This window comes from Camellia sinensis, chromosome 7 (genome assembly GCF_055761805.1).
Source record: "Camellia sinensis isolate YWXY chromosome 7, ASM5576180v1, whole genome shotgun sequence".
Classification (NCBI taxonomy): Eukaryota; Viridiplantae; Streptophyta; class Magnoliopsida; order Ericales; family Theaceae; genus Camellia; species Camellia sinensis.
In genome coordinates, this window is record NC_138967.1 from 136,056,917 (window position 1) to 136,129,005 (window position 72,089).

The window sequence follows — 72,089 nt, forward strand, 5'->3', positions numbered from 1 at the left end:
TACACAAATGCCCAATGGGGAACGGGAGTCCCCTAGTGGACCCTCTGACAATCAAGTTAGAAGAGAGTAATGGCAAGTAAAGAGAGAATAATGATAGGTAACTTAACCTTTTGTGTGTCTTGGAAGCCTCCTTATATACTTTGTTCATCATTTCCTTGTCCATTCCAACCTGTCATGTTGACCGAAAGTCTATGCTCTAGCTTGCCTTGTTCATGGTGAGGCTGCCCGTTCCGACATGAAGAGGTTATCGCATTTAATGCTGCAGGGGTCTCATTAATGGCTGATGTGTGGTGCAATAACTCTGTTTGTTTGCTTACGTGACTGGTTCCTTGCTTGACACATGCTTGAATGCCATTGGTTCCTAATTCAGCTCTAGGTTCTCGATGGTGTTGGGCTTTAGTGCTTGAGCAGTGAATTGGGCTCTAAGCAGTGGGCCAAAAGCCTCTATGGGCCTACTGATGTCAGTAGTTCCCCACTCCTAAGTGCAAATTCAGTCCAACGAAGGGAATAAGAAGGAAGACGGGGATTGTACGTAGCCGAGCGAGAGAAGGGCTGACCGCATAGGAAAAATGAGGGGATTGGGTGAGAAGGCCGACCGAAAAGAGGGCCGACCGCGAAAGGGGGACTCAGCGAAAAGACCGACCGAGAGGAGGGCCGACCGTGAAAGGGGGGACCGAGTGTGAAATAGTGACAGCGCGCGGGAGTCGGGGAGCGGCGGGGCACGTGGTGATGTGAAATGTAATAGACAGGGAAGGGAAAAAGGTAGTGAATCGTGGTTATACACGTGGCATGATCCAGTGATAAGGGAGGTGATACGTTAGCAGGAAGCGAAGGGTTAGGACTAATATAAGACTTGGAAAATGCGGGGACGGAAACTTTCGAAATTTTCAAACTGGCGAAATTTAATATCGATCCTTGGAATATAGGCAAATTGTGGGCATTTGAAGTTATTCGTTTTGCATACCACTTTGCGAAAAACCAACACATCCCAGTGTTGAACTCATTTATTTCGTGTGATACGCCTCTCTAATACTTTGTGAACTTCCTTGTGCCATCATCCGAAGCAATACGCAGAAACGTAGAAGAGATGGCTTGAGATGAAGTGCTAACCATGAGGCTAGAGGCACTAGGAGAAGACGATGCAATGGAGTTGGTGAAGCAATATAGAGCAGAGAGGAGGAAAGAAAAAAGGGTGGAGAAAGCAACGCGAGCTCGCCCATCTACGATGATCGTAGCCGCAAGACCAATTAGCCAAGTAGAACCGAACCACTGGCACACCAAGGCCGACAAGTCAAAGTTCACAGCGGAGGAGTTGGTGGAGGTACGAAGGAAGTACCAGATTTCGACGGAGATAGAGCTGAAGTTGCCCACGCCTAAGGAGAGGGCGTCGAATGCACGACTAATGAAATTTACATTCTACGAGGAAGCGTTGCAGGGGATTGAGGTTGCCGCTCCCCCAAATAGTGGTAGACGTACTAAACAGATTGGAGGTGGCGCTAGGGCAGCTGATGCCCAACGCATGGAAAATACTAATGGCCTACGCGATCGCATGGCCACAGGCAACCGGGGGGGCAGCGATCACAATGGAGGAATTCTTTTCTTGCTACAAGGCCTTTAGTCAACAAAAAACGTGGGTGACCTTGCAAGCGGTGGCGGGCAGATGACTAGTGGCGGGCTTACCATCATCGGTGAAGTGGTGGAGACCGAGGTGGTCCTATGTATCAGCAAATGGTGGGAGGGGGGTGCGCACAACATGGAAAGTCCCCATGAAGTCGGCGGAGTCAAGGTTAGAAGCGAATGCCGAGAATAGGGTGAAACGGGTTAAGGAGTGGAGGGAGAAGGAGGGTGTGAAGTGAGATGACCTTATCTGACCGTCAACCCTGTTCACCCTGAGTCTGGGCCACATCCAACTGAGGAGGATCCTGCATAGGAGGAGTTGGAGGCAAGGAGAAAGGCACAGGAGGCGGAAGAGCAGAAAACGTTTGCCAAGGCGGACAAGTATAAGGAATTACAGTTAGGGCCTGCACCTAAACTAGTGATGAGGGAGCGGGTCTGACCACGGCCTAAGTCGTTGGGAGACAAAGATCTAATTGATTTTGCACTACTACCGCCCCCAGTGGATTCACTGAAGAGAGAAGCAGACAGGAGGTGGAGGCGGTGTTAAAGAAGACGAAAAAAAAGAAGGCGGCGGAAGAGGGGAGTAAGGGTGCCCCTGTTTTAAAGAAGACGAAGGAGGAGAGAGCGGAGGACGCCGCAGAATGAGAGAATGCCCAAGTGGTGAAAAATGCCATGGGCTCAAATGCCCAAGTGGTGACGAGCGTGATGGAGTCAAAGCAGGTGCCAGTAAGTGAGAGGTTGGGGCCGCAGCCGCTCAAGTTGGGGCCAGTGCCAAAAGTGTCCCCTAGTCCTAGTAAAGGGAAAGTTGGGGTTAGAAAATCAGAGACGAGCACCGCGTTAAAGACCGTCATGTACCACGTGCGCGCGGTGGCAGGTCGGTCTGTAGAAGAAGAGAGCGAAGCCAGGGTCACTGTCGACCGTCTCGTTGGGGTAGTGAAGGATACGATCGTGCAGTCAATGGCGCGATTAACAGAAGCCGACTTCCTAAGAGGGTTCTGCTCAGCGCAGATGGAGGCGACGACCTTGGCGGCTGCCCTAATGAATAGGGCAGTGTACGCGAAGGTGGAAACAGAAGGGGTGAAAGCACAGTTGTAGAACCTATAGGTTGAGACAGCGGGCTGGAAAGAAGCCGCTCGGAATGCGTGTGTAAAGAGGCTAAAGTATGCACAAAGGGCAAAGAAAATGGAAGTACTAGCGGTGGTACAGAGCTACTTGGTAGAGCGTGCAACCACTGAGCTCGTCGTGAACAAATCAGAGCTGGAAGCGGTGCGCCATAAGGCGATATCGCTGGAGTTTGAGTTAGCGGTCGAGTAGAAGAAGCTAGGCGTGGTCCAACAGGCCCGCACCGCTGCTAATAAAAGGTTGGAAAAGGCCCTTGCTAACAACGAAGATCTGCGTGACCAGGCAATTAAGGACAAAGAAGAAACAGATGGTCGAATTGCCGAGTTGGAGAAGTCATTGGCATAAGAGAGGCCAAATTGGCATCTAAGAAAGCGGCGTACCCCGACTTATGTGTGGCGGTTGTGGAGCAATTTAAGGGGTTCGCCGAATTCCAGATGACCATCGACGTCGCAGTCGCTCGGAGCTTAGCGAAGGAGGGGGAAGGGGGTGCTGGGTCGTCGGGAGCGGCCGCTGAAGGCAGGAGCGAAGAAGAAGTGATCCAAAGCTTTTAGCGGTTTGACTTCTACAAGCATGAGATGAGCTAGTAATAGGACAGCGGCTGGATGTCCTTCAAGTATAAGGCACAAGAGCTGTTCCCAGACGTGGACTTCACTCTCGTAAAAGGTAGGAGAAGACGACGTTGCCCAGACCCTCTTGGATGAGGGGGTTGAAGAGGAAGATCTCGTATCAAGCAAGGGGGATTAAGCGTATAAAATTGTTTTGTTTTTTTTTTTTTTTTGCTTGGTACATGTAATTTCTGTAATAAATTGTATAAAAGAGTAAGTTTGTTAATAAAATGACGAGTTTTGTTATTGTTGTTGTTGTTATTGCTTTGATTTGTAAAATTTAAATGGTAAAAATGGCTGAGTAGCATTGGATAAAAATGGGTAAGAAAAATTTAGGAATATGAAATTTGATAAGTAACCTATCTTGTAAAAATGGGCAAGGAGGCTGACTTGTATGAATAGTAAAAATGGATGATTATGAACTGGGATTTTAACTAAGTCTGACAGTGACTGATTGTAACTGCATGCTTTGTCTGGATGAGCCTAGTTTTGACTCAGACTGGCTGAGTTCTTCGTGCTCAGCCTGGTTGAGACTTGAAGAGCTCAGCCGGGCTGAGGCTTTAGTTAACTCAGTTTGGCTGAGTTTTTCATGCTCAGTTTGGCTAAGGGTTTGGTTAACTCAGTCTGGCTGAGCTCTTCGTGCTCAGTCCGGCTGAGGCTTTAGTTAATTCAGTCTAGCTAAGCTCTTCAGGCTTAGTCTGGCTAAAGCTTTAGTTAACTCAGTCTGGCTGAGCTCTTCATGCTCAGTCTGGCTGAGGCTTCAATTAACTCAGTCTGGCTAAGCTTTTCGTGCTTAGTCTGACTGAGGCTTTAGTTAACTCAGTTTGGCTGAGCTAATCGTGCTCAGTCTGGCTGGGGCTTGGTCAAAAAGTTATTATTGAAGCGCAACACAAATAATGGAGATGTCAAATTGTTGTCATTTAAGACACAGCCTGTTGATCACAAGTTTACACCATGTATGGAAAGGGCGAAAATGTACAAGTGTGCAGATCGGCAAAAAGAACATACAACATTTGAACAATACAAAAACAAGAGATGCCATTTCACTGGAAATACCGCTTCAAGTGCTCGGCATTCCATGGATAGAGGAGGTCTCTGCCTTCCATATCTTGGAGACGGTAAGTGCCCGAGCGGGGTCTGGCCTTGACAACATAAGGTTCTTCCCATTTAGTTGCTAACTTGCCCTCAGTCGGATTTTTAGTGGCAAAGGTTGCTTCGCGCAAGACTAGGTCACCCACAACGAACTCTCAAGATCGAACTGTGCGGCTAGAACGTGTTCTTATTTTCTGCTAATATGACGCTCGTCTGATAGCAGTTGTCTCTCGGAGCTCTTCAATTAGGTCCAAGTCAGCCTGTCACGACCCAAACCCGCCCTTGTGAGTTTAGCATCACAACCGGCCAGTAATCCGTGATTACCAAAGGCCTGTTTAATAGTAATGACAATAATACAGAGTAAAAGGCTGGCGAAAGCCAAACAGTAATTAAAAAGATGACCAATGAGCTATGAAAATTTGAATGCAAAAAGAATTTTATGAACAAGCCACATTCATAACCAAAACATACATCATATACACAAACATCCAAGTTAGGGACCAAGTCCCTTCACCATAACTGTACAGTCGAAACTTATTCAGTCGGTACAAAACAGAGACAGAAGGGTGATTCTGAACACCCCAAAACAGCCTTAGCTTGAACGAACTCGGAACCTCGAAGTGAGGCACGATGGTTGGCTTGACAAAATAAGAGCTTAACTTAACGCTCCTAGCTTCGGTCTGATGCTTGGACACCTACATATAAATATAAACAGTGAGCTAAAGCCCAATGAATAACAAATGCATAAAGGGGTTAAAAATGAATGTCCTTTCATTAATTAAAACAGTCATTTGTATCAGTAAATCAGTTATTCAATAAGTGGCTCATATTTCATGCCATATCAGTCATTTAGAATTCATAACAGTCATACGTGGTACGTCCAATAGCAAACCAGTACAGCAGGTCTTAATAAACCGAACAGTCAGTTGATGGCCATCGTAACAGTAAACAATAGTAGTTCTAAACATTGGAACTGACAGAGATCTTTGTAACAGTAGCAGTAACAGTATAGTAACAATAAGTTGCTATGGATGCCACAAATACAGTTTACAAATAGGATAAACATTCATTTAGTAAGAAAATGTCATTTCAAAAAGCAGTATAGTCAATCGTTCAGAAATAATCATAGTTGAACGTATCTTTACAACATTGTTACTCACAGAGTACTGGGCTATAGACAGGCTAGTCAGCATCCTCGGATGCCAACCCTACACAGTTACAGAACGAACACACACTAAGTTACACACTTGAGATTAATAACTTAGACCCTTAACTTGACTCAGTGTGGTTCTATAACATTATCCTCATTAAGATGCCTTAAACATAGCCTAGGAATGCCTAAGATGAAATGAGAATGCAAAAATGTGCTTTAAAACACTTTTCAAATTTTTTGCTAAAACAGGGGTCTCGCTCGAGCGTGGATTTCTACGCTCGAGCGAGCTTACCAAAACAGAGGGGTCGCTCGAGCGTAGACTCCCTGGCTCGAGCGGTCTGTAAAAATGCAAAAAAATACTGGTTGTTGAAATTCTCCGCTTGATGCTCGCTCGAGCGTGAGACACAGCTCTTCGCTCGAGCATAAGTCTCGTCGCTCGAGCGTGCGTTTGCGTGCACAAAAACCTGAGAGCTTGCAATCTACGCTCGAGCCAGCATTCCGTCACTCGAGCGGGGCTCTGAACACAAAGGTGGTCGCTCGAGCGTGGAATCCTTCGCTCGAGCGTGGAAGCCAAAATTTGCGTTTTCCAGATTTGCTTCCAAAGCTCAAACCAAGAATTAAACTTATCAAAACTCAACCTTTTGGGCCAATTTTCTGGAAAACACTTGAAAACTCATACTACAACATGTTTTGAAGATCAATTTTGTAAAATCGAGCTCCAATGTGAGACAATTGAACACAATTTTGAATAAAACTTGAAGAATAATGCAAGAACATCACATGCATGAGTTCCTATGAACTCTAATACTCTAAAACATAATCAAATGCAAGCTTGAACTCTAAAATATAGTGAATTCATGGACTACAACCAAAATATGGACATGCATATGGAAATTCTCATGTAAATGATCTCAAAACTCAATGATATGAACATGCATGCACACATTGCTACTCAATTCAACTCTTTAGGCTATAACTTGATTCTAATCTCCAATACTTCCATGAACCATGCAAGAAACAACTCAAATTCATATTCAAGAGGATGAGTTTCCTACCTTAAGTCTTGAATTCCCGATGTAGAAGCCTAATTATGCAATTCTCCTTCAATCTCTTCTAAGTCTCAAGCAAGACTCCTTGTTGAGCTCAATTTTTCTCCCAATTCTCTCTCTCTCTCTCACGTTTGGTCTTGAAGGTGGATGAAGAATGGTATGTCAAAATGTGAATTAAGCTCCAAACAAAGTTTTAACAAAGTGTCCCACTTCAATGGCAAAAATGTAATAAACTCTAACCAATGTAATTTAACTTTATTTATTCTAATTTAATCATTTCAAATTGAATTTTAATTAAACCTACTATAAAATCACATAAATCCTAATTAGCATATAATACTAATCAATTTCTGATTCGGCCGCCGATAAGACCTTCAATTCGTAGTTTGAAATTAAAACATGAACAGATCGTTCTGTAGCAAACAGATAAAAATGCAATTCAAACAATACACTCATGCAAACAGATTAGGATTTCATTTTAATCAATTACTTATCATGCTCAATCATAGTTTAACACTAATCAGAGGTGAGGGTTGTCACACAACCGATGTAACTCTTCGTTTAGTTCTAGATTTGGGTGTAAAACCCTAGGGCTCGGTAGGCCGATTTCCACTGGGATGACTGCCTCAACACCGTATGTTAGGCGAAAAGAGGTCTCCTGGTAGGGGTTCAAGCAATCGTCCAATAAGTCCAAAGCACGTTCGATAATTCCTCAGCCCAGAGTCCTTTAGCGGCTTCTAACTTAGTCTTGATGATTTTCAAGAGGGAGCGATTGGTGACTTTGACTTACCTATTAGCTTGGGGATGACCTGGGGAAGAGAAACATGGCCTAATGTGGAGCTCTGCACAAAATTTCCTGAACTTGGCATTGTCGAATTGCTTACCGTTGTTCGAAACGATAGCTTGGGGGATTCCAAATCGGCACACGATTGACTGCCAGATGAACTTGGTGGTGTTTCACTCAGTGATTGTAACGAGGGGTTCTGCTTCTACCCATTTGGTGAAGTAGTCAATGGCAGTCACAGCGAATTTGGTCTGGCCTCTACCAGTGGGCAAGGGACCGACTAAGTCGATGCCCTACTTGGCGAAGGGGTAGAGGCTGTTCAACGTAATCAGTTCTATTGATGGAGCATGGGAGATGTTGACAAAGAGCTGGCATTTATCACACTTAAGCACAAATTTGGTGACATCTTGGTTGAAAGTAAGCCAGAAGTAGCTGGTGCGGAGGATTTTATGGGCCATAGACCTTGCACCCGAATGACTACCATAGATGCCCTCATGGACTTCTCTCATCACATAGTTCGCTTAAGCAAGACTGAGACACTTGAGGTATGGGCATAAGAATTCTTGTTTGTACAGTAGGCCACTGATGAGGATGTAATTGGACGATCGGGCTCTGACTTTGGCGGCCTGTTGTTTATCGTCTGGAAACTCCCCTCGTGTCAAAAACAGAAGGATGTCTGCAGTCCATGGGATAGGTTCATTTTGGAAAAAGTGAACCTCTTACTGATTTGGCGAAGTAGCCGGATGGGTCAGGTATTCAATGCAAATGCCATGGTTGAGGTCTGACTGGTTGACCGAGGCTAATTGGGCCATTTTATCCGCCTTGGAGTTTTCTGACCTAGGGATGTGTCTGATCTGGAAAGTATTGAAAAGGCGAACAAGAAGGAGTGCAATGTCCCTATAGGCTCGCATCGTGTCTTCTTTTGCGTCGAATTCCCCAGTAATCTGCCTGACGATCAATTGGGAATCACTGAACACTTGGATATGGCTTATACCAATGTCTCTGGCTAGTCAAAGACCTACTATCAAGGCCTCATATTCAGTTTCATTATTGCTAGCGTCGAATACGAAACGGACGGCACACTTGAAATACCTATCCTCGGGGGCGGTGAGGATGAGACCGGCCCCACTGTCTTTTTTGCGGGGTGATCCATCAACACTAAGGGTCCAGTAATAGGGGTCTTCTGCCTTAGTGTTGAATTGCGTTGGCGGAGGGGGCACGTTCGGAGTAAGATTGGTGAATTCCAATATAAAATCGGCGACGGCCTGTCTTTTGATCGCTGTTCGAGGTCGGTAAGAGATTTCAAATTGACTGAGCTCGACGGACTATTGCATAAGTCTGCCCGATAACTCTGGTTGTTGCATGACCTTCTTTAAAGGTTGGCCAGTGAGAACCACTATGGAATGAGCTTGGAAATAAGGTCGGAGTCGTCTTGAGGCTATAACCAAGGCGAGGGCCATTTTTCCCAGCAGAGGATAGTTCTGTTCTGCCCCCTTGAGAGCGCGGCTAATGTAGTAAACTGGACGTTATACTGAGCTGTCTTCCTTGATGAGGGCTACACGGACTGCGGTGTTTGATACAACTAAGTAGAGAAATAGGGTTTTGCTTGAGAGCGCTTGAGAAAGGATAGGGGTTGGCCATGCACTGCTTCAGTTTGTTGAAAGGCCTCATCAGATTTAGTGTTCCACTCAAAAGCCTGTCGGAGGACTTTAAAAAATGGAAGACATTTGTTTGTTGCCCAAGAAATAAAACGGTTGAGAGCAGCGACTCTGTCGGTGAGCCGTTGAACCTCCTTGACTGTTTTGGGAGATTGTATTTCTATCAGGGCCTTGATGTTTTTGGGGTTGGCCTCGATGCCCGTTGGCTGACCATAAAGCCCAAGAACTTCCCAGATCCTACGCCGAAGGCGCACTTCTCCGGATTCAGCTTCATCTGATATTTGCGTAAGGTTTCGAAGGTTTCTCGTAGGTCTGCCAAATGATCAGAGGAGAGTTTACTCTTGACGAGCATGTCATCAACATAGACTTCCATGTTTCGACCTATCTAGTGGTGAAAGACGGCATTAACCAAACATTGGTAAGTTACTCCGACATTTTTCAAGTCGAACGGCATAACACGATAGTGAAAAGTTCCTCTGTCTGTGATGAAGGAGGTGTGTTCTTGGTCAGCCGGGTGCATCAGAATTTGATTATAGCTGGAGAAAGCATCCATGAAACTAAGCACCTAATGTCCGATAGTGGCATCGACTAGCAGATCTATCTGGGGTAGGGGATAACTATCTTTGGGGCAAGCTCGATTAAGGTCGAAATAGTCGACACAGAGTCGCCATTTACCATTATTTTTGCAGACTAGGACTACATTGGACAACCACCTAGGGTAGTCCACATTTTTTATGAACTGCGCTTTTAGTAGTTTGTTTACGTCAGAGGTGATGAGGGCATTGCGTTCCGGGTCAAAGATACGCTGCTTCTGGAGGAAAGGTTGAAAGTGGGGCTCGATACTGAGACGGTGGGTGATGAAAGAGGGATCAATGCCCCAGCATTAGGAATGGTGATTTAAACTCGGCTCGACGGGGACTCGACTCCCCGACCTCGATTTGAGCAGTTTTTTTTCGAAAAATATCCCCAACGGGATGGGGATTATATTCAAAAACCAATCCTCGATCAGTTTTGGGCCGGGGATGGGGTAAGTGTCCCAGCCCCATACTCAGCCTGTCTCCATCCCCGTTTCCCCGATCCCGTTTTCTTAATGTGAAATTACTATTATACCCCTATATATATATATATAAACCAAACCCTAAAACTGAACCGCCTCTCACATCACAGCGTCTCTCATCTCATCCCTCTTGGTTTCTCTCTTTCTCTTCATAGAATCGCAGCTCTTTTCTCCTCGTCGGCGGCAATCTCCTTTCTCCTCTTCCTCTGTTCGACCGCTGATCAAGAACCCCCTCATCTCCAAACTCTACCGCAACCACAGCCCTAAGAGGCTAGCCACGACAACTCTGTTCGGCCTCAGTTCGACCGCCGATCAAGAACCCCCTCGTCTCGATCATGTCGTTCAATGGAGGCATGCTTTGCGCTGTGGCTTTGGGTATGTCTATTGGGTATTACTTTTTCAAAACTGGGGCTGATGAGGAAGATAATGATTTAACTGCCATTCTTGACAACTCTTGAGCTTGTTTTTGACCTTTCTCTCTTTGTGTGTGAATGTTTTAGATTTTTTATTTTTTATTTTTTACATTTGAGCTTATATTTGTTCGATCTGTTGGATATATGTTTTAAATCTGGGTGTGTTGTTATTGTTGTTGTTGTTGATGATGATCATGATGAAGAACAAATGATTTGGTGGTGTTGTTCGATCTGTTGTTGTTATTGGATATTTATGTTGCTATTTTTTTTTTTTATTTTGACCGGGGAGTTTTTGGGGTCAGGAAAACCCGATCCCCGTTAGGGGGCAGGGGTGGGGACGGTGATAGGCTCTCTGTCGGGAATCGGGGCCGGGGGACAGGAAAATTTCTACCATCGGGATTGGGGACGGGAGTGCCATCCCCAGCCCCGCCCCGGCCCGTTGCCATTTCTACCCGGCATGTCGGAATGAGTCCAAGCAAACACATCATTGTGCTCAGTTAGGAGAGCTGTGAGGTCGGTCTTGGCCTGGGAGGATAGTTAGTTGTCGATCCTAACTGTTTTGGCTGAGTTGATAGGATCGATGGGGACTTCGACAAGTTCTTTCACTGGTTCCCCTCTGACTAACTCTTCTTTGTCTCTGACGCCGAGCCCTTCGATAATCATAGCCTTCTTCAGCTTGACCTCTTTTAGTGAGGCGATATAGCATTCTCCGGCCATCCTCTGTTCGCCCCTCACGGTGCCTACCCCAAGGTCGGTAGGGAATTTCATGGCTAGATAATATGCGGTGGTGCCTCCCAGGGGGGCCAATCCTTGGTCGCTGCTGGGGACGGGCTGCCGTTAACCGGTTGAGGCGACCCTGTTGTATCAAATCCTCTACTTGGTCTTTAAGGTTAACACATTCCTCAGTGTTGTGGCCGTGGTCTTGATGGAAACGACAATACTTGGATTGATCTCGCCAGTTAGAGAGAGATCGCAATTGGGGCCATTTCAGGTTGTAATCTCGTTGGATCTGGTTCAAGACTTGTTCCATGGGGGAATTGAGGGGGGTGTATCGCTTGAACCGACAGGGCGATCGGGTAGGTGCCGGTCGGTTGGCTCGAATGAATCGATTGGTAAATTGAGGGGTTTGTTGTGTATATTGGAAGGGTCTAGTTTCAGATTCATTTCTCTTCTCTTTAGGAGTTGGATTTTTAGTTGTAGTATCTTGGCAGATTGCCAAAGAGTCTTCGACGTTCATATATTTTTGGGTTTTGAAAAAGAGGGTGGCCATGGAGGTTAGAGGGTTTTTGGAGAGGGAGAAAAGGAAATCGGATGATCGTAAACCGGCCATGAAAGCCGTGAGGATGACCTTATCGTCATTTTCTGCCACCTGTGGGGCTTTGGTATTGAAGCGAATGACAAAGCTACGTAACGACGCCTCTTTCGTCTGACGGATATTAAGAAGCTGAGTTGCCGGGTGCCGCTGGCGCTGTGTGCCAATGAAATGGCTCAGAAAAGAATCACTTAGGTGTTGGAAAGTAGAGACGGAGTCCGGTGGCAGCTGACTAAACCATAGTCGAGTCGACCCCTTAAGCGTCATGGGGAAAGCCCGACACATGATCTCATCAAGAAAAGCATAGAGGATCATAAGGTCCTGTAAGTCTCCAAATGGTCAACCGGGTTTGTTGTGCCGTTGAAAGAGTCGATCGAGGGCATTTTGAACTTGGGAGGTAGGGGTTTTATCCCTGATGGAGGCGATAAACGGAGAGTTGGCTATTGTGGAGGGTTTATTTTGTATGTTCTGCATGACTCCTGGAAGCTGGAGTTTCACGGCTTGGAGTTTCGTATCCCAAATAGGAACATTGTCATCTCTTGAGTGCAGTGGAGGCTGAACACTACTAGCCTCTCTTTCAAGGGCAGGTGTTTGAACGGACGGATGTAAACCTCGAGGTAGCGGGTTCATGTCTTGGGGTGGGGCTTGTCGACCCTCTAAGTTAGAAATGTGGGCTTGTTGGAAAGGATGGCTTGGGATTTGTTCTCGATTGAGAGGGATATCTTGTGGTGGTGGAGGAGGTATAGGGAGCTTTCGCTGATCAAGACCTGGTTTTGCTCAACCAAGCGGTTGATGCTGTTTGGTGAGTTCTGTGAAGTACTGAGGTGGGTTGTTTGGATTGAGAAGGTCGGCTTGGGGGTCGACGACGTTGTGTTGAGAAGCCATGGATCTCATTATGACCATTCACCTTGATGGCCAGCAACGAGGAATTATCGGGAACAGGTCTCCGGTAACAATGAGCACAACTGTCACGCGGAGTGGCGTTCCTACAGACGGCGCTAGCTGATGATACTAATAATCCCTGGGGGTTGAATCGAGCTGACCTACGCTTCCAATACCGTTCTCTGATCACGAAGCCCACCAGAATACTTGCACAAATGCCCAGCGGGGAACGGGAGTCCTCCAGCGGACTCGATGATCAAGTTAGAAGAGAGTAATGGCGAGTAGAGAGAATAATGATAGGGAACTTAACCTTTTGTGTGTCTTGGAAGCCTCCTTATATCCTTTGTTCATCATTTCCTTGTCTACTCTGACCTGTCATGTTAGCCGAAAGTCTATGCTCTAACTTGCCTTATTCATAGGGCTGTCCGTTCTAACGTGAAGGGGTTATCACATTTAATGCTGTAGGTAGGGATGACAATTTGAAACCGGCCCGATGGGGATCCCCGACTCCGACTCCGACCCCGACCCCGACCCCGATTTGAGCGGTTTTTCCCTGAAAAATACCTCTGACGGAGAGAAGACAGTATTTGAAAATCAATCCCTGATCTGTTTCGGGCCGGGGACGGTGATCAATGTTTAAGCCCCGGCCCAGCCCCGGCCCCATCCCCGAATTTCCTCGAAATAAAATTACTTTTATACCCCTTATATATATAATAAACCAAGCCCTAAACCTGTGACTCACTGGTCTCACTCTCACTCTCGTTCTTCTCTATACTCTCTCCACTCTCGTTCTTCTCTCTTACTCTCTCACTCTCTCTCTCTTATATCTCACCGATCCCTCACTCAGTGTTTTGATCGCCACTTTTGGCGATAAGAGAGAGCTTCATGTCGTGAGAAAAATGTGGAGGAGGAGGAGAGAGAGAGAGAAGAGAACCGCTATGGAGTGCAACACAGCATCGATCTCCACCGCCGCCCTCCTCCGCCGATCTCCACCGCCGATCTCCTTCACCGATCTCCACCGCCGTCCTTATTCGCCGATCTCCAGCGTCGATCTGTAAGATTTGTTATTCTTTTTTTATTTGTTATTGATTTTTTGATCTGTTGATGATGATTTGTAATTTTTTTGTTTTTGATCTCTGTTGTTGATGATGAGCTTCATCTGTTTTTTTTATCTGTTGATCTATTATTTTTTGATCTGTTGATGAGGATCGGGGAATTTCGGGGTCGGGGAAACCCAATCCCCGTTGGGGACGGGGATGGGGACTGTGATTGGTTCCCCATCGGGGATCGGGACCGGGCACGGAGAAGTTTTGGCCATCAGGGATCGGGGACAGGGAGGGTGATCCCCGGTCCCCCCGCCCCGTTACCATTCCTAGCTGCAGAGGTCTCATTAATGGCTGATGTGTGGTGCAATAAATTTGTAGGATCTTTGTCTGCTTATGTGGCTGGTTCCTTGCTTGACACGTGTTTGGATGCCATTGGTTCCTAATTCAGCTCTGGGTTCTCGCGGATGTTGTGCTTTAGTACTTGAGCCGTGAATTGGGCTCTAAGTGGTAGGCCAAAAGCCTGTATGGGCCCATTGATGTCACTTATAATGATTTTTATGACTTTTTAACTCTTTTAACTTATTGATAAATAAGGCCTTTGTCTTTAATCTATATCTATTGTGTTTATATTTTGGGGATCATTTGGTATTTAAATTTTTTTATTGATTTTTTAGCTCTTTTATTAAATGATAAAAGTCAGTGTATTTTTTAATCAAAATAATCTTTTTAATTATATGAAAAAACATGAATAACAAGTGTGTTTGACTTATTTTTTTGATAATTTTCTGACTTTTGACTTTTTTAAATTTCTTTTTATTTTTTTAACTTTTTCAGCTTAAAATCCAATTTGACAAATGATTCATTATTCCCTTGTTTACTTGGTGAAACTATCGCGAAAGTTATGAATTTAAAAATAGAGAGCAATTTGAAAAAATGCCCTTAACTCTACATAAAAGGAAAATATCATGAGGCACATCATTTAAAAGGTGTATCATATGTATCTTATAATTAAAAATAAAAATAATATAATTTTAATTTTTTTGAGTCATAATTAAAAATATATATATCATAATCAAACATAACATGAGACATGACTAAAATAATGTTATAATTAAAGAAGAAAATTGATCATAACTAAAAAAAAATGACATAATTAAAAGTATACATGATATATCCTTTTTAAAAAGATGTATATTAGAATTTCCCTATAAGTAATTCACCTATTTGGAATTTTGAAGTGAAATAAATCAATTTATATATTGCTGATGGGTAAATTGGCATTGTGACCAACTTATGTGTGGAGGAATGTGTGCACCTATAAATTTTTTCATGTTGTGCCTAACCTCAAGGTTAGTTTTATACGAGTAACCAAAAAGAATAGTGTGATGCTATTAGCAATTTATTTGTAATTTTAGACCATTCATTTTTATTATTATTTTTTATGGTAATCAGAATTAAAGCGTATGGTGATTAGCATTATTTTAATAAAGCACATGATGGATGTCAAGGAGGAACGGTCGCAAATACGCATTGGCTAGGCTCAAACCTGCCAAGACGTTGTATGTGACAATCAGCAGGTGTATGAATGTCGAGTACGAATCATCAAAAGGGAGAAAATAACGTTGTCACATCATTGGAAGAGAAATTAATAATATGGGCCGTGTTCAGACTAATGACAATGATACAAGAACAAAAAAAACTCCTATAATAGAAGATCTTGACCTAAAACAAAGGTATGAAAAAAAAAGAGAAGAATGAGTGAGACCCCGATTGGGGGTGACTCACCACCTCCAGTGATTTTTAATTGGTCTATATTTATTTATTATTATTTTTTTTTTTGTGTCCTCTTGTTGCCCCCTACATGTATGCAGGGGTGCTGGGGGGGTCACCCCCACTGATGGTCTAAAGCATCACTCAAAAAAAAAAAATAAATAGGAACAACACAAGAATAAGACAAGAAAAGATATATAGTAAAATGAGATATTAGAGGGTTCACTCGGCATAAAACTTCGCCGAAACATGTTTCTTGTTTGTAGGTACACAACGTAAAGTGGATCATCTTCCTGGGGACAACGAGGTAAAAATTCAGACTCGCTACATTTTTTATTACAATAATAATCTCAAATGAAATTACTAAAAAGAACATCAATTATTTTGGAGTACTTCATCTCACAATTAAACCCACACAGCTATTTAATCATAAGATAGGGTTTAGGAGAATACCCACCTCCATCACTACCCACACACTTTAAAACATTCAAAACTTACCTACGCTCAAAACCTTGAGAACCCTCCGGTGGTGACATTCAAACGGCAATGGTGGCAATCATTCGATTAAACACATTTTTCTAACAATGATAATGAGTGAAATTTTTTTCAGCAACTACAATTCCATGTGATAAATGGAGTATAATAATGTAAGCTTAGAAGAGATTCATAATTTGAGGTGATATTCGTAGATCGGAGGAGGTTGGCCTTATAATGATAAGTTTTTTCAAATACACGAACAAAAATAGTTAAAACGGTTCAACTTTTTTTCAATACTCCGGTAGCGACACTCCAGCAACAATGGTAGCAACCATTCGATCATACACACTTTTTCGGCAATGGCAATGAGTGAAATTTTTTTCAACAACCACTATTCCATAAGACAAATGGAGTATCACAATGTAAGCTCAGAGGAGATTCATAACTTGGATGGTATTCGTAACTCAGATGAGATTAGCCTTATAATGATAAGTTTCTTTAAAACATGAACAAAAATGGTTAAAATGATTCGACTTTTTTTCGATACTAAACTTCCAAACACACAACAAAAAATGGCAACATAAAGCCAAATTATGTTTAAATACTTTTTTGTATCTTGATTCTTTGGGCAAAATGGATGCATCTATACAGTACCCTCTACTCTCTTTCCGTTTATTCCCAATGTGGATTTTTAATTTTTTTTAAAAAAAATCTTTAAAATCGTATGTAAATTCCTTTTGTACATTAAATTGAAAACTCATAAAAACTAAATTGTAATATTTAGCTGATTTCCTTCCTCAACCAGCAATGAAGGGTTCAGTAGGTGCTCAGTTGTAATAATCTAGGTATTTCTATTTGTACGATTATTTTCGAGGATTAATTGTGTCCTACTCGTTTATGATTCCTTTTCTAGCTTGAATTGAGGTAGGAAGTGTGAATTTCTCATCTGAGAACGATAATGTATATCTCCAAGGTTTATCGAGAAGATAGCTATTTAGGCTCTTCTCTACGTATTGGAACTGAGCTTTAGGCCTTAAGAGATGGACTTCAATTGACAATCAATCTAAATTTAACTCCACTAACATTAGATATTGATGCCTCATCTATAGTGAAACTCTTATTGGTACAAAAGACCGAGCAAAACCATTTCAATAACATCATTCATAATTGCAGTTACTTTCAGGACCATCTCAAGACGACTCAGGTTGCACACACATTTCACAAAGAGAACAAGTTCCTAACACAAAGGATTCAACACCGACCTGAGTCTCACTAATACTATCAACCTTTCGAGAAGGGAACAAGTGTGCACACTTCCTAGCACACAAAAGATTCAACAGTCCTGAGTCTCCCTAACCCTACACTCAACAACTCCGTAATGTAATTCTTTTCAAATTTTTGATGATGCTAGGAGAATCAAATATCCCCCAACTATAAACTCCTAATTATTAATGCAATCCTATTTGCCTAACAAAAAATTTAAACAAAAACATAGTGTACTTGTTACACAAAAGACAACCTTTTTCCACAAACGTACCACCCATGCTGCCGATTAATTGTAAAAAAATAATGGTCCACATGGCACGTGGTCCCATGTTGAAATTACCTTCTCCACAAGGACATTACAAGGCCCTTTGGATAGTCCTCCCATACCACCAACATTTATTTTCACGAAAGGCACAAGACAAAAAAAAACTGATAGAAACAAAAATTATCAAATTCATCATCATCATCACGCTATTGTATGCAAATAGTTCTCACACTCTGAAAACATAAAATATTGATTCAAAAAATCCTATTGGAAGTAGATCTCTAGATTTAAGGAGGAAAAACAAAACAAAAAAAATTGATTTAAATATATTTATGAAGTAAAGAGCTATTTCCACACATGAAATATGTGTTCTATCAAATAAAAGCAATAGTTTTACTTCAGCCAAGACTTATGTAGCCAACTTGACTCTTATTGACAAACCAATTTTGCAACTTACTACATTTTCTGGATCACAACTGAATTGGCCAGGCCAGCCTGCTCAATTGACTGGTCTAGATCGGTGAGTTGCTTGGGAGGGAATCCCACTGTCTGCAGCTGATAGGTACTTACCCTGTCAGGCCTCGACGCATCAATGTAGGCATGGATATCTCTGATGGTATGGTGGTAGTTGAAGCGTGAAACCATGCGCGTACCATCTGCTAACCTGAGCTGAACTGAGGTAGACGGTAAAGTGTCGTCCACAACCAAACCGTTTGATGGTGGTGGAGCGGTATTAAGGGAGGTGGGGGCCACGGCCGGCTCTGTGGATGCAGCGCTGCTAGTGCTGCCTAAAGTTCTTCCCATGCCCTGAAATGATATATGATGCTTCTCTGGTATCTGCATAAGGAAACACTAATAAGTTGTAAGTGGCTGACAGTGATGATTTGGTTCAGTTTTCAAAACCTGTTATTTGAATTTTTTTAAAATATTAGAAACTAGCTTGACAGAAATAAACACAAAAAAAAATATTTTTTAAATTAAAAAAATTAAATCAGCCACAAAAAAATAGAAAACCAAATGAAAATAATGAGTTTTTTTAAAAAAAAAAAAAAAATTCACCAACTTTTCAAAAATAGATTCTGAAAACTCAATCGTATAGAGTTAACAGGAAGAAATATGGACGCACAGGGTAATTTTCTTCTTTCCTCATCAGACTGACATGAACTGCAGTCTTCCTGTTGGTTGGCTCAAGTTCTTTTGGACACTCGGACTTTCTGATGCTCTGCATAGACATGCAAATAGACAAGGACTCAGCTTCAATGATGATTCCAAAAAAGATCATACCCTTTAATGAAAAGGACTCAGCTTACAGCCAAACTTAGTTCGACTCCAAAATGCAAATAGTCAGCTGTATTGTCAACGGGAATTTACAGGCAGAACAAAATTTTCTTTTCAAAAATAAAAAAGTGTAACGATGGGATAAATGACCATGAGGACACTACACAAGCAAAACAAAAGGTACAATCCAAGTACAGGTAAATTACACCAGAACAACAACAAAAACTGGCTAGATTTCTACATGATAATAAATGTCCCATGATAACATAAAATCCAAAAGTTATCTAGGGTTGTAAATGAATCGAGTTGTTTGGGAATTCAAGTCAGCTTGGTTTAGTAAGGATTCGACTCAACTCAGTTCGTTAAGTAAATGAACGATCTCAAGCCAAAGGTTTAGGCTTGTTCAACAAACGAGCCGAGCTTGAGCTAGAACAGACTCGGCTCATTTATTATTTATTTAAATAATAGAAATAATATATTATTTTATGTTTTAAACAATATAAAATGTGTTATATATGTATATTTAACAAGCCAACCAAGCTTGATTATTGAGCCAAACTTTTTCTTTATTATTGAGAAAGAGCATGATTAGTATAAAAGAGCTGAGCTGAGCTCGAGTTGAACTAATTTTTGAGCCAAGCTTGAGCTTGAGTTTTGAGATCGATAAACAAACGAGCCAAGCTCAAGCCTCGTACAGCTCAACTCGGTTTGTTTGCAAACCTAGAGTCATCACTGAAGTGGAGATTCCCCCTAAAAGGCAAAAAGTGCAACTTCAAAGTTAATTACTGAATCCTTCAAACTTTACCACAAATAAAGCCGGCATCTCTCAAGGAGCAGAAACCACTTGGCAGTTCTTCCAAACAAGAAATGATGAAGGAAAAGTAAGAAAAAAGATACAAACGAGAATTGAAAAGCTATTTCAATTCATTTATCCAACAACGGCTAAGAGTTCATTCATTAATACACAAAATACAGCATGCTAGATAATTTTCAATTAGTGGATGTCATGCATAATGTTTCTGTACCTCAGCCCCAATTTTAGGAACATTTCACCCTGTACAAAAAGAACTGAATAATCAATTTCATGATAGATGTGTAGTTTCACGGACTCATCTCAACCATAGTTGCACGAAGCGGGAGCGGGAGCGGGGGAACGTGGCCACTTAGAGGAGTCGTAAATTAGGAGCGCTTATATATTATTTTTATTAATTATATTTTATTTATTATAATAAATAATGAATAATAAATTATGTTCAAATAAATAAAAAATAAAAATTAGATCTTTTATTTTATAAATATTTTAACTTTTTTTTTATTATATATGATTTAAATAGATTTCTTTTAATTAGATGATTTATTTTATTTATTATATGTTAAAAAGTTAGGAATAATAAATTTTAATAAATAATTTTTTATTTTAGACAAAAGAATTATATTATCTATGACAAATTATATTATATATGATAAATACTATATATATTAAATATAATAAATTATATTATATAATATAAAACGGAGAGGGAGAGGGAGGGAGAGGGAGGGAGAACAGAGAGAGAGAGAGAGAGAGAGAGATGGAGAACAAAGACGAGAGGGGGAGACGAACAGCGAGACAAAGCAAACAGAGACGAGAGAGGGAGACGAAGAGAGAGACGAAGCAAACAGAGGCGAAGAGAGACAAAGAGGAGATCGAGACTGAGAGAAGAGAGAGCGACAAAGACAGTCGAGATCGACCGTGAGAGGTCTCAGCCCTAATCGCGATTCTTTCGCATTAGAAGCGCGATTCTCTCGTATTAGAAGCGCGATTCTTGTGCGATTCTTCCTTGGAAGCGCAAAATCGCGCTTCTTCCTCAGAAGCGTGAGTCCCTTCCACGATTCCTGCTACTAAGATCTCAACACAGAAATACATGTAGCAAATGACCAATTAGTGCAGAATACTAAGTGCAAAATATTTGCATCTCGCAAAAATTGAGACACGTCAATACCATTTGGGATGAGAACTAATCAAATACTACCTCCAAGAATGAAGCATTTTCAGGATCATCCAACCTCCGCAATGGACCATCATCTACTGTGAACCCATTACTCCAGAAAATGATATTGTGTGTGATGGCTTCAGGCTGCCGAGGAGCAGATGACAGAGTCTCCCCTGAAAGTAGCCTGCCTGTTCCAGTAAAGCTTCTTGAGCTTGATGATGGGCGACGGTCATCAAGAGATCTTTCTACAGCTCCTGCTTGTCTAGCACGAGTGAAAATTGCATCCACATCATTGACTTTGGATGGATCTTGGACAAGCATTCCGCTGGAAATATGGTCATTAGCTGAATCTTAGCTGCTAGGAATATATAAATCTTGAAAGGGAAAAAAAAAATTTGATTTTAGTATTGAAAAGAGCTTTGTTTAGTATTAACGAGAAATTGTTCAGCTAAAATACACAAATCCAATATTCTGCGAGACCAATCCAATATTACGATGCAAGTCTTTTCAGCTCAATTCAGCCAAAAGATGTAGTTCAAAGATGTGGTCACGAATAAATTAATAAGTTCCAACCAAGTTCTTGTGATAAGGTCAACAAGCATAGCCTCAATCAAGTGACACTAAGCACGATATCAGTCGAGTAAGCATTGGGCTTTCTTTGGCAGAGTGGGGGTGGGGTAACAGGGTTTGGGTTTCCATAATTTGATCAGTCAAGATTTATAGTTTCAGCCTCACTGTACAACTTATAAAAGTCAAATCAATTAGTAGAAGTTAGTCAAATTTATAGAAATTTATAATAATATGTGTAAAAAAAACTCGAAAAATTCATAAATTTGAGGTGAGGTTCTCAAAAATGATATAAGGGTCTTTCCTACACTAGTGACACTATGTTTGGGGGAAACACGAGAATATGCATGCTAATCTAAAGCTGGATATGTGGTGATATCAACATCAAGCATGACCCAAAACACGGTAAAACTATGCTTTTCTGAAATATATAAAAAGGGTGCACCTCCTAAAATGCACACACACACAAGACATTATTAAAGATATGGTCATGAATCATGCCAAGAAAATGAAATGGATTCATGTAACTGGCCCAAATCATTAAAGTGTGATAATGATCTGTAGAGTTGGTTAGAAAGAGTTAATTGGTAGTAGAGTTACATTGTAGTCATCTTATATACAATAATTGAAGTGTGATAGAAGCAAAATCTGTCAGAAAAAAATTTGGGAAAAAAAAGAAGAAAAAAAAGGTCCAGTGGGAAAATAAGGAGGAAAGTCACCATCATGATGCTACTCAACATATGTGGATATCGTATTTGATTTGAACTGATTGATCAAAATTGTCATATCATCTCAACCAAAATCTGCTCATGCATACAATCACACGTCAGTCATCTAGTGATAGCCAGTTATAATCACTTCAGATAATGTGTATTCTAACATGTGTGTGTACAGGTATATCTGCGTACTGTGCCTGTATTGGATTAAATCTAAAACAAATAGAGCTAAAAGACTAATACATGCATATACAAGCAACATCTCTTATTTGGTGTGGATACCAAGATGACTAGCAACTGACTAAAGGACCCAGGCCATCATACAGAAGAGAATTTAAATGCAAGGAATCTTGCCTCATTCACCTATCATAAAACTAAATGTGAGGTTACAACTTCATCATCACCACAATCAAAATCATGTGGGAAATCCAAAACCATAGACTTTAAAGCTTGGGCCCTTTTTGCTTAAAAGATCAGCTTTGAGTTCAAAGTTTATCGGCAAGGGAGTCTTCAAAATTCACCAACTTGATCCAAAATCGCCAGTCAAATTCAAAGACTTTGAAACAAAAACTTGCAAAATCAATCACCAACTTCCCCAGCATCCATTAAGGCATATCATTAAGAGCGCTAAAGTAATAATTCAGTACCCAAAACGCAGATTGGAGCTTGACTAATAAAGTAGGAGATCTCATTAGAACAAAAAAGGTTTCAATAGAATTTATCTAACATAAATCTCTAACATTTTGATGAGTGTTGTTTTTTTCAATTTTTTATTTTTTATATATCTATTTATCAATCTATACTATTATAAAGACGGGGGCCAATTTGGTGTTTTTGTCTCTTTTTTCTTTTGTTCTCCCAAAGTACCCCTATAGCAATTAGGTGGATAGTTATGCCCTAAATTTAGTTGTTTTTTTTTCCAAATCTCCCAATTTCAGATTTCAGATTTTGAATTCAATCATACAATTTACAATCTTACTTTTCTGAAATAAAATGATCATATGCGCATGCATCACGTGTGCCACCACTTCTAGTTAGAATACAAATTTTCAGCAGTATTTCTAAACCCAGTGAGTAAATCAGATTTTCAAGCAGTCATTAAACGTGATTAGGAATTATTTATTTAAGAAAACCGAATGTACAGTAAGAGTGAAGATCATCCCAAACTGCAATGCATAAACATAGTTTAGCAACCATGTGCACCTCTCTTCTTCTATCATATTCCACCAAGCTTTTGCAACTTTACATAGAAATGTCCTCAGTTTCCCAACAAAGAAATGTCAAAGAATCAAGATCTCAGACTCCTCAATTTCTTCAATTTTCTACTGAACCAAACAGAAAGCGAAGGAGGGAGAGAGAGAGAGTAGCTCTTCTCACCACCAGTGTAGTACTACTAAGGCTAATCAGAGTCCTCAGTTTCCCAATAAAGAAATGTCTAAGAATCAAGATCTCAAGCTCCTCATTTTCTACTGAACCAAACAGAAAGCGCAGGGGAGAAGAAGAAAAAAAAGTACCTCTTTTCGCCGCCAGTGTAGTACTCCTGAGGCTCGTAATCAGAGTCACTACCAGAGCCATCCGAAGACTGGCGATTCAGATCGGAGAACGTCCGAATTCCTCCAGAACGACTCCCCGAGGGCTTCTTGTTGGGCTGCCGCGATCGGAGACTGTAGCGGTTGGGCTGCTGCGAGCGGAGCGAAGGCGGCGGAGACGGCGATCGGGAGCGAGACACAGAGGGGGACGGAGGGAGGATGGGGAGGTCGGCGGCGGCGGTGGCGGCAGTGGCGGTGGCGGTGGCGGTGGCGGAGGGTTCGAGGAAGGTGCTGAGGGCGGAGTCGAGAGAGAAGTTGTGGCTTTCGAGGAAGAAAAGGGCTTCGTCCCGGGAAGAAGAAGTGATTTCACAGAATGTGTTGATGAGATCGGTGTGGGGGTTGTTGTTGTTGTTGAGATTCTTTTCTTCTTCTTCTCCTCCTGCTTGGCTTTCTTCCATTGCTTGCTTTCGGAGCGAGCAAGCTAGGCAATGGGGGAGGGAGGAAATTGATGATTTGGGTGAATCGGTTAGGACTGATGAAAATAATCAACTATTTACCTAATATATAATATTAATTTTTATAATGTTTATATATATATATATATATATAAAATACAAATTAATTTTTGATAGTTGCTATTAACATTTTATCAATTATTTTAAATTTTAAATTTTTTATTACAATAATAATCTCAAGTTAAATTATTAAAAAATACGTTAATAATTTTAGGACACCCTATCTCACAATCCACTACATCATGAGTTAAGGCTCATGAGAGCACTCACTTCCATCATCACCAATCTATCTTCTTCAAATTCTACCTTATCCGCCCTCAAAATCTTGAAAATCCTTTGGCGGCAATATTCCAGCGACAACGGTAGTAAGCATTTGTTTACATACACTTCTTTGGCAATAACAATGAATGAAAGTTTTTTTTTGACAACTACAACTCCATAAGATGAGAGAAGTACAACATTAAAAGTTTAGAAGAAATTCATAACTTTGATAATATTTTTAGCTCAGAGAAAATTGGCCTTGTAAGGTAAGTTTCTTGACCAAAAAAAAAAAAAAAAAAAAAATTTGTTTGTTATTTTTTTAGAACTAAACTCCCGAATATATGATTGAAATTCGGAAACATAAGTCCGAATATTAGTTATTTGCTCAGGAATATGTAATCGAACATTTCTTATTTATTCAGGTACAGATAACCGAAGCAGCCGCAAAACCAGTCAAATAAACGAGGTTGAATCACCCTTGAGTGGTCGACCGGTGGGTGAAATCTTACCCAATTTTGTTCATATATAAAGTATACAAGTACAGTGAGGCCATAGATGAATGATAAAAAACCAACCAAAGAAGCATGAAGTGGATTGTGTTGTGTGTGAAAAAAGGTAATAGAAAAAAAAAAAAAAATCAAATGGATTGACAAATCTCGTAATTAAGTAGAAATTTTTTTTCTTAATTACTACAAATTTTTTCCATTGGTTTTGGGAGGTTCCACCGCTGTGAGTTTTATTAGGGTTTTCAAAAAGAGCCTTTTTGGGATGTGAGGGTTGTGGGGTGGGGGGTTATGCATTTGAATAGGTGAAATGTTTTTACAATAATAACTTTAGTATTATTTGAAGGGAGAAACGAAATTTTAAGAGGTTTATAATTTATAAGTGAGAATTCAAAAAAATAGAAGGCTTAAAATAATTGATGGGATGCTAATAAAAATACTCTTAATTTTATATAATTTGTTTTTATATATACAATTATTAATTTGTAATAAATTTTATATTTTAAATTTTTTGTATATTTATTTTATTTTGATATTTTATTAAAAATTAAAAAATATATATATGTATTAATTGTAGTAGAGTAAAGTGCTTTTAAAAATAAGTTATTAATTTTAAAATTTAATCCGTAATTAACGAACGGAGCTCTACGAATTGATATAATTTTAAGGGCGCTGATTGAGGGCCCGAGGCTTCGGGGCTCGAATGCCCCGAAATGCCATTTTAGGTAAAAAAAAAAAAAAAAAAAAGGAAAAAAGAAAGAAAAAAAAAACAGTTTCCAAAAATGGAAATTAGGGGTATTAGGGCCAACTTTTTTAGGGCCACCAATCATTTTCCTAATTTTAATGAGTTTGACGACCTTTTGTACGGTCTTAATTGTGAGTACGAAAATGGCATGAGCGAGTCCAGATCCTCTGCAATTCTTTCCTGCAAGCCTTTCCTGTAGTGCCCCAAAACGACATCGTTTTGGGGCAAAACTTAAAAAAATATATATAATCAGCAGCAGCAGATAAACCCTCCATTGTCTTCTCTCTTCTTGTTTACACAGATTTTCGTCTTCTTCCTTCCTGATTTTTCTTAGTTCTTTCAATTCCACACATACATCTTATTGATTTGCAGAGGATCTGAACTCACTACGATAACTATATACAAAATTACAAGATGTACATAAAATTACTATACAAGTTTTTGCAGAGGATCTGGACTCACTATGGTGTATAACTTTCACTACAATTTATAATAACTTGATTTCCAGATCTAGACTCACTATGGTGTATAATTATACAAAATATAACTTGTATAATTAATTATTATATATTTTTGCAGAGGATCTAGACTGACTATAGTGTATAATTTTCACACATACATCTTTAGATATAATTTTTGTAGTTGATGATGATGCAAATCACCATCCTTTCCTAAAAACTACAAAGCAATTCCACTTCTCTGATTAAACCCACTTCTCTCTCTAACTTCTAAACCCACAAAGCAAACCCACATTAAACCACTTTTTAATTGTAGCCACCATATAAAGCAAACTCATCTCTTTTCTACTCTCAACTAAACCCACTTTTGTGATTTCAATTTTTTGTTTTGGTCAAATCGTTTGTCTATTTGTTTGTTTTGATATATATATATATATATATATATTCTCTATGTTTGTCTAGATCTAGAAGGAAAAGAAAGAAAGAAAGAAAGAAAGAAAGGAAGGAAGAGGAAAAGGAAGGAGGGGGAGGTGCAGCTGTGGAGGACCGCCGGAAGAGGAGAACGATTGAGGGAGGGTCGTTGAAGGGATTGGGGTCGCCGGAGCTGGTGGGGGAGGTGGCCAACAATGGGGCTTTGGTTTTGGATGTGTTTTATCTCCTGATGCTGTTTGTTTTTTTTTTCAAGTTTTGCCCCAAAACGATATCGTTTTGGGGGCACTCCAGGAAGGGATTGCAGAGGATCCAGACTCATGAGGGGCACCTGAATAACTACAATTACGGCTTCGTTTAATTGCCACAAATGCAATTGTTTTGTCATCTGCTACGAGACCCACCACCGGACGTACCCCATTGACTACTGTTGTCGAAAATTTATTGGTTGATTTTGAGATATTACGTGGCCACATCTCAGAACAATTACAAATTTTTACCACTAATTTCACCTCTGCTACCAATCAAAATATATCTGAGGCCTCGCGTGACTATGTCCCGGTGCCAACGAATAACTTCTCACTGTTACTGGTTGCCAATGTATTATGGTTCAGTGGCCTGTTTGGGATTGTCATAAAAAAAGCCACCTTTGTTTTAATTTTTTTTTAAATATTAAAAAATTGAAAAATTACATTTTATCCCATAAATTATTATCTCATATCACTTTACCTCCTTAAACTAAAAATTATAACACTTAACCCCTCTCATCTATTAATTATTTTCAATTTAGAATTTAATGACAAAAATACATTTTTAACTATGAGAACTTTTTTTTTTTTGGGTGAATACTATGAGAACTTTACCCCTTGAACTATTTCTCAACATCAATTTACCTTCCAATTAAAAAAATTGTTTTATTTTTTAATTTAAAATACTATTTTTAATTTTTTAAAAAACAATTTTTGCATTTTTTATTTTTCATATTTTAGTTAAAAAATTAAATTTTTAGATGCACCCAAAATTTAAATATTTGTGAAGAATTTTTATAAAAAAATCATTAAGTACGAAAAATAAAAAAAATAAAAAAATGGTATATATTTTTATTTCTTGTCTTTAGTAAACATTTTTTAAGATTTTTTCATAAACATTCTCGTTGTTTGGTTTTCAATTTTTATTCTAACAAACTAAAAATTAATTTAGTAATAAAATGAAAAAATAAATAACAAAGTCCAAATTGAAAGTGATATTAGGCAATATTTAAGGGGATAAAGTGATAGTTCAATGTGATAAAATATAATTTGTCCAATTTATAAAAGGATATTTTAGTCATAGAGTTCCAAATTGAAAGAGTCAAAAAAAGAAGTAGATGAGGGGGTTAATTGTTACAATTTTTAGTTGAGAGGGATAAGGTGATACGGGACAATAGTTGAAGGGGTAAGCTGTAATTTACCCTAAAGATTATATTTTTTCGGTTCGTTTTGTGTAAACAAATCTAAAAGTTAAAAAAAAAAATTAAAAAATAAAAAAAATCCACTATATTTTGCTTATTTTTATCTTTTTTGGAATTTTTTTAACAAATTTAATTTTCCAATTCGTCTCATTGAGCTGAATTTGAAACCCTAAAACTTTTTGAAAATTTTTATAAAAAGTTCACACGAAAATAAGTTTAAAAAAAACCACCAACTAAGCAAACCCCAAAAAATAAATTAAAAAGTTATTGAAAAACTTAAAAAGTTATATAAGAAAATTAAATAATCCGTCTCATTCTTTTTATTTTTGTATTTTTCTTTCTGTAAAAAATTAAAACATCATTTTTAAATGTTTTAATTTTTTTTTTCAATTCATATTTTAACTCAATGATCATTAAAAAGATCACTCCTAAAACAAAATCTTAGGGTTGTTTTGAGAATTGATTTTTTTAGTTATTTTTTTTTACTTTTTTCAAAAATATGTGTAAAAAAAATAGAAAAATTAATTAACTTTTTGTAAAGACTTTTCCCTTTTTGGCTAAAATTGGGACTTTCTTGTCAATTAAAATTGCGGTGTTATAAAATTTCACCCTCCTTTAAAATAGGGAATAGAGTGAATTTTGATAATTTTTTTTTAACATTTTCAGTATTTTACTATTTAACTTGTATTCTCAAATAATAAAATTTCAATACTTATTTAATTATTTTTAAGGATAAATTTTTATTTTTTATTTTGCAACCCTAGTTCTTAAAAGTGCTAAGATGTAGATAGTGAATTTCACTGCCCCTCCCTCCCCTCCAATCCTATAGTATGCACAGGGAGAGAGAAGAAGTGAAAGGGAAGAGGCGGCTACAGGTAGGCATGAGTGAGGTAAGATGTTGGTAGTGGCAAATGGTGAGTTTAGGGTTAGGGAAGTTAGAGACGAGGACAAAATAAAAATTTTATGATAGAATAAAATTATATATATATATATATATAGAGTAGTAGAAAATCCAAAGAAATTATGGGCTATTTTGGGAAGTTGGCTTTTAGTCACTTTTTTTGGTTTGTAGCAAAAGCCAAAAGTTAGTTTTTTTTTTTTTTTTTTTTTTTCATTTGGGAAGTTGGTTTTTAGCCAACGGTGAAATTACAATTTTACCCTCATGGGTCAAAATGTGTTACATAGGTGAAATTGTAAATATTTTAAATAAATGGGGGTAGTTTGGTCATTTTATTATGATTTGACATCATAAACAAACATTAATAAAAAAAGTCAAAAAGTCACTTTTTACCAACTTCCTAAATCATTTGTTTAAAAAAGCCAAAAGTTTGGTTAAAAGTCAAAAAGTCACTTTTTACCATCTTCTATTAGTAGCACCCTTATTGTTGGGCACTCAAGCAAGTGGTTCATTTATGGAAACTCTTAAATCAATATGTCTAAACTTAAATTTTCTTAGGCTAAAAGGATATTTATGTGTTCAAAACTTGCTTATCTATTTATTTGTTCAAATGTTACTTATCTATCTACTACTATTTTAAAAGTGTGAAGAATACATATGTTTTTTACTTTTTTTGTATACTGAAAATACCCTTCCAAACTTATTAAACATCACACAACAATCTACATCAACCGAACAACCAAACACTTTTTGGAATTCAAACACTTCCAAATATAAAATACCTTTAAACATCATAATATAATTATTTTTTTGATAATTCTACTACATTTGATCGAAACATTAAGGTAAAATTCACTTTCTTACAAAATAAATTTCACACATTTTATACATTAACCATGAATGATTCTTATAAATGATGTTATCTTTCTCATTATGTAGGATGCTTACTGCACAGAAAACTAGTCCCACAAACTCTTTATTCATTTTTTTTTTCTTTTTCCTTCTTTTTGGTGACATTATGTATTTAAGAACTTATTTATGGTATTTTTAAAGTTTATATATGTTATATTTTTTTCAAGATTTTGCTAAATTGTCTATGCGATATACTTACAAAATGGTGCATTGTTTAGTATACTCATCCTATTATAAAGTTTGTTTTCTATATTACAAGGACAATTACAAGTAACAAGGACTTTCAAAAACTAATTACATTATATTACATTAGAATGCATGAAAACCATGTGCAAGGTTCATACATCTCGTTAGTCAGTTCAAATGTCTCACTATCTATACACATGTCATTTATTTATGAAACTATATATTCAAATGTTTTATATTTTTATATGTATCACCTATCTATTGACCTATTTGTCCAGCTCACAGTCACTGGCGCCGAAGACTTTTCTAGTGACTTTTCAATGCATATTCTTACCACCAAAAAGAGATTAAAAAATCTTTGACTTAAATGACATATGACCCATAGGAAAACCAATCTTATTAGTTGCCAGAGTGTCAATCCATTTCCTTTTACTGAAGGCTCCATCTGTTCCACCTAAATTTTTTTATTCTTCATTGTTTGGTTGGCCAAAATGTAAGCAAAATATTTTCCAACAAATTAAAAAAAACTGACTTCCAGATTTGATTTCCATAGGTTAATTTTCCCTCGATGTTTTCAACAATGAGCTGTAGTTCAAACAAGCTGAGTTGTAGGCTTGTAATAAAGGATCAATTTATCATTATTTGCACAGTGAGCCTTGTAATTATTTTTTTCCACCTTTGTTGAATTTTTTATTAGGCTCATTACCAAACATCAAAAAAAAAAAAAAAAAAAAAAAAACACAAATACTAAAATTATTTTACATTGAAACAAATGGAACCTAAATGACATATGCCCCATAACAATACCAATTAACCCCTTATTATTTGCCACATCCATCTTGTATATTAATTTTGGCGACGTAGCAATATCTTGATTTTGGCAAGATGGCAATGAAAAGAAGTATGTAACATGTAAAATGGAACAGAGGGGGACAAGGGATCCGGAGCCCAAATTTGTGAGCTCATTGTTTAAATTACTTACAAGTGACATGGATTTGATTTGACACAATCTTATTTGGGATAGTAATTGGTATTGACATCTGAAATCCGAGCCTCATTTACCTTTAATCTGTCAACAATTGGTGAATGTATACATGTTTCTATAGATGCAACATGTATCATCTGTAATTGGATGGAAATCAAAGGAATTTTCATCAACTATAACCTGCCTCTAGAGTCTAGTAAACACTTCAAATTTTAGTTAAACCTACTAAGTCTGTGTCAAAGATAAGATTATATTGTCAACTATATTAGAGATTTACACTACTTGTTAAAGATATGAAGATCCCATGATATATTGTAGCATGGTTGTCCTAGATAAAGTTGCTTTAGAACAAAATATGATGTAGCATATGCAGTAAATGATTCATGAACTACGTTGCTCACTCATTCCTATATCTTATATGTTCTTTTTAATCTGATTTTCCCTCTGATTTAATCAAAAGCTTTGATTGAAGTCACATTGATCCTGTTAAAAAAATTGGATTTTAACAAGATTAACGCACACTGTTGCTGATAAAACACCAGTCAAATTCAACAGGTCGAGTGCATTTCAGTTTTAATTTGTCAAACTTCAGGCATTACATATAAAACTTGAAAGTAATATGCAAACGGAGGAAGAGTTAATATTTAGGAAAAAAAAGATACTATACTATTAATCGCGTGGAAAGTATCTTTCACATGAATCTTTTATTATCCGCTTGTCCCCAAAAAAAAAAAAAGTCTAGCAAGTGGAAAATCAATCTCTTAGGCTGCACGTATGATGAAAAATGTACGTCTCAAGTGTCTTATTGAGAAATAAAAGGAGGACATATCAATGTTCCTAAGCTAGCGCTTCAAGCTCCAGCATCAATGTGTGATTGATATCATTGGCTGTTGGGCCAGAAAACTGAAGTGGGCCTGCTCAAGAAATTAACAAAGAAAAAGAAAATATATATTAAAAAAAAAAAGGCAGATAGAGTCTTTTCATCCCAATCCAGAATCTTAGATAGAATTCAAAAAAAATTATAGCCAATAAGAGAATGCATTTTCTCTGTAATCATGAGATAGTTTCTGATATAAATTGCTATTGTTATCAATATAAATGTATGAAGGTTCCCGAAGGAGTTTCATTTCACATTCCCCATATGACAATTTTCCAATTTAAACTTTCCGAGTTTGCAATTGTAAATTAGACCATTGTAATTTGAGATAATCCCTCCAACTCAAAGTCATTCTAAAAACTGAGTATGACCTTCATTAAAATCATTTTTTTTTTGTTTTTCGTGTTTTCTGAAACAAAAACAATGAAAAGTTCGGAAACACCTATCATTTTCATTCTTGTGCAACTGTTTTTGAAAGATTTATAAAACAATTTAGAAGTGTTAAGTTAAAAAAAGTGTAATTTTAGAAAAAAGGTGCTGCTAACAAGTGCCTCAGTGGCAGAAGAAAAAGACAAAAAAACAGTTTACAATTCAATGCACTTTTTATTAATTTCATACAACTTTCCACTTGTTTTATAATTTTTTTTTTAACCTTTTCACCACTTCCAAAACACTTTTTACATACTTCCTAACAATCAAACAATGCTCATGGGGCACTATCCAAGAAAACAGCTTACCAAACAAGTTTTCCATATCACTATTCATTTTTTTTTTTTTTCATCAGTGACCTATAAAAAGTGGCTTTCTACCCTCAATTTTTGGCTTGATCATGAGTGCTGACGGCAGGGTTATAAAAGGATTTAAAAGCTGGAAGCCTGGAAATAATGTTAAAAAAATGTACCTGGACTGACATATCGATTCTTGATAGCCCACTCATCTCGCACCGATGCAAATTTCTTGAAAGGTGCACCTAATATAACACAAACACAACAGAAAATCCACTTTCGCTTAAGAAGGCCATACAAATTGATGTGGAAGATGCTGAGCACCGCACTGTTAGTAGTATTGCAGTGCCCAGATACAACTACAGTGGCACTGCAGAATGCTGCCCAATTCGGCAATGCAATTGATCAGGTAACGAGTAAAAAAATTGAAGTGGCATAAAACAATTCTTACCTTCAAGTTCCACCATTGCTTTCTTAATCACTGGTTTAAATTTTCCTGCCAAATTTTACCGTCCATAATGAGATTATAGAAATAATTGGATCTGTAATAAAGAAAGTTAATGATTAACAGACGAATGGGCCAACTAAGATTTTAGTAGTATACAGAAATCCTACAATTCTTGGTGTTTATTGTTATGAAAGCACAACAAAACATGTTGTAATTTATAACTTTGTCTTTTTAATGAAAGACTAAGTGATTAAAATTAATTTAGTTTTTTTTAAATTTATAATGTGCTTAATTGAAATACCCATTTCACTTTACAATAAAGAGAATGACTAAAAATTTGAAAAATAGGAGCATATTTTTACTCATCCTTTGTAATGGTGACAAAGGAGAATGGGGTATATATATACCGTGTCTTCTCTCCACATCCATCAAGGAAGTTAATGCTGTGCCACCCACTGTCCATTCTTCAACTGGAGCATTCAAATTTCCCACCTACAACCAAAATCAAGGTATTCAGATGAAGTATCAAAGCATTTCGAAGATATGATCCTCATTGCAGGTGGACGAGTTAGAAAAAAGTTTGAATGCAAATGGGATGATATTGCAACAAAAAGAACGAAAGAAAGAATTTGCAAGAAAAAAACATGATAAAAGAAAATAAAAGATAGAAACACAAACTGAGGAAATCAGTCCGGTCTTTCCAGAATGGAGGAGAGCCCCGGCAGCATAACCCAATGAATAGCAGTAATTGGAGTCAAAATTTGAAGGCAAACCACATCTACCCTCATAACTGAAAAATGAAAATTGTGTTACAAAAGAACTAAACATACAGTCCACTGTCTCTCATTTGTGAGAATCAAATCCAAGAGAGTCAAACAAAAGAAGGAAGTTTTTACCCAAAAAAGTGGGACTGCCCTTGGAAGTGATGCTTATATGCACCAGCTATCTTTCTGCTCTCCAATTCAGTTTCCACCATTTGAATAAGCATTTTTTCTGTTTCTATCCTGGCAACCTAAACATATAATTGCAATAATAAAAGATGTAAACTTAAATATACAGCACAAAATACCAATAATAAAAGACGGAAACTATCCGTTTTGAATAGCTAGAGGCAGAAAATACATTGATAAGAAGATTAGATACCTGTACATTCCCATGTGGATCTCTTTCGAGGAGTAGTTGTTCCTGAATTGCTTCGGGTAAAAAATCAAAAAGCTGCTGAGATTGGCTTCTAAGCTTTTTCTTCCAAGTACCAGCCTCATCCACAGTATCATGGGCGAGGATTTCATTAAGCTCTGCAATAAGTTGTTGCACCTGCAGATGATAAACCATGATGAAAAAGTGATTCAGTATATTTAAAGCACAACCAAAGTAATTTAAAATTAACAAGTTTTCCATCCTAAGCAAAGTTTAAAGATAAAGGTAGGATAAAAACATAAAGGTATTAGACAATTAATATGGTATTTTTGTATATACCTCAGGAATAAAATCAATAAGACCCTCTGGTATAAGTATGACACCATAATTATATCCAAGTTCTGCACGTTTGCAGATTATATCAGTGATGTAATCTGTAACATTCTTCAGTGTCTGCTTCTGGGCAGCAACCTACAGCAAAACAAAACCTTACCTATAATAGCAAAGGAGGCACTGAGGAGATTGATACTGGATCATTTATAATAGAATATTTCAGGAGTTCTCCAATCGAAGATAGACACTCTCTATAATTCACTACAAATTGTTCAAATTTCCATGGCAATGTGGTAACAAGAACACAAACTATGTTATATGGACTCTTCAAGTTTGCTAAAGTACCTGTGTTGACATGACCTAACACAGGTATGGGTACGGGGTATGGATCCAATCCTTCTCTTTTGAAACGGATACTTCTTAGTTTTTCTTTCTTTTTTTTTTTTTTTGAGAATTTTTTCTCCCAAGTAAAATCATTACCAATATATTAAAATCATAGTAAAATCATTGTATTCAATATTTTACATTGCCAATGTTTTAAAATTATAGTAAAATCATTGTATATAATATGGTATATTATAAATAGATTTTATTTTACATAAATAAAATTATTTTTTTCCAATTAGACTATGTGTCCCTGTTAAAATTGGGATCCTAAGTAGGATCGGTGAGAGGGTCTGGTGGATCGGATTGTAGGATCGGATCGAGGATCGTAAGATCCTACTTTCTATTAAAAAAAAAGGATAAAAATTAAAATTAAAATGATACATATTAAAAATAAGGTGAAAAATTATAAAATCTACGATCCTACTTGTGATCCTACCTACGATCCTATACGATCCCATACGATCCACGATCCCATGCGATCCTACACAATCCTACTTGCGATCCTGTTGTAATATCGATCCTACAACGATTTGGATTGTTTTGGCAAAGTAGGATTGTAGGATCGTACGATCCGGATCACGATTTTAACAACCATGATTCCATTATCTAATTTTTGGAAGCTTTTTGTGGTGTCCACGTATCCTAAAATTTAGAGTTTAATGTGTCCGACCCTTAGGTATACACTCGCACCCGATAACCATACCTGAGTCCATGTAACATAGACCACAAACCCCTTTGGCATCCTTCAAAAGAATCTCATTACTGGCATTACTGAACTAAAAATAGGATTATTTACACAAAGACCGCCTAAACTATTGAGAAGTACCACTTTGACCCTCTAAACTTTAAAAATGTACAAATGGACCCCTTAAACTATTGAGAAGGATCACTTCCTAAACTATAAAAACATACAAATAGACCCATTTCGTTAATGATCCAATTGTTTAGAGGGCAAAGTGATATTTCTCAGTAGTTTAGGGATCCATTTGTACACTTTTAAGTGATACTTCTCAATAGTTTAGGAGGTCTCAGTGTAAATAACCTACTAAAAATATAAGGGGACTTACGTGTAAGTCTTAATAGGTAGACTTATTGTTCGATAGGTCATGTGAGAATTAATGACATTTTTCAACAAACACTATTAAAAAAAAATCACTAATTGTTAATTCAACGACAGTTTAAAAAATTTGTCAAAAAAGGTCATTAATTATAAGTTTTAGCGACAATGTAAAAAAATCATTAAAAAAAAGTCCTTAATTTTGAACTTTCAATGGCAGTTTAAAAAATTCGTCACAGAAAAACGTCACCAATTCTAAGTTTTAGTAATAATTTATAAAAATTGTGACTAAAAAAAAAAAATGATAATTGTCAATTTTTAACAAATGTAAAAAATTGTCACAAAAAAATATTTTTAGCGACGATTTTACTAAGACTTATTTTCAATAAGATTTGATGAGAATTGAGTCCAATTATTAGGACCTATTTGTAATTTGCCCAAAAATCATAAGAAGGCCTAGAAAATTGAGGCATTGACACAAACTCGAGCAGAATGAATCTGTACTTCTTGCACTGGTATTTGAATAGATAACCGATACTAAATAAATGCATTTAAGCATATCTGCAAGATGATCTCCCAAAACTAAATACGTTACCACCAATGTAGTTCCACAAAACTAACTTCAAACTACTACAGCTAGATCACATTTAAGGACTTACAAAACAGAGGAATGTGAATTGAGTAAAGTAATTCATTGATGACAAATCTCAAATTGGAATTCATATAGCTTCTTCAGGGAAAAAAACAACAAAGAAAAAGGTATTAGGAAATGAAGTAAAGCTTTTTGAAGCTATTTTTAAAGCTTTTTACAAGACTTTTGTCCTTAAAATATGAATCAGAATTGTAAAGGGTTTGCCTCTAACTAATTATATGAAAGCAGATTAGCAGTTTACTGGCGGAATGATGTGACACTCTTTTAAAGCATTTACACAGTAATGGGTAGGTCAAATAATCTTCGACCTACAATAACCTTTTTTATTTTTTCATTTTTTTCAAGAACTTAAAGGGTCGGTAGAAAGAAGTCAAACGTTGCAGTGTTTTACCCTTTGGTACACCCAACACAATGCTTGTGAACTTGTGAAGTGCCAACAAACATCTCAGATAAGAATTACAAAAGAGTCATTAAAGATACCTCTTCACCAATGATTGTGATGTTTGGATGAGTCTGCAAAGCACACTCTAATGTTATGTGAGAAGCTGCACGGCCCATAAGTCTTACAACTGCAGAAACAGAAAATTAGGAGAACGGTCTAGAAAGATAAAAACAAAACATAAAGCATATGTTGGAAATGTAAAAAAATGCAGAGACTAAAGTTAGGAGAACAACAAAATACACTTGTGAATAAATATGGTATTGTTGCTAAATGCAATTGCTAATTACCCATGTTCCAAGAGATGAAGCCAGGAAGGTTGTTTTTTCCATAGCGTTCTAAAGAAGAGTAAGAAGAGAAGAAAACACAATCTTCTTAATTCTGTGTTAGGGTCATAGATTTGAATAGGGATTTAGAAAGAGAAAGGAAAAAGTGAGGGAAATGGAGAAAAAAAATTAGCTTATATTTCATTCACAAAACACAGCCTAAGTTTCTATCTGTCAAAGTGGAAGGACATTTGCTCCTAGACAGAAGTGGAAGGGCAAACTTGATTTTATGTAGCCAACCTCAAATAGTTGGGAGAAAAAACTATTCACTAGAGGGAAGTAGTCAAGTTAACCTTATCATTTGAAACATTTAAGAGAACACGCACGTCTTGAAGTTAGTAAGTTTCAGGTTCTTGTAGATAATAGTCACTGTCAAAGAGTCACAATGTGATGAGTTGGTCACATATCAACAAAGACGCAACTTAATGGAATGTATATGTGACTGGCTAACATTCCACAATTTATTCTTCAAAATTGAAGAAAATGAAGACTTACTAATTCTAAAACAAAAGGTAATGAAAGTGTTCAGAAAGATTAAGACACTAGAACACCCCTCCTTTCCCGCCAAGAGGAGAGAGAGAACAAAAATTTGGAAGACCAAATTACATTAAAAAAAAATAAGAAGAAGAATTAAAATGCAGAGCATAACCTTATCCAATGTGTGTTAGAGTAGAACACTTACAGTGATAATATTTTCCTGTTGAACGAGCATCTATCATGACATTTCCAATCATTTCTGCAAATATCTGCATACCAGATCACAAGCAGAACCTTATCATATACTTGATCAAATAATTAGTGATTCACTTGTATATAATTATTCAAGCCTCATAATAAATGATCTGCCAGTTATCAACAATAACATCACTGTGCTAAAGGAAAAAAAAAAGTTGCATGTATATTAAGCAGTATTTTATGATGGAATATCCATAGTCAGAATTATAACTTCAAAATACGATAATAAAAAACAAAATTAGGGGTAGAATAGCTTCAGTAAACCAATGCCTAATCAGAAATAATAAAAAACACACATGTACCATATAACCCAACCAGGTTATGGATAATAGTAATACCTTGATAGATAATTGATAATAATCTCTAAAGTGATGTGGGCAAAAAGTACGTGAGATGATCGGTAATGGACCTTTCGGAGTTGGAGCCTTCACAATGCGAAGTGACCATGGTGGTAGTGAGGCAAGCGGATAATCACAGAGCGAGGGATGTGCTCAATGAGTGGAGTATCTGCTCACGGACAGGGATGTGCTTGCAAGAAGCAGTTGGTTGTGGAGCAGGGGTCGTCCATAGCACTTAGGCCTGGGAAGGCTCACGAGCCAATGTGAAGTATTTGGGTGACCACCCGCCGAGGCAAGTCTTATGCCTTGAGGTCGTGGGGTCCCCTCCTTAGTGGTCATATCATTGGATGACCAGTCAAAGGTATTCAAATACCCACAGGTGTCAACTGCTTACATTGTCAACTCAACGAGCCTTTGTCCCAATTATTTGTGGTCTGTTACATGGTTCCGTTTCCTCCTATAAATTTTGTTGAAGTCATATCTTCAGTTAATTTTAAGGTAATCATCTCCTTTCTTATCACGCTAACCCATGTTCTCCTTGCCTTACTCTATTTCTTTACCATCTAGTATGCATATATATTTGTGCATGTAACACTGCTTTGATTCTTACTTACACATATATGTCCTTCTAATAAATAATTTATGTGTATATCTTATATTTACGTATACATATACACATATTTGCTAAGCTCTCCACATTCAATTGTGCCTTCCCAATCCAAGTTTAGGAGAATCTCAAGGCAAAACTGTCCATACGAGACATGCAGACGTAAATATACACAGCATATATTTGACCAAAAATGTTACTCCCTGATAAAATTAATGTATAGAAAAAGAGAGAAATAAATTGTATATTTATTGATTGATATATTGTGTACAATGACTCTCCTATATATTGGAGAGGAAGAGGAATACACACCTACTACCACACTAACATATTATATTACTAACCTAACACACTAACATATTATTATATATTATATTACTAACATCTCCCCTCAAACTCAAGGAGGATAGGTACAAACCAACTTGAGTTTGGAGAGAATAACAAAACGTGAAAATAAATAAAAATAGGATAGGAGACATTGTATGGTCGTGTTAGATCGTTGTAGACGAGACTGTATGGTTGTGGCAGACCGGTGTAGAAAGCATGTTGCCTCCCCGCTGCTCCTCAAACGCAGCATATGGCGGACCTCCGAATCGGAACATGACAGTGGCCTTCCGTTTTAGCTCCTTGTTTTCCGCCTTCAGTGCGCATATCTCTGCTCGCGCATTCTTATACATGCGTTGGAACAGAGCCAATTGGGCATTTAACTGCTATACCTCATTTGTCCTATTTTGAAGCCGGTGAGACAAGTTCGTAACCGCAGTCATGGTCTCCACACATGACTTCAATGTATAATGGTTGGCCTCAATATCCGATTGCGCTGCCATTATTTGCTCAACTGACAGCATCGGAAAGTTCAACGGCGCAAAAACAGGGGCGCTTGGTCTAGGGACGTTTGGTTGCAATTCAAGGGCGACAGACCCGATTATCTCTATTGTGGACTCGTTTAGGTCTGGAAAAATGGTAAGCACACTACGGGAAGAGGAGGCCATATTAGCGGCAGCACAAGCAGGGGGTTGCAGAGTTTGTCGCTTTGGTTTGCTTTCAATCTCTAAACCGGCCTCAACCTCGGTTTAAATAGACAATGCAGAGACGAAGAGGACAAAACAGGATCACGTGCATCGCGCGCCGCTCGATGCCACAGTGTCGGGCGCGACTTTTGATGTATTGGGCGCGACTTTTGAGGATGCAATTTTTGAGGGCACAACTTTTGAGGGCGCGATATATATATATATATATCTTTTGGGCAGCCTATATACACGACAATACAGTGTCTTTTACAGCGGTACAATACGACCACACAGTGTCTTCTACAACGGTCTGACACGACCACACAGTATCTTCTACAACTGTTTGACACGACCACACAGTGTCTTCTTCAGCGGTTCGACACGACCACATAGTGTTCTCTACAGCAGTTGGACACAATCACACAGTGTCTTCTACAGCAGTTCGACACGACCTCACAGTGTCTTCTACAACGGTTCGACACAAACATACAGTGTTTTCTACAACGGTTCGACACGACCTCACAGTATCTTCTACACCGGTCTGACACAAGCCATACAGTGTCTTCTAATCGCAACCAAACGCCCCTGGACCAAGCGCCCCTGTTTTTACACTGTTGAACTTTCTGATACTGTCAGTTGAGCAAATAATGACAGCGCAATCGGATATTGAGGCCAACCATTATACGTTGAAGTCATGTGTGGAGACCATGACTGCAGTCATGAACTTGTCTCATCGGCTTCAAAATAGGACAAGTGAGATACAGCAGTTAAATGCCCAATTGGCTCTGCTCCAGCGCATGTATAAGGATGCGCGAGTAGAGATATGCGCACTGAAGGCGAAAAATAAGGAGCTAAAACGGAAGGCCACTGTCATGTTCCGATTCGGAGGTCCGCCATATTCTGCGTTTGAGGAGCAGCAGGGAGGCAACGTGCTCCATGGACTGGGAAGCATGGAGGCAGGGCCGTTAAGGGACGCCTAGGACGAAGGCAAGAGGAAGAGATCAACGGCTGAGTAGAGAAAGGGAAAAGAAAAAAATCTCTCCTGTGTGCGGGTGGTTGTGTGTTTGTTTAGGTGTTTTGTTTTTTTGTTTTTTTTTTATTTTTGGTGTAGAACTGTGATCGGGGTTGATCTCGAATATGAATAAAACAAGGTGGTTGTGAATGGTGGATGTTTTTTTTTTTTTTTTAATGGAAAAACTATGTGTCAAAATAAAGTTGGGGTAATGCCCAGCAAAAGGAAATGATGTGGAAAGACAAAGGAAATGATGTGGGGAAGATGGATGTTGCAAAATAAAGATGGGGGTACATGCGGGACAGGCCCACGTGCATGTCGTGAGAATGAAAATTCAAAGGTGAGTGGAGTAGATGATTATCACTGAAAATTCAAAAATAGTGGAGTAGAGGATGGGTCTCAGCAATACCAAAAGTAGTGGAGATAGCATAATGCAATAAAGAATGTGATGATGGGTTGTGTAAGTCTTTGATGGGCTGTGGGATCAGACAGCTGCCTATACACTTCGGTTTGAAAAAAAAAATGGCGAATTTTTGAAAAACCAGAGGTAGTTTCTGAATCTGTGGACTCGTATGTTTGGGCATAATATATTATAATAGTCTTCATTGATTCTAGCCGACAAGGATGCGAGCCGAGCCCTTGCCAAGATGAGCAAGAACGAGGAAGACGTCTGTGCCTCTCTCGATGGCCTTTCGGAGAAGGAGATCGGCGTTCTCAAATTCGGGTGAATCTTCGAGGGTCTTGGATAGATTATCTGATCTGGGTGTGAATCGGTTGAAGTCCGATTTGGTTGCTTGTGCTGCTTTAAAGCAGCTCTATGATTTGGGCTACTCGCCCATGGAATTTCGTACGCATGTCCCGATGGGAGGAAGATGAAGACGCCATTTTTGGAGTAGAAGCTTGTGAGAGTAGTTCGATTTGGTTGTTGTTGGTTCCTTCTCAGTTTTGCCTTCAAATCTGTAGTTCCTACATTAGATGCGGTTGAAGCAGTTGGAACTGAATTCGAAGGAGCTACAAATGTGGACCCAAATTTGAAAAATGGGAGCCGCTGGAAATGACGGTGCTGCAGCAGAGTGGACGGACTGCTATTGGAGGCAGTGACCGTGATGGTAGATCATGGTGACGAGTTTCATTCCAAAAAAACGGAACACCTGTACCAACGGAACAGACGGCTCTGATTGATTCGACGGCGTTGTTGTTGGAGAGAGCTGATGATGACTCGGGTGACTTGGTGGTGGACTCGTGGATGATCAGAAGTCCGATCATTGCCCCGATGATCACCGTTAAAAGGATGATGAGAGAGATGACGACGGCGATGAGAAGCTTTTTGGTGGGTTTGAGTGGTGGTGGTGGTGATGATCTTCTGAGGGGTTTGAGACTTTTCCATAGCCTTTGATGAGATTGATTGTATCCATATTATTCTTCCCTCTGTGAGATTGGGTTTTCTTGGAATAGATTGGAGAGATGAGAAGGTTGAAGATTGAGATTTGAGGTGGAAAGCAGAGAGGAGAAAGAGGGTGTCGATGATGATGTTGATGAGGATGAAGGAGAGAGCGGGAAGCGAAGGTATGTGCAGAAAATTTTAGTGGGTAGCGAAGGCAGGGTGCCATCCGATTGCCCATTGGCGAGAAAGAAATGATAAAATTAATATGTAAATAAATTGTGTATTCATTGATTGATGGCAACTTACCATACTTACCTACCATATTGCATATTTATCTACCATACTTACCTACTACCACACCTACCATACTTAGCCTCTGTTTGACAAGATGGTTTTCAGATTTTTTTGACTATTTTAGTCACAAAAAACAAAATAGGCTATTTTAATCATAACAAACAAAACATCACATCCAACCTATAATCATTACATTCTTCTCTCACAAAAAAAGTCAAAAAAGCCAAAAAGCCAAAAAGTCCTTCCCAAACTAAGCTTTTTAACCCAGGCTAAAATAATCAAAAAAACCAAAAAGCCAAAAAACTAACTTACTTCCCAAACCAAGCCTTACTTACCATACTTACCTACCATACTGCATATTTACCTACCATACTTACCTACTACCACACCTACCATACTTACTTACTACCCCTACTAACATATTATATGAGGAAGTGGAATACACATTTACCATATTTACCTCCTACCACGCTAACATATTATATTACTAACCTAACGCACTAACATATTATTATATATTATATTACTAAGGGCTTGTTTGACATATATTAAAAAAATTAAAAGGTTAAAAGTCACTATTATATTTAAGTCAGATCATATTATTTAAGTCATATCACATCTCTATCACATTATTTTAAAATCAATCTATATCTAACTCATATTTTATAAAAAATCAAAAAATACACTTATTTAGAACATCTCAAACCAACCCTAACACTCCCCAATCCATAAAATCTGCTAACAAACAAGAAAATAATAAGGTTTATATGTACATATAAGCAAAAATGCAAAAACAGAAGCAAAAATAATTACCTTACATGCTGTATCAAACCCAAAACTTGTGGGAACCTCCTTGCATTTCAAGTCGCCATCGATGGTTTTTGGACATCCAATAACACGAGTTTTCAAATTATTACCCCTAAAATAATTGATAAAAACAACATTACATCCAGGTATATATATATACTAGTTGTCACTCGTGCGATGCACGGAATTTTAGAAAGTCAATAATCACAAAAAAAAATTTATTATTTAATTGTATTTCTTAATATTTTTATTTAGTTTGTGTATATAAATCTTATATCACATCATTAAAAATATTAAATATTTCACATTATTAAAATTTTTTAAAAACTATCATAAACTAAGTAAATCATAACATATATAATAACTCATTTATCTAAGAATTATTTTAGACAACCAAAAATAGAGTAACAAAGGCATATTATAATTAATCACAATAACTAATATATTAAATAAAAGTAACACTAATTTTGTTTAATCAATAATAGATATTACATTAACCATCTCATATGATATAATAAATTAAATAAAATTAATTTTAATTCCCATTATATTCAGTTAGTGGTTAAAATTTTTTTACATGCTATTTGTTTTTTTGGTTATATTGATTCCTTAAACACAAATGGTTTGGAATGATTAAAAAAAAAAAAAGAAGGTTTGGAAATGCATTAAACTTGAATTGACAAACATAAAGAATATAAATATTTAAATTATTCAAAAAAAATTAACATTTTAAATATGAGATATTTTCCATTTGCTCAAACTTTGAATCTAAATAAAAATAAAAAATAAAAAATAAATGAAAAAATTTGCGGTTTAGTTCTCAAAGGAAATGAGTTTCTAAAAATAAATTTAATCATAAGTTATTTTAACAAGATAATCAATAATAAAAAATCAACTGATGAATATATTTAAAGTATAAACCCATATCCAATAAATTTTGATGTGTTCTTCATTTTCAATCTAACATCTACACCAAAAAAAAAATTAAACACAAATAATCAATAAGTGAGAGAGTTACAAATTGATAATAGTAGCACTTTTATAAATATATAAAAAAAATCTCAATTAAATGATACATTATTAACAAAAAGAAAGAAATAAGGAAAAATACAGATTGTAAGAAAAAATTTAAAAATAAAATAATAATATCCATTTACATAAACTCACTTTCTCACAAATGTAAAAACTCATGCAAGTACACAATTCAAATGTAAAGCAAATATTTAGGATTTTTAGGCACCGAAAGGAATCAGAAATGACTCAATGTTGATTGTTTTTTTCCCAATCTTCTGTTCATAATTTCTTTTGCAGGAACTTGTTTTTATATTGAAAAGATTATGCTTAAACAATATATATATATATATATATATGGAATTCTATCATATTTAAAATTTGTATGGATAATTAATTGATGGTTTTAAAAGATAAATATTAAGCTCAACTTGAAGATAAACTTTAAAAAGATTAAGTTGAAATATATGAAAATTCTATAACAATCTAGCAAAAGATAAATATAGATCGTTAAAAAAATTATCTTCTTTTTTGGGATATTTATATCCCAATCATAATATTTTTTTATTTAAATATTTTGTTATCTTTTATTTGAATTTTCATTTTGCAGTTCAAATCTAAATAGTTATATTTTTATTTTTGTATATTTCCTCATCTCTATTTTTTTTTTGTTATTCATATATAAATAATTACCTTTTTATTTTAAAAATTATTTGACTCGTAATATTTTTTTATTTAAATTTTTTTTAATTGTTCATATATAAATAGTTAAATTTTTATTTTTAAAATTAATTGATTCGTAATATCTTTTATTTAGTTATTTTTTTATCTTTTATTTGACTCTTTTATATTATTGTGTGGTTGAAATTTGAATAGTTATCTTTTTATTTTATTTTATTTTTTTATATATTTATCTCTACCTCTTTGTTGTTCATATCTAAATATTTATCATTTTATTTAAATATATATAATCCTTTTGACTTTTGAGATTTAGATAATTGACAAATAATTAAAAATTAAGAAAAGTGGGAGGGGAGACATGAGAAGTGACACATAAGAGAGTGAATCCATAAGAATTTAATATTAAGACTTTGAAAAATTCTCATACTTCGCTACATTTAGTATAGATTCAAAATAAAAAAGGATAATATGTGATTGAAGGAGAAAAAAATATAAGTAAATCAAAACAAAGATTTAGATAGATATGTTTTTGATAGATACAGATTAACAAATCATATATTTATTTAAATTTTATTATTTAAATTTTTGTAAATCAATTATTTAATCTTTATCTTATCTATAGACCGCGAAATTAATTTTTATGAATTATTTATCAATTTTTATATGTTTATTTATCTATAAGTCATGAAATTAATTTTTTAAAATACTTGTTTTAATTTTTTTCTTTATCTCTAGGTCATGAAATAATTTTTCATAAATTATTTATGAAATTTTATATGTTTATCTTTCATTTTTTTAAATCAATTTTTTAACCTTTATCTGTAGGTCATGAAATTAATTTTTATAAATTATTTATCAGTTTTTATAAGTTCATTTATGGGAAGAAATTTTAAATTATCTATAAGTTGTGAAATTAAATTTTTTAAATTAGATATTTAATTTTTATCTTTATCTGTAGACCATGAAATTAATTTTCATAAATTATTTATCAGTTTTTATATGTTTATCTATATGAAGGAATTTTAAAATTCAAATCTTTATCCATAAACCATTAAATTAATTTTCATTTTAATTACTCAAACAAATAGAAAATGGAGGAAAATAGAAAATATGAAAGACAATCAAAGAGGGTTGCCACGTAGGAAAGAGAGAGTTTTAAAATTATGAGAATTTAATAATGAATATTTGGAGACTTTTTCCAGTACAACTACTACAAATGAAGGGCAAAAAAAGGAGTAATTTCATTTTTTTTTAAATCAATTTTTTAACCTTTATCTGTAGGTCATAAAATTAATTTTTATAAGTTATTTATCAATTTTTATAAGTTCATTTTTGGAAAGAAATTTTAAATTATCTATAAGTTGTGAAATTAATTTTTTTTAAATCAGTTATTTAATTTTTATCTTTATTTGTAGACCATGAAATTAATTTTAATAAATTATTTATTAATTTTTATATGTTTATCTATATGGAGGAATTTTGAAATTCAAATCTTTATCCATAAACCATGAAGTTAATTTTCATTTTAATTAATCAAACAAATAAAAAATAGAGGAAAATAAAAAACATGAAAAACAATCAAAGAGAGTTGCCACGTAGGAAATAGAGAGTTTTAAAGTTATGAGAATTTAATAATGAATATTTGGAAACTTTTGCCAATACAACTACATTTGGTTGAAATTTTAAATTATCTATAAGTTGTGAAATTAATTTTTTTAAATTAGTTATTTAATTTTTATCTTTATCTATAGACCATGAAATTAATTTTCATAAATTATTTATCAATTTTTATATGTTTATCTATTTGGAGAAATTTTGAAATTCAAATCTTTATCCATAAACCATAAAATTAATTTTCATTTTAATTAATCAAACAAATAGAAAATGGAGGAAAATAGAAAACATGAAAAACAATCAAATAGGATTGCCACGTAGGAAAGAGTGAGTTTTAAAATTATGAGAATTTAATAATGAATATTTGGAGACTTTTTCAAATACAACTACTACAAAATGAAGGGCAAAAAAAAAAGGAGTAATTTCATTTTTTTTAAATCAATTTTTTAACCTTTATCTGTAGGTCATAAAATTAATTTTTATAACTTATTTATCAATTTTTATAAGTACATTTTTGGAAAGAAATTTTAAATTATTTATAAGTTGTGAAATTAATTTTTTTAAATTAGTTATTTAATTTTTATCTTTATCTATAGACCATGAAATTAATTTTCATAAATTATTTATTAATTTTTATATGTTTATCTATATGGAGGAATTTTGAAATTCAAATCTTTATCCATAAACCATGAAATTAATTTTTATTTTAATTAATCAAACAAATAAAAAATGGAGGAAAATAGAAAACATGAAAAACAATCAAAGAGGGTTGCTATGTAGGAAAAGAGAGTTTTAAAATTATGAGAATTTAATAATAAATATTTGAAGACTTTTGCTAATACAATTACATTTGGTTATATATATAGTATAGATAGATAGATAGATAGATATATAAGGAGAACTATCAATAAAAAAATCTTTAGATCATTATATTTAAAACCAAATGCTCCACATTGCTCCACACAGAAGTATACTGTACCTAAAGTTCTCAGCAAGAAGGCAAGCATTTGTGTTTGAGTCATCTCCACCAATGACAACAATCCCATCTAAATCAAGCTTCTTTGCCGTCTCTTGAGCTTGCTTAAACTGAAAGTCGTGACCACATCCAAATTCAATTATTACACGTCTCTGAAGATGTAATCTAGATGAATTTGAATTATGCAAATATCAATTGAATAAAGAATCAAAATCATGAAATGACAAAATCTCATTTGAAAAAGAGCAAATTACCTGTTCAGGGGTTTCAATCTTGTCCCTACCACTACATATCATATCAAAGCCACCCTGGTAACAACATTGAAATATGAATATTGAATCCCAATGTACAAGTACACATGCACACTGAAAAATGAAGTCTGCAAAACGGATACTATAAACAACCAACTCAATAATCCAATTATGCTGTTTTTTTGTTATTCATGCCCGCATTCATGTGCATATTTGAAATGCGCATATCTGATACGCATACTCAATTAAGTCTGCAAAACGTATACTATAAACGACCAACTCAATAATCCAATTATGCTGGTTTTTGTTGTTCATGCATGCATTCATGTGCATGTTTGAAATGCGCATAACTGATACTCCTAAAAACCAAATAAAATTGGCACATGAAAATTATGTGCACTTGCGAAACATAAGACATCAAATAGATGTAAGTACTTATTCAGAGCAATAATGGAATACAGCACCTAGCCTAATATTGTTTCAGGAGCCATGTTTGTAACATAAGACATCAAATTGTTTCAAACCATGAGATCTACCAAAGCCATGTTTGTAACATAAGACATCAAATTGTTTCAAACCATGAGATCTACCAAATTGTTCAAAATTCCTAGATGCTTTGCTATATGCCTCCTTGGTACCAAAAACAATGTAAATGCAAAAACTATGAACTGATTGACAAATGGAGTATAGCACTAGCCTAATTCTGTTGAAGGATAAATGATTTGTAACATAAAATATAAAATTGTTTAAATTATTAAAACTATTAGACGTAATGACATAAATCCTTAAAAAGGGATGACATCCCTATGATGGCTTCCAGGTTGATCTAATGCACAAATTTTACAATCTTAATCTACTACACTACACTGGCTTTTATACCCGGGAATTCATCTATATACTAAATGATGCGATCGATTCAAAGCAAGCAATAAAGCTCAAAAGGCTCAACCTGATTTCTGTAAGGATAAATAAAGTCTGTTGACAACTCAACATATTTGCAATTCATGATCCCTGCTGGACCGCCCTTAAACCCATACATTGTGCTACCTTTTGCCCTAGCCTGTAAATAATCTGCATCAAACCCACAACGGATCATCATTCTCCAAAATTTGAAATTCCCAAAATTGAATTGGGAAATTCTATTCACACCCCACAGAAAATCTCAGTATACTAACACATCTCAGTACACAAAAGTCAAAGGTTTGAACATAAATTTATGAACGAAAAACAGTTGTTCGGATATAAACTATTGAAGGACGCATTTTCTGTGGTGTGCAAATAGAATTACCCAATTCAATTTGATAACTGTCTAACAAAATTCAGATAAGACCAATTCTCACCGAAAATTCCGGAAATGACATTGTGCCCGCCAGGAGCCTGTCCTCCGGAGAGCACAACACCGATCTTCAAACTCGAATCCCATCCAGACTTTGCTGAACTGCTTGGCACAATGCTTGCTGATGGCTGTCCGAATACATTTGGGAACAGTTTTGCAATCTCATCTACAATTTTACAACAATAAACAATGGATTACAAGTATGAACATAATATATGGATATATATATATATATATTTAGAGTTGGAAATGGAGAGATTGAGACCTGGATTGCCGGAGGCGGAGCTGGGGGGGCCGTCGAGGACGTCGATGGATGACTTGAGGACGGAAGGGAGAGGGAGGGCGACGTCGAGACGGCTTGCCTGGAGTTCGCTGTAGACGGAGGCGAGACGGCCTGGTGTTGCCATTATTGGTGAACACTCTGTGATTGAGAGAGAGAGAGAGAGAGAGAGAAGAAGAAGAAGAGAGTTTTTGAGAGAGAGAGAGAGAGATTTGGGGGGAGTGTTTAAAGTTTGAGATGTGTTCAAAGAAGGTAGTTGGTTCTCCGTGCGAATTGGGAGGAATCAATATTGTCAGTTGGCGGGACAATTGAAACGGTTGAGATTGATGTGCTCGTGTCTTGCAAAACAAGGGTGTTTGGTACAGCTTTTTTAAGCCAACTTATGGCTTCTGGCTTTTAAAAAGTTATTTTGGACTGTTTGGTTAAACTTATTTCAAACAGCTTCTGATTCTAACAACTTATTTTAAGTCAAAAAAGCTGATTCTGAGAAGCTGCTCACCCCTTGCTTCTGATTATCAGCTTCTGCTGTGGACATGTTAATTCACGATTATACTCTTAGATTTTTTTATTTTTTATTTTTTTAAAAATAGAAAAAGACTCAAATGGACTATTAAATATTATTATTATTTTTTATGAAAAATGTAGACAAATAGTGAATAATAAAAATTAAAAATTAATTGAAAAAGCTACTTCACAGCTTATTTAACAAACACTACTCAGTAACTTAAATCTATAATCCAACAGCTATACCAAACAGATTAACCGCTTCTGATTAAAGTCATAATCTATAATCTGTTAAGTTATAATCTATAATCTGTTTTAACAGCTACACCAAACACCACCAAAGGATTTCGTTTTTGTTTTGTTTTGTTTTTTTTTAAATATAAAGTTTTTAGTAGAAAGTGTTATATGGAGGGATTTGTAATTTTAGCCTTACAAGTCAAAAAATTATTCCAAGAGTTATTACATTATTATTTAAGGTGTTTGGTTTAAATTTTTGAATTCAATTTTTTAGAAATTGAGTTTTTTATTTTTCGTATTTTTTTGTTTTTAAGAAATATTTTTAAAATTTTAATTATTTTTTTTTTACTTTTTTAGATACACCTTACTTAAATGTATCTAAATAGTAAAATATTTGTGAACAAATATTTTAAAAAATTAATAAATACACAAAAATATAAAAAGTGTGCTGAATTTTTTTTTGTTTTTTGGGTATTTAATGAATTTTTTTTAAAAAAATTCACAAATATTATACTTTTTAAGTGCATTTATGTTAAGTGTGTCTCAACATTAAAAAAAAAATTTAAAATATTAAAAAAATCATTGAAAATAAAAAAAAATACGAAAAAAAAAGAAATTTTAAAATATTATTTTCTGAAAACTAAAATCAAACAAGCTAATTACTTTTATTTTTTACACATTTTAGTAAAAAAAAAAAACAATTAAAACAACTAATTCTTAAACCACCTTTCCAGTGGCACCACATTTTGCACAATTAAATTCACCGGCTCATGTGTTGCCACGTCATTTAAACACAAAATAGTACTTCCTCTTCATTGTTTAGGAATGAGAGGGAGATTTGTCCAGAACAAATAGGTCGAGTTAGTGTGAACTCAGAGTAAATTGCAATGATGCTAAACCAAGATGGCAAAGCACAGTGTGGCCTGAGTCAAGGTTCCGGATTAGTTGGGTTGGCCCAAGATCTAGACGTAGGACCGGGTTGGTTGTTGGACTTGGATCATGGGTCGAGCTAGGCGAGCCCTGTGTACCGTGCCAAGTGCTCCTGGAGACAGAGTTTGCCTTGATAAATTAATGGAACTTGAATAGACTGAATGTGGCGAGCTGAGATGATTGAACATTTGAGATCGACAATGATCAACTCAGCCCAAAAGACTAGTCAAGATTGGAGAACCAGGCCAGACGAGGATATGATTAGCTCGACAAGAGCTGCCACGTGGCCCAATAGGTCGACAAAAAAGGGAATCCACTGTTTGTGCGCGTCAATACCGTTTGGCCGTTTTGTCAATGTTGTTTGGTTGTATTGTCGCGCACATACGTGGCGGACGAAGAGAGGGTAGTACATCCACGCGTCCAAAGAAGGACGAACAAAGTAGTGTGCGCAGAAACTATATAAACCGTGCGACGCCTCCATGTAATAGGTCCGGAATTCTTGTTATCAGAGCTACTTGCATTTGGTCTCCTCTCTTTTTCTTCTTCTCTAAGTGTGCTAACTTGATCATCAGAGAGGTTTTCCGGTGGTACACCCGCCAAGTAGCTCACCGTCTTTTTGTTCTCAGGTCGAGCGACGTTACTCAGAGCTTGAACACGAGGAGTACGGAGAGCGATGAATATTTCCCTCCCGTACAAGGAAGATAATCTGTTTATATGGATTTTGGAGACAAATATTGTGGTATAGAGAAAAAAAGATAGAGACAATTCATTTCTCATTCTAGAGTGATCATCTTTATTTGTATTTTTCAAAGACATTTTCTAGGCCTTGTCAAGGGTTTTTTGTGTGAATTTGAGAGAAAATTCAGAAAACAAAATAAGATGAATTACAAAAAGGCTAGTGGGAAATATTGTTTAAGAATATAGTCTGATTGACGACGTGAAATGATTTCATATAAAAGAGTAGAAAATGAGTTTGATAATATTTAAAAATTTAAAAATAAGACTTCAGGACTCGTTTAGAATGAATATTTTAGTTTTTTTTTTCATTTTTTACAAAAAGTTATATAAAAAAATAAAAAGAGTGATTTGATAATTTATAATGATTTTTTTACTACAATCCTATGTAGAGCACGTGCACATACCTAATTTCAACTTTAAGAGGCCTAAACTCAAGTGATTTTCTCTAAAAGGGCTTATTATTTATGGGTTAAAAATAGAGCTAAGAAAGGAATTCGTGAAATCCGTAATACGATCCGGTTCTGTCCAATCTGGTAGGTTTGAATTGGTTTTTTGAATTTATGGTTCGGTTTCGGATTGAAAAATTTTAAATCTGTAATTCACAGATCGGTTCCAGATTGAACTCCATGGTTCTGGATTGAAACAAATCCGGATCATATACAAATAGCCTATATTTATATTATACACCCTCCCATATAGCATTTTTTTTATTCTATATAAAACCTATACCCAAGACTAAACCCACATAATATCTTCTTTTATTAGTTTTGTTTGTTGGTTTTTAGTTTTAATTTGTAATGGTTTAAATACTTATGGTGGAATCAGTTTTCTTATGATTGTTTAAATTCTAAAACAGTATGTCGCTATTATGGAAAGACATGTTGCTATTGTGGAACTAATATGATATTATGTTTATATTTTTATGAAATTAAAATGTTCTATATTTTTTTTGTTATTTAATTATGTGAGTCTGTGGTCCTAAATCGATCCAATCCGTATTTAAATAGATTGGTTCGGATTGGTTCCATGATTTAAATAGATTGGATTGGTTCTAATTTTTCAAGAATCGTAAATAAAATTAGTTCTAATTTTATCCCAATCCAAACCAATTCGAACCATACTCACTCCTAGTTACAAACACATTTGCTAGTTCTATGTTGTTTGCTCTCAAAAAAACAATATGTTGAAAAAAAAAGAAAAAAAAAAAGAAAGAAATCAATGTTTCACCCCAGTAACAACGAAAAGTAACGAATCATTGAGATTGAGTCTTAAGATTTAAAATAATAAAAATTAAAATTTAGATTTTTAATCGTTATTGGGTGAAACCATCACGGAGGCGTGAGGATCCTCTAGAGTGCTTTCTCTAAAGTGATCTCCTAGAGTGAACAATCAAAGGGCTGAGATTCTTCCTCGCCAAAACGACGTCGTTTTGGCGTGTAATTTGAAGAAATAAAAATAAAAATAAAAAAAACTCAGATTTGTCTCTGTTCTCTTCTTTTTCTTTCCCCAAAATCCAGTTGAATCAAAATCCATCTTCAAGTTCTCTTGCATTCTTTGCACAATCAACACAAAGGGTGAGATTAATGCACAACTACGAATATGTATCTCTATATGCATATATATATATATATATATATTTACAGATCCCATGTATATTTTCACGTTCACAGCGAGGTTGATTAATCCCCAAAACCTAGTTGATTAATGCTTCTTCAAGTGCTCTTGCTTTCTCGATTCCTTATCAACCTCGCAATAAATTGAATCAAAATCCATCTTCAAGTGCTCTTCCGTATCAACCTACAAATTTGTATCTCTATATGCATATATATATATATATATATATTTACAGACCCCATGTATATTTTTTTTTTGGATCAACAATAGACCCCATGTATATATGTATATCTATATATATATTTACAGATTGAATCAAATGAAAATGGATTTTGATCCGTGAGATTTGAATAAATAAAAAAGAAGATTAAATCAACACCAGCATCATTCAGTTTCTTCAAGACAGAATCAAAGACGATGGAGATCGGCGAAGGAGATTGTTCAGCTTGTCGACGGATCGAAGACGAAGGCAATGATCGAAGACGAAGGCAACGTCGGCAGACATGGAGATCGGCGAAGGAGATTGTTCAGATTGTTCAGCTCCTCTTCTCTCCTCTCAGCCCTTCTCTCTCTCTTTCTCTTCTCTCAGCCCTTCTCTCTATTTTGAAATCTGAGTTTTTTTTTTTGTTTTTGTTTTCTCAAATTTCACGCCAAAACGACGTCGTTTTGGCGAGAAAGAATCTCAGCCCTTCGATTGTTTACTCTAGGAGATCACTCTAGAGAAGGCACTCTAGAGGATCCTTGCGCATCACGGAGTGCTCCACCCCTTCTAGGTGATTGAATTTTTTTCTCTCCAAATTTTAAGGATATTTCGCATGTCATGTCTAAGTACCATTAATTTAAATCGACTTTTTTTCCTCTTCTCATTTTGATATTCTTTATCCAGACTTTGGTCTAAGATTTTCGTCAAGAATATTAGTGTACAGTGGAGATCGAAAATTTGTATTGTATGATTCATATGTAGGATGATCTGAAACATATATTAACTAGCGCATGTGTAAATAAAATAAGTGAACAAAAAAGAGAAAAAAAAAGTAAAATAAAGAAATAGGAAGGAAAATTTAAAAAAAAGGGAAAAAAATAAAATAAAAAGGAAAGAGGAAGGAAGGTGGGCGCGAGAGAGAGAGAGAGAGAGAGAGAGAGAGAGAGAGAGATTGCATGAGTGAACAAAAAGGGGGGAAAAAAAGGTGGGTGAGTGAGAATTAAAAAAATCTTGCTCCTTAATGAATTTGGGAATTAATCTCAACTCTTGAAACAAAATGTATCTCTAAGACATTTTGACACATTTTAAAAAATCCTCCTCCTTTATTATTGGGAGTGTAAAAATGACCCATGACTCGTGAGCGACCTGGGGTGGGCCTAGCCCGAGATCCTGGGCCATTATTTTGAAACCTGGCCCGAGGCCTAATGTCTTTTTTAGTGGAAAATAATAAAATTTTAGTAGAAAAAATTTATAAAAAAAACAATAAAAAAATGTTCAAGCTGGCCCAAGCTTGAGCCCAAGCCCAGGCCCAGGCCCATGCCCACAGGCCCGGCCCGAGCTCGGTCCACCGACAAGTCCAAGGCCCGAATATCCACTGGGACTGGGCTTAATTTTCTAACACGTGGGTTGGCCCGGCCCGACCTGAATTTTGGCGAGAACCCACAAGGCCCAATATACACCCCTATTTATTATATAGATATTTTTGGATAAAATTTCTAATTTTGTATTATTATTGATTTTGATCTAACCCTTCTAAGTTGTAAACTGTAATTTACTCTTATATATATATATAATAACAATTACAAACGAGCCAATTTTATGGAACGGGTTTATTTATCAAAAATCATATTTCAATTTTTAGTGAAAAATTTATCTTTGTAAAAATATTTTTAAAAAATACCAACTAGACATAAATAAATTAAAATTCATAACAAAAGTCAAAATGTTTCAATCATTTATTACTTTGATAAACTTATCAGTATCAAATGATCATTTCACAAATACAAAACACATTTAAAAAATTTCAAAAAAAATTTATTATCAAACAAGGGGCAAATATGTAAAAAAAATAAAAATAAAATAAAACTTTTAATTTATAAATAATTAAATCCAATCAACAGGACGTGTTAATAAATTATTCCTAAAAAATAGGGCAGGACATTCATCGTCCTGACTTGATAAACTCGAATACTTTAGGGTAGATCCAACAACACGGGTGAGCGGACACTGGTGGATTTTTTCAATTTGGCAGATTCGGGTCGGGTGAGAATGCACCGTGCACTACTTGCGTTGCGTGTAACCAATCCAACCATTATATGCTCTCTTTTTTTTACACTAGCGGCCAGGCACACGCAATGCATGTGCAACTCGTTTAAAATTATAATATGATTTTGATATTATTTTTTCTAATAATATACATATAAATCATATGAATAATTATGTACAATGCAAACATTTGATATTAACGTATTTGATAAATAAAACATATGCACATTACAATATGTACATGTGTTTTAAAAATTGAAATATTTACTAATCTTAACTAAAAAAACTGTACAATAAAAACTCATATAAAATCTAAATTTGGTAACATGAGACCGGAGATCCTGCAAATCCTGCAAAATATATATATATATATATATATAAGATATATTTATCATAAGATTGCTAATAGTATATATACACTGATTAAAATTATATTTTACGTTATGAGGCATAATTATACATAAGTTTGGTTTTATAATTGGCTTATTATGTATAAAGACACAAAAGGTAATTATTGTGTTAATTTTTTGTAAACAAAATCTAAAAATTAAAAACTTACATATCGACATAGATTGACATCGTTCATATCAAATGTCACGTTCAATGATCTCTTCAAATTGTTTTGATGCAATTTTTGCCATAGATCTATGACAACATTAAACTATAAAAAATAAGATGGAATTGACCGAAAATGAAGTACGCAACTTTAGTTATTATACATACAAACCTATAAGTAGATTACCTTGTAACAATGTTGCACATATATTTGTAAGCCTTCAATTTTTGTAGCATTCGTTGCCCATAAAACTGAGGAAAAATATCTCACGTCTTTGTAAGTTGATTGTTCGACAAATTTATAAAATCTAAAATTAATTTGTAAATTCACAAATATGAATATTTGGAGCGTAGTAGTAAAGTTCAAAAGACTTGATCTTTTACCACATATATGTCCATATTGTCTTTGCTGCATGTACTTGCTCTATCAGATATGATAGGATTTCTATAAAAAGATTACAATAACTATTAGCAAATGTAACATATTGAAATTATTCATATAAAATGCCACAAACACATTATCATACCGATGTTGTCGTAGCCTCAAAAGCTCTCGCACAATTAATTTTCCCAATTGTTTTTTATCAACTTTAATAGAGACAGAGACATCAATGTTGTTGTTCACGATTTTGTTGTTGTACATGTCTCAAATTTGATGTGTCAAGGTAATCGTGATTCATTTTTCCTAAGATTGTTAGCAAACTAACACTTACGTAGATGAAATGTCACGCCCCTACTTTTTATTACTCGAAGTATTACCAATTTCATTTACTTAATTCCATTTCAGAGATAACATGCGGAAATAAACTCGTAAATTCAACTCGTAGAAGTGAATAACATTGCTCTCATTCGTATGCAAGTAAATACAACATGAGTATAATAAATAAATTGCCCTTGGGCTTACATCATTAACAACAAATCAAGAAGAAGGGTGCAACCCTTTTACACATATGGTATTCCGCCCATATAAGAGAGGTCCCGTGGCCAACAAATCAGATGGTCCAAATCTTGCAGCACATTCAGCTCTACAACTAAAAAAGATTCAACAACGTGGGATGAACATATAGTCCAGTAGGGATCTCAACATGGCCCTCAACAATAACAACATACAGATAGCTATGATCATGAATACCCAATCTCATACTAGAATAGTAATGTGACAGTTTATACAAAATATATATAAGTATGAACTTTTCTTGAAAATAACCATTTCAATCAACGCCATAGACGATTCATCTTTCCTTTTCTTTTCATTAATCCCCGTTCCCAATCTATCATAACATTAACAATACCTTAGGAAATAATTTCACTAAGCCCACTACTCTCTTCCATTCTCCAAACATACACAGATATGCCTTTTCAAAATTTATAATTCTTTAAAAAAAACAATCCGTTCTCCTTCACACTTTCCAAAAGACAAAGATGACATTTTGACTTCTTCCCGATACAATCAAATCTATACATGCACCGTTATAAAAAGGGAGATAACAACTCACTAACATGCATAAGATAAAACAATGAGGCAACTCAGCCCTCCAAAACTATAACTGACACAATCCATGATATTCCCAGACACACTGAAATATCAACAACAAAACTTTGCTCTACTAGCTATGTGCCTAGTAAGCCAAAGATACACCTCTGACAACAACATGCCAGTTTACCAGGCGCTAGCTGGAAGGGTATGGTGCCTTATATTCTCAGCTCAGTCAATTCTCCAGGCGCTAGCTGGAAGGTCACGGTACCTCTGATTCTTAGCGCAAGGTATAACACCACCAACCCAACACAACAGGGTATAATCAACATGTATATCACATATACACAAACCATCAAGATACAAGCAATATGTTAAAGTATATATATGAACACATAACTACCTCCTCCCGAGCAAGCATACATATATAATGTATCTCAACACTTCATCACATACGATGTTCAGTCAATAATGGTATAATGCATATACTACAATTCAACACAACCGTGTCATCCTCCACCGATAACTAAGGACAAAACCTCTATATGCAAATATTTAGTACATCTATTAAAGACTCAATTACTATGAGACCACAAACCCAACAACAACATTAACATGGTAGTTAAAGATACAATCCCACACATGTGTGTGTTCAACACTCAAGAAACAACAATCCAATTTTCATACGTATTTCAACAATACTTTTCTCATTTCGCAAAACAAGTTCCACTTCCCTTTTGTTTTCACAAAACCAACTCCGTCCCTTTTGTTGTCACAAAACCAAATCCATTCCTTTTGTTTTACAAAAACCAATTCCATTAATAAGAAGCCATAACTCACATTAGTCCACTACATTTATTTCAAAACCATTCCAAAGCCAAAGTTAACCCCTTAGGCATTAACACCTTCACCCAACTCACATCAACAATAGAGATTTACAATATAGGTTCACTATCCTCCATTTCAATTTATCAATCAAAATATGATTTAGGGCTTTTTCTTCTATCAACTACAACATGCTAATTTACACTCCAATTAGCCCAAAACAACCATCAATGATAACATAACCATTTTTCAAACACCCAACCCTAAGTTCCTTCTCATGATTTCAAACAAATCCAACATGGATATGATTTTCATGCAATACATAAATTACCACATGTCTATCTATAGACGAGGTATTGAAAAAGAACAAGAAATTCCCTACCTCAAATGTAGAACCCAAGGAGAAGAAGAGCTAAACTCGGAAGTGTTCCAAACACCAAATTTCTCGGATCAAAATGTAGCCCTCAATGATCAATACATTTTTTGTAAAGGCCAAAGGTGAGGAAAACACTCCTACTAGATCAAACCCTAGAGAGAAGTTAGGTTTTAGAGTGAGAAGCTCTCAAAAATCGGTTTTGGGAAAGTAAGAGAGAGAAAGGAAATGTAAAAAGTGATTTAAAGTAGCCTTGCTGCCAACTGATATACGACTCTCCCGCTCGAGCGGAGAACACAACGCTCGAGCGTCAAGGACAAAAACTAGGTACGCTCGAGTGCAAGAAGGCCAGCTCGAGCGCCAAGACACAAGAATAAAGTACATCCGCTCGAGCGCGAAAACCAGTCCACTCGAGCGTAGATTTCTTCCTCTCAGAACTTACACCAGAAAGTACTACCCGCTCGAGCGCTAACAAACCCGCTCGAGCGCGACCCGCTCGAGCACAAGAAACCAGCTCGAGCGTAGAAAACACATTTGCAGAAGTTTTGCAGAGGCACGAAATACTGAAACTGTGAAAACCCCGCTCGAGCGCAAGAAGACCCGCTCGAGTGGACCATTCAAAAACTGGATAACAACAATGGGAGCTAAAGCTCTACCAACCTGTAACAACCAAGCCCAACACATTCTAAAACTCAAACAAAAGAGTTTAAAGGTTGACAACACGATAGGTACAACTACCAACTCCACGGAACCGCGTCCGGAAAACAACAGAACAGTAAAAGGATAACCGGGATCGCTATATGAAATCCGGCTATCTTTAAAATGTGCCTACATTATATAAAATTATGTAAGAGGCAGTAATAGTATATTCACAATGCGACTCGTATACTCACAATATAATAAGCTTTATATTTTTATGTAAGTGTTTTCATATGTTTGTTTTTATATTTTTATAATGCATATTATTTTAAGTACTAATCTCATTTTGTGGAGAATTAAATAAAATTGCAAATGAAAGAGATTACGTAGGAATGATGAGCCAAAGCGTGTGCAACTTGAGATATGATTTAAAAACAAACTGAATATAAATTTTTCAAACATTCGATTAAATATAAAAAAAAATAAAAAATAGAATTAAAAATACTTACAGTCAAAAGAGAAGTAGAAGATAAGTATTAATAAAACACGACTGTAGAAGTTTTTGTTCTGACAATCACAAACTCATTACGTAATAAATATAAAAAAATCATATGAAATTTTGGAACCACTAAATTCTTTGTTATAAAAAAAAATACACTTCAAAACAAACATATGAATAAACAAATGGTTTTTTAGAAAAGTTACAATAAAAAAGATTAGACACCTACAACTTTCTTTGAATTTTGGCCACCCATGAATTTTTCCAATTTCATGAGATTTGGCCAAACTTTCATGATTTTGAACTAAAAAATTATACAACAAAAATTCATATAAATAAATATAAAAAAAATTACATATAAATAAAAATAAAAATAAAGATTGAATAAAAAAATTACATATTTGATTTTTTGAAGCATAGAAAAAGAAATTATATATTTGAAGCATTACAAACTCATGCAATAGAATTTTTTTAGAATTATTCAAGTTTCACGCATTACAAACTCAACATTTTGTATATAATACTTACAGTCAGAGCAAATAGGTGTCAATAGAGAAAAATCCGAAAAGTTTATTCTGAACAACACAAAGTTATAAAGCAACTTGCCAAAAATATAAACGAAGGAAAATAATAGTCAGTTTTTTTCTCCAAGAAATCTATTAACATAATTTTTTTCTTTTACTTTTTAATGAAGAAAATAAAAGTGTAAGTAATAATGGTACACACAAAATAACAAAACAGGAACCCATATTCTTGGAACACTTGCAGTGAAAAATAAATAATAAACCCAAAAAAAAAAAATTTCAAGCATATATATAAAAAAAAAAATTTGCATATTTGATTTTTTCAAGCATAGAAAAAGAAGTTATATATTTGAAGCATTACAAACTGAAGCAATAGAACATCTACCGTCAAAGCAATTAGGTGTTGATAGAGAATAATCCGAAAAGTTTATTCTGAACAACACAAAGTTATAAAGCAACCTGCCAAAAATATAAACGAAGGAAAATAATAGTCAGTTTTTCTCTCCAACAATTCGATTAACATACTTTTTTTTTCTTTTACTTTTTATTGAAGAAAATAAAAAGTGTAAGTAATAATGGTACACACAAAATAACAAAAGAGGGACCCATATTCTTGGAACACTTGCAGTAAAAAATAAATAATAAACCCAAAAAAAAGAAGACTTATTTTTTTTTTATTTTTTTGAAATAAAACAATTTTTATGAACATTGAATTGTTTTTAAGAAAAACACACATACAAAATTAAGCAATCAAACAACCTAATTTTTTGAAAACATAAATTGTAAGCTCTTGGCTTTTAATAATAGTATAGATTTTTATTTTCTTCAATAAAAAGTTTCATTATGTAATTAGGTTCTGTGGAGAAAAAAAAAATATTGATTCAGAACACTATTATGTATTTTTTTTCTTCATTAAAAAGTTTCATTGTGTGTGTTTTTGGAGAAAAAAAAATCAGTGCTCATAATTTTGTGTGTGTTTGTTTTTGAAAAAAAATCGGTATTTTCTGTATTTTCATTAAATTAATTTTTAGGTTCTTAATTTTTAGGTTTTTAATTAAACAGTTTGACACCTATGTGTAATTAGGTTCTGTGGAGAAAAAAATATATTGATTCAAAACACTATTATGCATTTTTTTTCTTCATTAAAAAGTTTCATTGTGTGTGTGTTTTGAAAAAAAAAATAAATAAATAAGTAAATACAGTGTTCTTAATTTTGTGTGTGTGTATTTTTGGGGGAAAAAAAAAGCAGTGTTTTGTGTATTTTCATTAAATTAATTTTTAGGTTCTTAATTCATATTTATGCAGGCTTCCAATAAAAAGTTTCATTATGTAATTAGGTTATGTGGAGAAAAAAATCTATTGATTCAGAACACTATTATGAATTTTCTTTTCTTCATTAAAAACTTTCATTGTGTGTGTTTTTGGAGGAAAAAAAAAATCAGTGCTCATAATTTTGTGTGTCTGTTTTTGAGAAAAAATCGATATTTTCTGCATTTTCATTAAATTAATTTTTAGGTTCTTAATTTTTAGGTTTTTAATTAAACAGTTTGACACCTATGTGTAATTAGGTTCTGTGGAGAAAAAAATATATTGATTCAGAACACTATTTTGTATTTTTATTCTTCATTAAAAAGTTTCATTGGGTGTATGTTTTGAAAAAAAATAAATAAATAAGAAAATTCAATGTTCTTAATTTTGTGTGTGTGTGTATTTTTGGGAAAAAAAAAGCAGTGTTTTTTGTATTTTCATTAAATTAATTTTTAGGTTCTTACTTCATATTTATGCAGGCTTCTTTGAACACTGATTGTATAAACAAATAAATCAAACTAATAATTTTTTTTTCTATAAATTTTTTTATACAAAGTATGATTACACAAAATTATGAACACTAATTGTATTAACAAATAAATCAAACTAATAAATTTTTTTTCTATAATTTTTTTTTTTATAGAAAGTATGATTACAAAAAAAAAAAAAAAAATTGTAATTTTAAGGGCACTAAATTTTATTTTAAATAACAAATACACAAAATTAAGTAAACAAACAAATCAAATTTTAAAATACTGAATTTATACACCCAAAAAAAAAAAAAGCTTAAAAAAGTGAAATGAGAAAAAATCCCAAACTGTTTAAGAACATTGAATTATTGAAGAACAATGAATTTTTTAAACACACCAAAAATTAAAGAACACAAATTTTTTTTTTTTTTAATATTTTTAAACACACAAAATGAAGACAACAAACAAATAAATACTGATTTTTTTAAGCAGACACAGAAAATTTAAGAACATTGATTTTGTTTTTTTTAAACACAGAAAAATTTTATGAACACTGATTGTATTAACAAATAAATCAAACTAATAATTTTTTTTTTCTATAAATTTTTTATAGAAAGCCCAAAAGAGAAGGAAAAGTTTGTGAATAGAGAGGGAACTCAGAAAATGGCTACCGACAGCAATTGTTTTGTAAACGTGGAACTGCAGCATTTGTGAAACGTGGGTAGTGGAGGTTAAAGTGAACTGAGAAACAACAGCTTAAAAAAGTGAAATGAGAAAAAATCCTGAGAGGGTAATTTTTGGGAAAAAATGGGCCGAGCTGTGAGTTGGGCTTTGTGGTCCAAAGTGCGAAGGACTGAGTAAAAAGGCCGTAATGATTACTCCGGCCCAATAGAAATAGTTACTCCGGCACATGAATTATGAAGTTACTTCGGTTCAAGAATAGTAAAGCTACTTTAGTCCGGGCAGGTTTGAGCTAGGCTGGTCTCGGAGTTAGTCCGGTCGAGATATATCTTGAATAGGTCGGTCTAGCTGTATCTTTGAGTTAGACCGACCTAGGAGTTATACCGGTCGCAATTTGTTAAGATTGGTTCAGCCGTGCTATGGGTTGAGCAGAGGAGAATCGAGATGGGTAAAAACAGAACCGAACTAAGAGTAGTTCAGCCTACTCTGCGGCTCTACATAGCTAGGCTTATCTCGGTCAAATGACAGTTCGGCCGTGATGAAAACCATCCCACTTGGTTTAAGCAGTGGGGGGGTGTAAAAGGATAAGCATTATCCTTAGGAGTATGAATCCTAGGAGGACTCTGCATGGAGGAATAAAAGTCCTACTAGGATTGTGCCACACGAAACTTATAAAAAGCTTACAAACATCACCTTGGAGGAGGTAACAGAACACAACACAATTTTGCTTTCTGAGAATATAGAGCTTTGTCTATTTGTCAAGCTTACTGACTTAGGCATCGGAGAGGTTTCCGGCACACACCCGCCGGCTAGCTCACGTTTGTGTTTTCAGGTGATAAAGCGACGTCGTACGGAGGAGCGTGGACTTGGTCAATAGGATTATACGAGAAGGCGTATTTCTTTCCCGTACAATTGGCGCCGTCTGTGGGAAGAACAGACAAGAACAAAACCTCTTGACTAAGCTTCTCCTTTTCTCAATCAATAGCACACATTGAAGAACTACCGCAGTCCGCCGTCGACGGGCTAACTCCAGATGGGGGCGCAAGGCGTGAAGGATTACCCTCTGTCCCTCCTATGGCGGATTTGGAGCCCCAACAACATAACCCCAGGAGGGGTGGCAGGGGAAGGCGGAATAACAGCCCTCGTCACTCTCAGAGTCCCGACCGGCAAAGACGAAGGATTGACCCTCAAGCCCTGGAAGATCGTGTGAAAGAGCAAGATGAATTGATAAAAAGGATGGCGGCGGACATAGAGGCCTTGAAACGCCAGATGAAGAAAAAAGAAGTGGCGACAGGAGAGGGGCGCAAAAACAAGACGCCCCCTCGCCACTCAGAAAATCGTAATAGGAATACCACACCCTCGTAAGGAGAGAACAGGAGCCTCAGGACAGGCGACACTCAATCCTGGTCTTCCAAAACTCGTCACTCCAGGTCTGAGAGGACGAGATCTGAGAGATCATACACTGAAGGAAGCACATATTGGCCCTCGCACTCACACCAAACCAGATCTAGACAGACAGAGCTGCCCAGGTCATCCGACTTACGAACCGTGCTCGAAGAAAAAGCACGATGCAAGGAGGATGCCAGGGCAAGGGATCCACACTGAGTTTCTGCCTTACAGCGGTTGGCTCCTCGGACGCATGGAAGCGTCGAGGTTGGAATGCCAATACCGCGCCCTGCCTACGAACCAACGGACAAAGCCTTAGCAAGACTACAGACTTCGCCGTTTGTTCCAGCAATTGAAAACGCGCCCTTACCATCAGGCTTCCTTCAGCTGAAATTCACTACATATGAAGGGAAGACGGACCCGTATTCACACTTTCGCCACTTTCGCCAAGTCATGGCTGTGTACAGGCGAAACGAGGCCTTAATGTGTATACTCTTCCCATCAAGCCTTGGCGACTTGGGCTTGACTTGGTTCGAGAAACTCCCAGAAGGCAGCATAGCCTCTTGGGCTCAACTGGCGGAAGCATTCGTAACAAGGTTTCAAACAAACACTAAAACGCCGGTGGAGATAGACCAGTTACTCTCCATCGACATGGGAGATAAAGAGACCCTTAGATCCTACAATAGTCGCTACTAGGAAACATTCAATCAGATTGGGGACTGCCCCACCAATCTTGCCATTGCGCAGTATAAAAGAGGCCTTCCAATCGGGAACAGACTAAGGGATTCGATCACCATGACGCCACCCCTCACCATGGAGGCCCTGATGGAAAGAGTGCATCAGCACATCAGGGTAGAAGAGGATGGCGCACGTGCCAAAGCAAAATCTAGTGCAACCGCAGTGCCAGAAAAGAAGACCTCAGCAAAGGTCAATGCAGTAGATCGGCAGAATAGAAACGGGCGTGGCAGACGAGATAACGGAGAAGACCCAGACAAAAGATGGTTGAGAATCCGCACTGCCATAACAACGGTGTTCAAAAAACCAATATATCGGATTCTGAGCGAAATAAGAGATGAGCCTTTCGTCAAGTGGCCAGCCAAATTGGGAGAAGCTCAGAAAGACTATGACGACAGATCACGGTGCACCTTCCACAAAGAAAAGGGGCACCGAACTGAGAATTGCACACCGTTGAGGCAGCACTTGGAAGAGTTGGTAGCAGCAGGTCACTTGGACAAATACATTGAAGGAGGGACACAGCCAGCCCCCCAGGATCATAATAACCCCAATGGAATGCCGATCGACGCCCCACCACAAGGCATTATCAATGTAATACATGGAGTCTTTGAACCTGAGCGCGTATGCGAGCATATCACGATGGATTTTATCGTTGGATTACCTCGCTCCAGAAAAGGTATGGATTCCATTTGGGTTATTGTTGATAGACTAACCAAATCTGCTCACTTCTTACCTGTCAAGACGATTTATAATGCGGACAAATTGGCTGTCATCTATATTGATGAAATTGTTAGACTGCATGGAGTGCCTGTGTCTATTGTTTCTGACAGGGATTCGAAGTTTACATCGAGGTTTTGGCAAAGCCTACAGACGGCACTGGGTACTGAACTGAGACTGAGTAGTGCCTATCATCCTCAGACAGATGGACAGTCAGAAAGGACCATCCAAACTCTGGAGGATTTACTGAGAATGTGTGTCCTTGATTTTCAGGGAGACTGGGAAAGTCATCTGCCATTAGTTGAATTCGCCTACAACAATAGCTACCATTCGAGTATTGGTATGACGCCTTTCGAGGCATTGTATGGCAGAAAATGTAGATCTCCGATTTACTGGGCAGAAGTTGGAGATGGGCCGTTGCTTGGGCCCGAGATTGTGTATGAAACAACTGAAAAAGTAAAACTAATACAGCAAAGACTGAAAACTGCACAGAGTAGACAGAAAAGTTATGCAGATGTCAGAAGACGGGACAGAGAGTATGAAGTGGGTGATCACGTTTTTGTGAAAGTGACACCAATGAAAGGCCAGACTCGTTTTGGAGTCAAAGGCAAGTTAGCACCGAGATACGTCGGACCATATGAGATCATTGAGAAAATCAATCCGGTGGCGTATCAAGTTGCGCTCCCTCCTGAAATGGAGCATATGCATAACGTCTTCCACATCTCTATGTTGAGAGACTACCTTCGGGATCCTTTCCATGTAATAGAGCCTACTCGTGTAGTGCTGAGTAATGACTACACTTACGAGGAACGGCCTATACAGATTGTTAACAGACGGATCAAGAAACTGAGGAACAAAGAGATCCCGCTAGTGAAAGTTGACTGGCAGAACCATGGTGGTGTGTATGCCACTTGGGAAAGGGAAGATGACATGGCCAAACGATATCCTGAACTGTTTCCACTGAATCCTGTTTTCTTCCAGAATGAAGGTAACTCGAGTTTAGAGGACTAAACTCTTTATAAGGAGGGGAGACTGTAACAACCCTCATACTGTTTACTGATTAATGACTGAATGATTACCGTTAATCATTGATTACTGCGAAATGGAACTGATAACTGACTGAAATTGAAACTGAATTGACTGAGTATATGTTAGTTAATTGCATTCTATCTGTTTAATTGTCTGATTATCTGTTCATGTTTATATGTTTAAACTGCTAATTGAAGGCCTTACCGACGGCCGAATCCGAAACCGATTAGTGTTCTATGATCCTTAGAATTAAGGTGATTTTATAGTATAATTATCTGAAAATTGATTGGGTATGATTAAATTAGATTAAAATAAGCCAATTAAAGAGTTTGCCATATTTACCATTTTGCCACTATCTCATATACACACACTTGAGCCTTTTACACTCCACGTATGTGATCAAACTAAACATTTCTTCTCCTCTTCTTGCCTCAACCGACCCAAGCTAGAGAGTGAGAGAGAGTTGAGATGTTCTTGAGAGATTTGCTTGATCTTGCTTGGAATTGAAGTGTATTTGCATATTTGAGCTCCCTTCTTGAACTACAAGACTAAAGGTAGCTCCATTGTCTTCTTGTCCATGTTTTGAGTTGATTGTTGCATGGTCCATGTTAGATTGTAGAGCTAAGTCATGATTTGGGTCATTAATGGTGAATTGAAGCTTAAGTGTTGCATGCATGTACATATATTGAAGTTTTGAGGTTGTGGTTCATCATACCTCACATGCATGTCCATCTTTTGGTCATACTCCATGAGTTCATCTTGTTTTTGAAGGCTTGAGCTCTCTTGAAACAGCATTAAAGCTTTGAAAATGATTTAAGATCATGCATGTCATGTTTGAAGATTGTTCTTGGAAAATGATTTGAAATTGGTTTGAAATTGGGTTTGAATTAAACACCCTTGGGCTTTGATTTCTCAAATTGGGCTTTAAAACATGTTATTCTATACGTTTATAGATGTTTTCTGGAAATTTAGCCCAAGAGGTCGAGTTTTGATGCTTTTGAACTTGAGTTTGAGCTTGGAGGTGCAATCTGGGTTTTCCAGATTTCGCACTTCCGCTCGAGCGGGGAAATTTACGCTCGAGCGTGGAATCCGAGCAACCAGCATATCTCGGCACTGTTTTGCAGTCCGCTCGAGCGGAGTATTGGGCGCTCGAGCGGAGTCATGTCTCAAGCTCGAGCGGGCGTCGAGCGGAGATTTCACCCATCCAGTACTTTTACAGTACGCTCGAGCGGGAAAGTTTGCGCTCGAGCGTGTACCTTTGTTTGCCTGTACGCTCGAGCGGGGAAACCTGAGCTCGAGCGGGACTCTGTTTTTCTGAAAATCCTGAACATGCTTTTAAATGTACATCTGTGCATCCTCATCCCATTCTAGGCATTCTTAGGCCTAGTTTAAGGCATCTTGTTGAGGATATAGATGTAGAACACACCGAGGAATTAGGGATTAAGTTATAATATTTCCCAACTGTATAGCTTAGTGTGTGTTCAACCTGTGAACTGTGTAGGGTTGGCAACTGGGGAGACACGCTCTAGCATACTGTAGCCCAGAACTCTGTGAGTAACAATTGTGTAAAGATATGTTCAACTGATATCTTTTGAATACTGAACTGAACTGTCTACTGAACTGGTATTATCTACTGAATGAATGTATGTCCTTTATTTCTGAACTGTACTGTGGCATCCTTAGTACTTACTGTTTACTGTTACTGTTACTGCGACAGAATTCTCTGTCGGTTCCCTCGTGGAACCACCACTGTTTACTGACTGATGGCCATCATTACTGTTCGGTCTTTTAAGACCTACTGTTACTGTTATGCTAATGGATGTACCACATATGACTGTTTACTGTACTGAACAACTGAAATACTGATTGAATTGAACTGTTTTCATTACTGTAAGTACATTCATTCTAAACCCCTTTACGCTTTATGTTATTCACTGGGCTTTAGCTCACTGCTCATATATATATGTAGGTGTACAGGCACCAGAACGGAGCTAGGAGCGTCAGGGTAACTCCAGTTTTGTCAAGCCAGCCTTTGTGCCTCACTGCGAGGTTCCGAGTTGCCATGCTATGGCATGGGGGTGTTTTGTTTGTTTTCCCCCGCCTGTCTTCTGTACTGTCTAACTGCTCTGTATAGACTGACTGTTTACCGTACTGTTACCAAGGGATTAGGTCCCTGTACTGTGTGACTGTAAACTTTGTATAGACCGTACTGTTTTGTACAGACGGAATGTTTTCTGTACCGCTATCTAGGGTTGAGTCCCTAGATTGAATGAATGTCAATATTGTACATACTGTTCTGTACTGTTTATGTATAAATGCATGGAAAATCTTTTGCATACAGACTGTCACAGCTCATTGGACATTGTTTAATTACTGTATTGGCTTCCGCCAGGCCCTGTACTCTGTTTTACTGTATTACTGTTAAGCAGGCCTTCGGTAATCTCGGATTACTGGCCGGTTACGGTGCTAAACCCATAGGGCCGGGTTTGGGTCGTGACAGAGTGGTATCAGAGCGATACTTATCACGAGTTATACCGCACACACGTGTCCAAATGAGCTATAGGGTGTCCTAGAAAAGTTATTAGGGCATCTCATGAGCATGATAAGTGTGTGGTTATGTTATGACTGAATATCTGTTAATGTGTTAAACTGTGAAACAAATGACTGCTTATGTTTAAAACCGTTATAACTGCTTATAGTGAAATGGACAATGCAAATGAACCTGAGTCCTCATCTACTGAGGCAAGAATGGAAAGAATGGAAAGAATGATAGAACTGATAACTGCTAGACTTGAACAACAACAGAACCAACCGCCCCCACCTCCTCCTCCTCCGGTACAGCCGGAACCTAATGTTAATGTGAATGATGGGGATATTATTGCTCTGACCCAGAAGTTCAGCAAAATGAAACCGCCATCCTTTCAGGGAGGCCTTGAACCGTTAAAAGCTGAAGCTTGGGTTCTGGAAACAGAGAAACTATTTGAAGTGTTTCCGTGCTCAGAAGCGAATAAGGTATTGTTAGCTACCTTCACCCTACAAGAAGAGGCCAGAAGGTGGTGGATGTTAATCCGTGATACAAGCACTATTATGACTTGGGCTCAGTTCAAGGAGTCCTTCTTTGAAAAGTACTTCCCTCAGTGTGTCAGGAATAGAAAAGTGACTGAATTTGAACAGCTGAAGCAGGGCACAATGTCCGTTGCAGAGTACGAAACAAAATTTACTGAACTTGCCCGTTATGCGCCGCACATGGTGGATACTGAATACAAGAAGGCCAGAAAATTTGAAGGTGGCCTTAATGTGGCAATACTTGACCGGATAAATGTTTTGAAACTACCGACTTTTGTGGGTGTTCTCGACCGGGCATTGATGGCCGAGTCGAACATTGCAGCAGTGAAACAATCTGAAACACCAACAACTGAATGGCATGGAAAAAGGCAGGGTTTCAAATTCAAGAAAGGCAAGCACAACCCAGCCAATAAGAAACAGAACACGGGATCAATGACTAGCCCCAGCCAAGGGAGTGGGTTCATTCCACCCTGCTCTATATGTGGCAACAGGCACAAAGGGGTTTGTCACAAATTATCTGGAGCCTGTTACAGGTGTGGCAAGGTGGGCCACATGGTTAAAGATTGCCCTTCTGCTCCTCAAGGCAATAGCAAAGCTGCAGCCAGCGGCGCAACATCAAATGCTCCACCAAAGCCTAACCCTAAAGCTACCGGGAAAGAGCCTGTGAGGCAAGGCCGAGTGTTCGCACTAGTACCGGGAGATGTGCAGAATACCGAGACCGTTGTGTCAGGTATTCTCTCTATCTGTACTCAAAATGCATATGTACTGATTGATTCGGGGTCTACACATTCTTATGTATCGCATGCTTTCTCACGGAAATTGAATAGACCCTTAGAACCTATGAACTATCTGCTAGCCGTATCATCACCCGTAGGAGGGTCCATGACATGTGCTTATATGTACCCTGCATGTGAAATCATTGTTGGGGATATGCATCTGTTTATTGATTTACTGCCATTGAACATTGATCATTTTGACGTAATATTGGGGATGGATTGGTTACAAAAATATCATGCCACCATTGACTGTGTGACCAAGCAAGTTGTTTTCCGTCCACCTGGTTTGCCTGAATTTGTGTTTAATGGGAATGGAGTAGTACCTCCTCCGTATTTGATTTCATCTGTGAAGGCTGTTAAACTAATTAGAAAGGGATGTAAAGGATATCTGTGTTCTGTACTGACTGTGTCTACTGATAATAGTGATAAAACTGATGTGAATTGTATTCCTATAGTCAGGGAATTCCCAGATGTATTTCCAGATGATCTGCCAGGGGATTTGATTGACAGGGAAATTGAATTTACCGTTGATGTGATTCCGGGAACACAGCCAGCTTCGAAAGCTCCTTACCGAATGGCTCCAACTGAACTGAAGGAGTTGAAAGTGCAACTGCAAGAACTGTTAGATAAAAAGTTCATCAGACCCAGTACCTCACCATGGGGTGCACCAGTTTTGTTTGTAAAGAAGAAAGATGGCTCACTGAGACTGTGCATTGACTACCGTGAACTGAATAAGGTAACTGTAAAGAACAAATACCCATTACCGCGTATTGATGACCTGTTTGATCAGTTACAGGGTGCTAAAGTATTTTCCAAGATTGATCTCAGATCCGGATACCATCAGTTGAAGGTTAAACCGGAAGACATTGATAAAACTGCTTTTAGAACAAGGTATGGACACTACGAATTTTTGGTTATGCCTTTTGGAGTCACGAATGCCCCTGCTGCCTTTATGGACCTTATGAACAGAATTTTCAAACCATACCTTGATGACTTTATCGTTGTATTTATCGATGACATATTGATTTACTCCAAAAGTGTAGAACAACATGAACATCATCTGAGACTTGC

The 72,089-nt window shown here is 36.5% G+C and overlaps 2 protein-coding genes across 2 annotated transcripts; both read right to left on the reverse strand.

The window, feature by feature from the left end:
• Window positions 1–17,733: 17,733 nt before the first annotated feature.
• Window positions 17,734–24,177, reverse strand: LOC114275393 (plant UBX domain-containing protein 4). The gene is made up of 4 exons (XM_028217423.2): window positions 23,617–24,177; window positions 20,859–21,144; window positions 18,695–18,790; window positions 17,734–18,405 (listed from the first exon to the last, which is right to left on the reverse strand). The coding sequence occupies exons 1-4, from the start codon at window positions 24,087–24,089 to the stop codon at window positions 18,025–18,027; spliced, it is 1,236 nt and encodes a 411-aa protein (XP_028073224.2). The 5' UTR covers window positions 24,090–24,177; the 3' UTR covers window positions 17,734–18,024.
• A 7,439-nt stretch (window positions 24,178–31,616) lies between these two features.
• Window positions 31,617–49,832, reverse strand: LOC114275394 (pyrophosphate--fructose 6-phosphate 1-phosphotransferase subunit beta). Its single transcript, XM_028217425.2, has 16 exons — window positions 49,676–49,832; window positions 49,415–49,576; window positions 49,024–49,145; window positions 48,078–48,131; window positions 47,827–47,933; window positions 43,548–43,653; window positions 38,037–38,100; window positions 37,070–37,158; window positions 34,500–34,631; window positions 34,167–34,337; window positions 33,920–34,035; window positions 33,702–33,813; window positions 33,431–33,515; window positions 33,027–33,071; window positions 32,752–32,820; window positions 31,617–31,887 (listed from the first exon to the last, which is right to left on the reverse strand). Exons 1-16 carry the CDS (start codon window positions 49,815–49,817, stop codon window positions 31,811–31,813), a joined length of 1,653 nt encoding a protein of 550 aa, XP_028073226.2. The 5' UTR covers window positions 49,818–49,832; the 3' UTR covers window positions 31,617–31,810.
• Window positions 49,833–72,089: the final 22,257 nt, after the last annotated feature.

Bases quoted from the DNA above. Each gene is read 5' to 3' on its own strand.
- LOC114275393 (XM_028217423.2), bottom strand. From the start codon at position 24,089: ATGGAAGAAAGCCAAGCAGGAGGAGAAGAAGAAGAAAAGAATCTCAAC. The intron at 21,145-23,616 runs GTACTTTTTTTT...CCATATTTCCAG, and splicing joins TACACTGGCGGCGAAAAGAG to CGGAATGCTTGTCCAAGATC. The intron at 18,791-20,858 runs GTAGTATTTGAT...ATGTCTATGCAG, and splicing joins AAAATGCTTCATTCTTGGAG to AGCATCAGAAAGTCCGAGTG.
- LOC114275394 (XM_028217425.2), bottom strand. From the start codon at position 49,817: ATGGCAACACCAGGCCGTCTCGCCTCCGTCTACAGCGAACTCCAGGCA. The intron at 49,577-49,675 runs GTCTCAATCTCT...GTAAAATTGTAG, and splicing joins CTCCGCCTCCGGCAATCCAG to ATGAGATTGCAAAACTGTTC. The intron at 34,338-34,499 runs GTATATACAAAA...TATCATCTGCAG, and splicing joins TTATTGATTTTATTCCTGAG to GTGCAACAACTTATTGCAGA.